This window comes from Anguilla anguilla, chromosome 11 (assembly GCF_013347855.1).
Source record: "Anguilla anguilla isolate fAngAng1 chromosome 11, fAngAng1.pri, whole genome shotgun sequence".
Lineage (NCBI taxonomy): Eukaryota > Metazoa > Chordata > Actinopteri > Anguilliformes > Anguillidae > Anguilla > Anguilla anguilla.
This window is the reverse complement of record NC_049211.1, coordinates 23126078-23198166: the sequence shown is the minus strand read 5'-3', so window position 1 is coordinate 23198166 and position 72089 is coordinate 23126078. Positions and strand designations below refer to the sequence as shown.

The following is a 72089-nucleotide window of genomic DNA, read 5'->3' as shown; positions in this document are numbered from 1 at the left end:
TAACATGTATTTTAAGCTGAATTGCATGTTAAATGATTATTGTATGGCAGTATGCACATAATTCAGAAAACATTCCATATTGTCACCTTTTAAATTAGCAGCAGTCAAAGCAATGGTGAGATGAAAGAGGGATTTTGTGACACTGAAAGAGGACTATGTGATGTGAGATAGGTCTGTTCAATTACCAGGGATGAGATTTGCTTAAAAAGCAGTGGTCAGTTACTTTTGACAAATCATGATCTTGTATAGGTGTGGTCCCAACTGACCAATAACTTAACACTGCTTCAGCATATTTAAAGTGTATTGTGCCTTAAATTTCAATTTTCTTTTGAAAAGGTGAAACCAATAAGATTACAGGATGTTATAGGGAATTCAGCACAGCTTTCAGTGTGCATGAACGTAATGTGACAGAGACAGACTGAAGCACAAACTGAATATTCACCCGACAAGCCCAAGAGAAGTGCTGTTGCTGTAATCTATCAGTCTCAACTGCAACCAAGGCACCAGCAGAAAGGGCGAGTCCTGGACTTATGAATTGTCTTTCTAGGATCGTACAACATGATCAATCATTGGCTGAGCAGAAGCAACTAGACAACTCCATATCACTGCACTTAAAACAAATCAGTTCATGGTCTGCCAAATTACGTGGCTCGGAAAAGCAGACCTACAAAACAGTTCTTGCCCTCTGAGGGCACAGCTGTTTTCACTTAAAGCACCTTGCGCTGATCGGAATCGGAATTCAGCTGTGAGTAGGACTTTTAATCACCAGAGAGCAGCTCTTCTTAAAAATCTCTTTTTGGGGTTAATGTGGTTTTGACCAATATCAGCACGGTTGGTACTGCAATAGATGTCATACAAATGATATACTTTGGTCCTGGAATCCAGGGAAAAAGATTGGGAGTTAGCAAGCATTGCTAGAGAAGGAATGAGCCTCATTACCCTGTGTGGACAGCGTAAACAGAAGATTAGGAGATACTGTTGGACACTCTTGTCTGTACCTGTTCCTGGCAGGACACAATGTGAACGACCGTGCACAAACACTCACAACTGTCAAGATACGACAACCGCTGTAACTTCTGAATGCATCAGGGATGAAAAATCCACTTTTTTCTCTCCCCTGAGTCATCTTTCATCTTTCAAGTGCCAAGGTTCTTACAAGAAGTACTGAGCATTTTTTTAGGCCTACTGAAAACATATCCATGCATAAACCTCCAGCATCAGTAACACACAAACAACTTCATTCTAATGCGATAGTACATGCCAATTGTGGTTAGCATAAAAAGGAAACAGCAATTGAATTTAGCAATAACCAGTTTTTCCTGTAAATACTTTAAAATTCCATGATCATGCGCAGACATACAGTATACAGAGAGAGAGAGAGAGAGAGTGATAAAGAGTCAAAAATGCAGTGGCATTATATATGATTTAAATGAGGTGTGAACGTCTTTTGGTTTTAGCAGGCAGGAGGTGATTTGTGAGCTGTTTGGCAGAGCTTCATCTGTACTGACCTGTCGGGTTGGAGGGATGAGATCATGTGAAGGGGAGTCCAGTCTGTCTGAGAAGCAGGATGGCAGCTCCTTAACTTTGATTATTTAGTTTGTCTTCAGATGAAATGATTATCATAACCCTGCACTGCACTCTCTCCAACCCAAGCCTTCCTCTTTTTCTTTGGGGCAGGACAATACCACACTATAAAACAGCACAAATTAGAGTTTGTGCATATGCGGAAGAGTGCTTTGTATATGCATAGTTTTTAATCAAATATGATATTTTTATGAGCATAGGCCTGCAGTGTGGCTTAGTAGGTATGGACCTTTAATTGTGTTTACATAATCATCCCAGGTTGTTGGTTCATGAGCTGGGTTGGATTTGGGGTGAGATCCCAAGACTAATGCACCAGAAGATGGACTTTTATACACACACACACACACACACACACACACACCAAATGGAAGGTTTCTGCAATGGATCTGTAGAAATCTAAAATTAAATTAAATTCAGTCCCAACTGTACAGGGAATATCATTTTAAAAAGGGCCAATGCCTCAAAACACTTTACAGCCCCCAAGGCAAGTCAATGGCAACAATGGCAAGGAAAAAGTCCCTTGAGGAAATAGAAACCTTGGGTTGAGGGGGCAGGCCATTCACTATTGGCAGACACTGGGCAGACTAAATTAAAGTTCTGACAATAAAAACTTGATTATTAATATGCATTAACAACACCTTTCAGACTATATTGCAGTCTATCCCCTCGGTCCCTGTGGCTGGTATTTAGAATTTCCAGGACGCTGTAATGGAAGAACGATTAGTCTTCCCTCACCTTAACAACATGCGAATGGAGCTCCCTGGTGATTTGTTTTCCACAGCTGAGGGCCAGACCAAGACGAATGTGATACTTCACTGGAACCAGAATCACCCACATCAAACCAATTCACCAGAAAACTGGAAAAAATGGACCTCAAAACACCAGTATGCTTACATAAACACTTTTACACATTTATACTGGCTACGACAAGTTACTGTTTTACATATTTGGAAAGAGGCCTTGCCATGTGCTTTCCTTGGTCATTTATACTGGCATAACATTTCATTGACTGTGTTTACACTGTTTTAACGTGAATGAAAAAAGCTTTTCACTGCAAGCTCATACATTAAATCAGATTAGGATCATGCATTTTAACAAATCTGAAAAAAATAAATAATGTTTTTATATGGGTGTCCAAAGAATTTCACATGCATATAAATATTAAAACATTTTCTATGCAAAATTCAAGTTCAGTGGAGTCTCCATTCGATGTGACTACTGCATAAATGAATAAATAAATGAATAAATAAATAAAGTGTGCTTGGCATGGGTTCCACACACCATTAGCTTACAATTTACAATGAAAGGAATAAATCATCTCTCCCATCCAGGATAACCAATCTCGAGTTAGCAGAGTAACTGCCAAGTGCTGGAGGCTGCAATACTCCTAACGAAATGAATACAAGGTTTTCATTCAATTCTCCATTAAGGTGGGGAAGTTCCACCCATTTATAATTATTGTGTTCTTGCATTATTTAATTGTGATAACTATTTGTTTCCTGCTGGGGGGGGGTTAATAATAATTACAGGTAAAATCATAAGAAATTATTAACAGTCACTTTACTGAACACATACCAGCAAGGATATTTATTAAACTGAAAGAACCCAATTCACTGTTGGAAAATTGAAAAATAAGAGATTCAAATGTTCATTTCAACATGGAAACATGACTAAAATATGTAAACTGAATTATAGTGGAGATGGAAGAAATTTAAATGGAGAAGTTGGATAGCATCATCATACAGTATACAAAACTAACAAACAAACAAATAAACAAAAAAACTAAAGAGTTTTAGTACATGAAAAAGAGTTTCAACCAGGGTCTACACTAAAGCTTACATATCCTCAGAATGACCAAAAAGGCTTGAGAAAGGGGCTAATATTTTGGTTAGCATGGCTAAATGCAACATGAAGTGATATTTCACACCAAAATTGAACTACAAAAATAGAAACAGGAAAGAAGAATCACTTAATAGATTGTTGAGCCACTACGTGTGCCCAGTAGGGCCTGTACAAGCCTTGGCATAGAACCTACTGTCACCTGGGATTCAGCAGGATGAGGAAAATGACCCCACTCTTCAATGAGAAAATTAACTCACACTTAATTGATGAAAGCAAAAACCGTCTCTCGAGTGCTGTTCCAAAACACTGCATTAGCACAATGAACCCTATCCATAACAGTATAACCAGAAAATTTAATTTTCATTCTGGGCTTGGTACCGAACTGTGATTCGGTCTCCCAGCATGCAAGCAGGGTCAGCAATACTTTACAGCTGGACCGCTTTTGAAAACTGTAATATGACCCGGAGCTGCTGAGAGAGTGAAGTGGTTGGTAGTATTACCGTTAAACCAATCATTACACTTAAACTGTTTCCATTTGCCTTCCTTTATAAACAGTCATGTCATTTATTGGCTAAATTTGCGATGGAGAATAATCTCAAATTTTTAAGGGAGAATATTCTCAAGCTGAAGGAGAATATGGGTCTTTACATTTCTAATACTTGACCTTCTACTCACATAAGGTATATGCCAAAAACTAAGTACATTCACGAAATACAAAGAATAGATGCACAGATCTCTCTGTTGCTTTCTTTCCCAGACACACTCCTATAAAAGCAATATTACAGTAATATTAAGCGTGCTGTCATACAGTCAATACATTATTTTTCTAAGCAATTCACCAATGACAATGCTGTATAATAACAGATAATCCGCTGGTACATTATATTACATCCATTCTTGCATGATACGTATATTGCTATTTTTTTTAAAAAAAAGAAGCTTTGAATGGTTACCTCATTACCATATGTTCTTCTCCCTCCATCCTAACTTTTTTTTTCATTTGACCTCCAAACTCACCAGGCACTAAAGCAACAGCTATGAATCAGCCCAGTCCATTTCTGGCCTAAAAATGTACTGTGATAATGAATTCCATCTCAGGCATCACCTGGGATATTTTTCACAAAGTGCTTGAGTAATGGAACTGTACAGTCTTCAGCGGAACAAAGAGGCTCATCGCCATTGGATTAATGGTCTGCTTAGCATTTTCTCCATGCGGTGGAAATTTTTTTTGTCAATTTTTATCACATACATAAAGCTCAATAAAGCAAAGGAGTCACCCACAGAAAACATCAGTATAAAACTTGCAGACCCAAAGTGACACTAGTCTATAAGGACACGTCTGTAGAAAATCCTGATTTTTCTGAACCTATATTCACCTGCTTGGCTTTCCAGTTTGTCTTACTTCTTAACATGGTTGAAGAAAGCCTTTCAGTTTTCATTTACTTATTCTTACTCTCGGTGTTCAGCCAAGAGTAAAAATACGCTCACAGACACACACTCACATCCATGGATGAGCAAAGAAAGAGATAAATAGCTATAATAAAACCATTATATATGATCAAATATAAATATGTAATCACCCATGCCCACCCTGTTCGACCCTTTTCAACTGAAGATATTTATTTGATGCCACTGTCAGAGGCAAACAGACCTGGTGTCCTGCAGATCATACAGTGCTGTGTTCTGCCCGTCTTCATTAGGGTTTCAAAATGAAATATTTTCAGCAGTGCATGGGTACAGATAAGACTTGTGGGAGGGCTCCAGTCAAGTGGAAATCAAGTAATAGACAGTGCATCCTGATGAAAATAGAAAACTGAAAGTATTCCCTTGATAGCTAATGCTATCAAATAGATCCCTTGTAAATTATTTTCAAAATGAACTGATTGTTATTTTCTATACACAACTGTTGCAATTCACTGAATGAGAAGATTACAGGGACCTAAGCCATTCTGGAATTTATAAAGTGAAATTAATTATTTAAAACTAAACACATTGCAAATGTATAGCTATGAAGCTAAAATATCACACAATATATAACATCGCTTAAACTCACATTTAAATTTCAGCCTGTATACATAAATATGAAATAGCAGAATAAAACTGAAGTCTCTCTCTCTCTGTCACACACACACACACAAACACACACGCCACACACGTATTTATGAAGTATACCATGATGCATAATAAATGCTTTCGTAACACTTTTTAATACCATTTTGTAATACCATTTACTTTAACACATTACGCTTTCATAAGGGGAAGCTCACATTTGTTTGCACTGTTAATTCAGCACTCTATTAACTCTAACAAGCTCACTTTTCATTTATCCCTGTAACGTGCTAAACGTGCTACACACAAGAAAGCTACAGTGAAGTACAAATGCAGGCTGAAGCACCAGACATTTCAGCTGAAAGCCTGGGGCACAGGTTGATGTTGCCATTAGTTGTCCTGGCAACGGCCCTGCCAATTTGCCAAAAACAGCGCACCTTATAGCCAAGTGTTACATATAATGAGAACTTAATGCAAGAATGCCATCTGGCTGATACAATTTCCCTTGCAGTTTAATTGCTTTAAGAGTGATTGCATTTGCACATAGAAATACCAGCTCAGTCTAAACATCTCCATTTAAGATGCACACAGAAGGGCCTGTAAACACTGTGATTTCATATTCAACACAATCTGCATTTGCATATAGAAAATAAATTGACAGAAGCACAGGCAGACCAAACATGTAATCAAGGTAATTTTCATTACATTACATAATCTAGTCTTATATACAGTGCTGGCATGAAATTGTATTTTATTCATTAGACAGGAAATATCAATGCTTCTAAGCCATGTTCTCCGTTCAAAGCACGTTTTTGTGGAATTATCATTTTTGGTCAATATTTGACCGGATATAAAGATTTTGCAGGTTCTTTTAGTGAAAAATATCAAAACTGTATCTGCTATGTTTCTTTGATATCCAACATCATAAACATAGACAGCAGACTAAGTTCTGTTACTGACCATTTCGACCCATCAAAACTACTATCTTTAAAGGGGGTTATGTTGTGTACTGGTCACTGGAATGAACTCCAGCTAGTACAACTTTGGCTAAAAACGCGGTTCCCTGAATTTTTAATGAATGAGTACTTCACAATACACAAAACAAAAATAATAAATTATTTCAAAATTATGACTCATTTTTAAATCATCAAGAAAACTGCAACAGCACTTATATAGCAGCATAGATTCTTATAACAGAACAAAGGACATGTGATGCCGTCACATCTGTATGGAATGTTCCCATACAAGTTTAATGATGCAAACACCTGACAAAGCCCGGTCCACACCAAAACACTGACACATGATCAAACCCAACGGGGAATATTCTCAACAGCGCATTGGTACCACTCTCCTTCACCAGTACACCCCCCATCTCCTGTGCAATGTTTGGACGTGCTCACATACGCAAACACTACATTTTCTTCTGAGTCATACATTTAAACACAACGCAGACCCGTACCGTCACAACCAACTCTCCCAACCAAGCCCCAACGTTTACTGTGAAACTAAACTAAGCTAATGCGTTAGATGCAAAATCACAATGTAATGCGAAAAAGCTTAATTCTATTTTTTAAAAAAGCATGTATTCTCTGGGGAAAACGATAATTAAAAACAGCTGAAACCCAAATGCACTTTTGATTCCTCTGTATGTGGAGATGTAGTCACAGTGGGTGCTTGAGGCTGTGCAGTGTGTGACGTGCGTGGGAGAGGATCGTGTGGTGGACAACGGGAATAAACATTCCCTCCAATGTCTTCCACTGCGAACGGACGAGTTTGCCGGCACACTAGGCACTCCTCCTTGAAATGAGATTACCGGTCCCCTTGCTGCAGGAGAATAAAACAAGATGTACTGCCGTATATTTCATTACACTCTCGAATAGTGCGCATTTACGTGCGCGGTGAATGCGCCACCCCAGGGCAGTGGCCTGAGGGATAATTGAATCGCGGTTTCCGCGCGGTGGGAAACCAATTAATTACGTGGCGCATCCGGCTCCAGATCAAAGCTGCTGGGGATGTCCTGGAAGGCCTGCGAAGGCTCGCCGCTCGGGCGCGAGGTCCCACGCGCATCCCCCGCGCGAGAGACCAGACCCCCGTCGGACCAGCTGCGACACGCCACATTTGCGAGAGACGAGAGTGAAATGAAGCACATTTTTCCCTTTGATTCTGGCAAAATGAGAAAAAAAAATGTTAAAGTGACCGTCCCTGGTCGAAATCACGTCCCCACACTCGAGGAAGAAGAACAACAAAAAAAAAAACTATTTCCGTTTCAGCGTGGAATATGGCGATATTGGATGACGCACATCTGAAAAGCAAGGAAACGGGAGGAGCACTGTTAATGGGCAAAGGCAGAGGAATGTAATCAGTATGCCCTAGGAGGCTACGAATTACGGCCAGGGGAACCAGCATCCTGTGCCTGGATGTTGATGGATAAGGTTAGCATTTCCTGTGGCTCTGAATACCTCTGGCCTGGCCCCCCGCAGTCACTAAATAGAGAGGGATACTCGTTCTTAATATTAAAACAATAACAAAAAAAAGGAGCAAACCCCACTTGAGTCCTAGATTAAATCAAATAAGTCGAATGATCCTCTGTTCAAGACACTGTATGTTTTCTTTAAATACCGTTTGAGCTGTCACAGCAAGATGGAGCTACAAAAAAGGCACGAAGGATTTGATGTTATGGATGTTGAATTTCGTAATATTGAGAACCGTGCTTCCTCTTCCGGTAAAAGAGGAGAATGACTCCCATGCATCTAAAAGAAGCGGAATGGAGGAAAGGTAAAGAAAGGGGGTGACAGCTCGAAGATCAATGCGAATTGGCCTTGTTTTCAGTTCTTAGAAATCACGATGCGACTTTCCTTTTCAATAGAAACCAAGCCAAGTAGTTATTCTCAAGGGTGTTTATCATTCTATGAAGTGAAATCATTTCACAATTTTGACATTTTCTGCCTTCTTGGCATGGACCCCGGAGGCTCAGTACTTTTTGGCTGACCTACAGAAGTTCAGCATCCTTGGCTATGGAGACCTCACATAGGTAGATGTACATGTAACTTGTTAGAAATGGATGAGGCAATTTAGACCACTCGCAGTAAAATCCCCACTTTCTTGAATGACATTTTGTAAATGTGACTCAGTATTTCACCCTGACTCATTTTATTACTCATTTCTCTCCTCCAAAATCTAGACTGCAAGTGCGTCAAAGAGGGTATTTCAAAGCTCAGAAGTGTCCTTCAACAATCTGTCCAACATATGTGCCGCAGCACGATTTTTAACAAATTTAAAACTGAAAGTTTTAAAGTGTTTTCTCCTTGTTCTAGATCGCCCATCATAAAATAACTGAGGTATGTGGATACGTCATGGGGAAGAATAGAGATAAAATTTATAAAAACAAGTTGTGAAAATAATTTCACCTATGTACAAAAAACTTCCTCCAGATTTATAACTTGATCCACAAAAGCATTTATGACATTCTTGCTTTTGGCAGGTCATCTTATTTCATACAGAGACAGTTTGTTACAGAGACAGACCCACATCATGTCAGGTCTTCAAGTTCAACTCGGTGCAAGGCATTACGAGGGAATGTATTGAGGAAGCAGCACAGAAATGCCTTAGAGCTTTCACATATTCCCTTTTAATTTGCATTTGAGAGGGATTTAAAGCTTAATTTGTGCATCTGGCATATGCAAAAATTATATCCAGCAGCAATAAGTGCGGGAAGGTTTGGCCAAAGTTGACAAGAGTCGGAGCCAAACAGGCTTGTGTTTGTGATACTGGGTGGATAGTGCTCCAGGCCTGTGAGTTAGCATCAAGCGACACATAGGATCTATGAGACACTGTATGAGTTATTTGGCATGCAAACAGATTTGACTATTTTTTTCCCATAACAAACTGTTTAACACCTGTACCATAGTGACAGTCTGAAGTCTGATATCCTGATAGTTAAGTAGGAGTGACAGATCACGTATCATTCTGAGTCTGTACAAGCAATGCGCTAAAATAGTGAGTGAACATTTTTCAATAAGAAGACCAATCACAAACCCCACCATTTTCCAGGAGCTCAGCCAGGGAATAATTTCCCAGCTTTCCTCCAAGAGGCTTAAATGGGTTTGTCTGGCCCCCTGGAAAATGTCCATTGTGAACAGCTGTGTGATAACTTGTTTGTAAATGGTAAAATTAAAATAAAAAATTGGGATTCATCTACAAAAAGTATCAATGACACAAAACAGGATACACAAATGTTTTTAAAAGACACCAAAATAACTAAAAATGTTAACCTGATATTGCCATTGACCAAATCATAGGCTACCAAATGACACCATTTTTCATCTTGGAGCGGAAGTCAGGAATGGCCCAGAGAATCATTGACTGGATGGATTGAATTATAAACAGGTGGGCACTTTTTTAAATAGTTAAAGTGAGTGCATTACCACAAGCACCCATCACCCTCCAGTACAAACTCAAACAGGCGGTACCGAAGAAAAAGAACAGAGGGAATGAATTGCAGTTTGAAATATCTGCCACCAACATATAATATGGAAAATGAGAGCATGTCCAGATTCCTGTATAAAATATTCAACTCTACATCACACGTCTCTGGGGACATGAGGTTTGTGATAGACAATCCAGCTGAAGCACTCTCTGCCTGTACCCTGGCCTGATAAGGGCCTGAGTTCTTTCTCCTTCTCTCCACATCAGTGCTGCAGAACATCACGAAGGCTTTACGTGACCTTTGATGTCTTATCTTTCAGCTTCTTCAAAATAACTTTGTTTAATCTGCACCCTCCCACTCTAACACTGCAAAACTCCATCTGCTATTGGTGCCACGAGCGCGCTGACGGCTAACAAGTGGCACTGTCTGCACAAACAGCCATGAAATATGGCTAAATACCAATGCTATTACCCAGGAGCTTACGTACTTGGCATCTTCTGTACCTTCATCGGGGATGAATAAGCGAATTTCCAGACGAGGAGAGCACCGCATAGGCTCACCAGCTGATGAAACAGTTCCAGCACACCCTACCCAGACAGCTAGTATGACAGGGGCTATCAAATACAGCTCCAGACATGCAAAAACACAACTTACAATTCACCCAAAATGATCTTAAACCAGTGAAGTAAGACCAAAAAAATTGGCAAACATACAATTCTATTTAGCATGCCCACCTGAATTGCTGTAACTCAAACTGTTCACTCCTAGGCGGAGAAGTGACTTCAGAATTAGGCCTGACAGAGTTAAAAGAGCCAAGTTTTGCTGTAGCATGACAGCAATACGAACGTTATAGCTCAGCCGATTCCTGCATAAGAGACAGACAAAGTAGATTTTGTTTTATTGGAAAGCTTACTGTTCATCCAGTTTCAAAAATGTATTATTTTCTGTCAACGTGATCTGGCTGAACGCATACTGTGAAAATGAAACGATTAGTTGCGCCAAGACGGAGAACGTGTGTTACAATGCCGGTTCTGTCAGCAGCTTGCCCATTTGCAATTCTATTCACACCTTTGAAGTGCGCATGTACAACTTTGCAAATGTTATCTGCGTTGGCTATCAACTGGCACGACATACTGTACAGAGCATCAATGTATGATGACTGGAGGGCAGTTGGGTGGCTGATCCTCGTAACACACTCGCTTTCAGTGTAGGAAAGCACCCGTGGTCTGGTGCATATCCAGACTGTCAGTGCTGTCTGGCTGGCAGCCTGCAAGGCAGCGCACGAACAGTGGTAACATTGGCCAGGGAGGGAGGGTCTCGTTGTGTGGCTTCTTTGATCGACAGACTACCTACCGCTGGGGCCAACTGCAGAACTGCAATCCTCTAAACGAGCTCTCCTGAATCATCACAGATGGTCACAGTGACAGTCCAACAAATGTGATCACAGTTAGTGGCTAATAAGCGTTTGATGTGGTGTGTCACGATAGTTATTATTTTCTATCTGTTTTTTTGTCTAGTATTTATTTTCTATCTCTGCTCTCACAAGTACATTTATTTTCTATAAACATCTATAACTTCAAAGTAAATGCCTAGCAGAAAAGGTTTGTAAGACACCATACCAATTACACGTGAATTTGCAATTTGTCTGGACATTATTATCAAATCCTTTAGCTGCACTGCAGTGCTTTTTACATAAAGATAATCAGTGGTTCCCAACCCTGCATCTGGAGATCAACCATCCAGCAGGTCTTCATTCTAACCCTAATTTGACACACCTGCTCCTAATTAGCAGCTCAACAAGATCTCTAGCTGCTGAATGAGATGTGCTTTGTTAGCGTTGGAGTAAAAACCTAAAGGACGACAGATCTGCAGGAACAGGGTTGGGAAAAACTGATTTAAATAATATATGCAACTGCCTTGGTTTTTCTAATATTAATAAAAATCAATAATGAGTGAAGTTAACATATTCATGGAAAACAGCCCAGAGTTCAGGAGGATTTGCCCTGGGACACCCACTCACCCTCAAAGTGCCCAGCAGACCAGCTGCTGTCTCGATCCTTCCGAGAAGGAGAGTCATTAGTAGATTCCTGTTCATTATTTCACTCTTGCATTTCAGACCGCCAGTTGCAGAAACAATATTTTTGTCATAATAAACAACTGCAGTCGAGAAGACCAACAAAAAACAAATGTAACCTCGTACCCTATGTATTATGTTGGGAGGGGGCTGATCCCCGGCTGAGAATGTTTCCATAACTACGTGTGGTTAAACTGCATTCAAGGTCCACAGTTAGCTAGGGGGCTGAGAGCAGAAACGGAACCAGTAGAGTGCCAAAGATTTTTCATTTTTAAAGTTCCCCTCCAGTAAGGATGTGAAGGGGTGGGGAAAGGGGAGGGGTCTGACTGATTGGTTGAGCTCGGTGTGCATCATGCGAGGAGAGCCCCGCAGGCTGCTCTTACAGCCGGAGTCAGGCACATACTGAAGAATGGTTCAGATGCTGAAGGTTCTGCCCCAGAGCGCTAATGCTGGAGCAATACACACATCGTAACACCTGAGGTGAGGATTAAGAAGGATAAATCAAATGACCCCAGATCTGGGGTTTTTCTGGTAGGTACACTACCTGCAGACTAAGAAAATACTATGTGTTCCCCTGCAGTCAGACTATAAAAACACAGTGCCCCCCCCTCTTTCAATTCCTTTTGTGTTTCAGCCAAAAAAATTCAGTGGCTTTGTTTACTGGCGAAAGTTCTGACAGGGATGAAAAGCGGTCTAGTTTTCTCGGAGGAAAACTCAACTTTTCTATTAGGAGGGACGCGGGAGAAGATGAAAAACTAGACAGACGATTCCTTTTATAGTCTGAGCCTTTTTCACCGCTGTAGGCCGTTTTCCAGAAGGGGCAGAAGCCATTAGGCAGCGACTGAGACGCCACTCTACCAGATAGACCGCGCTGCAAGCTGACAGGTTGCAGTGTGTCATGGTCCATACTTCAGTGGAGACCTGTCTCTTGTTAAAGCCAGCACTTTAAAGGGCACATCACCCCACAGTTCACTGCAGCAAGTATTTTTCCCTCCTTCCCCTTTCAGCCCTCTACATCACCTTCGTAATGCTTTCAAACAAAAGGCACCTCAATTTGAAAGGTGTTTATGCAGTAGTGCTATGCTGCAATCACAACCGACAGCAAGGATGTCACATCCACGCCAGTTCAAAATTAGGTTCAACACTGAGGCTCAACTCAGCCTAACCTGTGGGCGCTAACGTCAGCTACAGATCCAGGACTCAGATTCATACACTAAATGAAAAACACTCTACACAAGTCCTGCAAGAGACTTGGTACATTGATAATTTTCACTCCCTAGAGAGATAAAAAATTAAAACAATTAGAAAATGCGTGGACACGTCTCACATGTCTCATAACTGCATCTTTGTGACCTAGCATAGCAGCATGGCTGCTTTTAGATGACGGTATACTGTGGCATAAGCACAGTCCTGGTAGACACATAGTGTGTGATTCTCAGACTAAGTTCTATCTGCCAACTACACATACATGGTTTGGGCTAGACCCCTTAGCTCCAATGAATGCAAATCTTAATGCTGCAGCATACAACCACATTCTAGATAATTTGGTGATTCCTAAAGTTTGGGGAAGGCCCTTTCCTGTTTCAGCATGACGATGCACCAGGCATACAGCAAGGTCCATACTGAATTTATTATTTTTCTTGTCGATGTTGGATGTCATGTGTCCACATTACTTTCAGCCATATAGTGTATGTAAAGTCTCTTGTAACTTCCACCACTGATCCCCCAAGACTTTTGTGCGTGCGTGCTTGCATGTGTGTGCAATGTGTGCATGTGTATGGATCTGCATTGATGAGAAGAATGACATTTACCAAAGATCTCTTGAATGAAAACATTTAATCCATGAGAATGAAACAATTTAACGTCCAATTAAAGTCCAGTTATTGAACATTCTGTATTTGAGTTCGCAGGCCAAGCTCTATAAAATGTTTTTAAAACGCCCCTCAGGTCTTTTCTTCTACATACAATTCATGATGTAAACTGCTGTAAGGAAAAAATGCCAAAGCACAAAAATAATCTAATAAACATGCTAAGAAATCATAAGCAGCTTTATTTTTTCCAGACAGTCCTGAGAGCAGCTGCCCCCGCCCCACCGCAGCATACATCCCTTCCCCTCTTCCCAAAGCAAGCCCATTGAACATAGCCACATTTCCACATAAATGATCCCAAGCAGATTAGCTTTAAGTGTTAAAAACAGTCTTAAATGATCACTGGGTTGTAAGAGACTGTTTCTACAGTCATTAAATGATTAATGGAAGGCTCGACTAACTAGAGGTATAGCTATAACGGTTAGATTTTTGATTTGAGAGTAACCATGGTAATGCCAGGCCACAGGGAAATTTACCAGCCGCCAGTCCCATAGCATGAGACACCATTGGGTGAATTGATGGCAACTAGTTACACAGACCATGAGTGCAGCTATAGCCATAACTGACTGCTGGGTGTTTTGATGGTGACAGCTATGATGCTACCTGACAACTGAGTGATTTGATAAATAATAACAGTAATAATAATAATAATAAACCATGGTCATTGCCCCAAAGACATGAACACTTGTTTAAAGATGTACTTTAGGATGAATCTAGAAACATAACAACCATGAAGCAAGGCCAGGCTGACACAACCAGCTCATCGTGCACAGAACATGATATCAGCACGACTGAAGGTCTTGTTTATAGCACACTTCCGAGCCTCGGCCTCCTTGCACGCCACTGGGCCATGTTTACATTGCTTTAAGATCCTATAGCTCTCTAATTGAGTACACATTGAGGCGAGTACGGCCCTCGCAGGCAGGACCCTTGCATGCAAAGCCTTCTCCGTTTCAAATGTATTATGCACAGTCGCGCGCACATCTGAGCATTCCTCTAATTGATCTCAGCTGGCGATCCCATCATCTTATTCTTTCAAAAAATCAGAAAAAAAAAAGAATGTGAGAAGCCTGGGTTATGCCTGCTTGGAGTCTCTCAACCCACCCGGTTTCAGAAATCGTCATATTTCCACACAAGGGCAAGGATATCTATGCAATCGGCCAAGGCAGGCATTCATTCTTTCCTCTGACACTGTATATTATCCTGATATTGGAAGGCACCGTGATAAATAACAGCTGAACCTGCCTGGAGTAATTGATGGCTGCCGGTATGATCAGGCACCGACTCATGAGGTGAGTCACTTCATCCTTCAAGTGCTTTTCAGTAACACACAAACTAGGAGAAAACAAAAACAATTTTGTGATTTTCATAGATATGTTAAAAATTATTTAATGCGTTAAAAGAATAGTAAAAACAAAAGACAGAATATGGAAAAAATATTTTTCCCCTCAGCAATGAATCTTAAATTCTTGTCAGTTCTGTCGCGCTCGCTTGCCGCTTTGTCCATATTGAGTCAAATCTTCGTCTCTGGAAGCTAAAGCTTTCCGCTTTCCACAGCACAGGTTATCCATGTTCCTGAAAAACAAATTTGCAGACAATGATACTCCCTACTAAAGTGAATGAGGAAGTGAAATTAAGTGGTTTATAAAAAGGATGAAAGAAAGAAAAGCTTTCGCTTCAATTTCATAACAAACAACAAAACTAATGACTCCTAGTAATAATCAAGTTCTTTCAGACAGGATCAAAGGGTTGTCATGAATGAAGTGCATGAGCTCAGTGTTTCTACCTCACAATTCTAGGAATTCTGCACTGCCAGATAATGCCTTGATTTAATGCAGCAATTTTGCAGAAAATAAATAATCATTAAGGCTGCTGCCATTTGGATCATAAGGGAACCTTGATGACCTTGGTTTTCTGCATACCACCGACTGTCTCAGCTGTCATTAGACTCTATGCACTTAACAGGGAGACTCGCCACAGTCCTCTTATACCCACCAGGCCACCACACGTACTGTACAGCTACACCAGTCTGACCTCCTCGCTGGATGACACCAAGTCCTGTATATCCCTGCCAGAATAGCATTTGTGTTTGTTGTTCTATGCGGGGGGAAAGGAAGTTGAACTTGCTCATTTCGCAAACGGCCTTGTGGGTTTAATGACTCTACCCCTCATTGGTTTTCATCACCATTGCGGACTTCGGACTGATTCAGGCCCACCAAAGTAACAATATTAATAAAATGCCAGTAGCCTTTCTTCCTGGGAGGTGGGATTAGGGCTGGCCAGGGTCCCTTGTACATGGATCAGACCAGTCTACTGGAGTACAGAAGTCCTCCACGAGGGTTCATCTTCTCGACAGGTTCCCACAGACCAACTCCCAGGGTCCCTCACCTATGACCTTCACAGGGCAGAGGACAACGACCTGGTCGAAGCCCTGTCCCCACAGGCACTCCAAACCAAGCTTCTGCTCAAGTATTTGAATTGAAACTCAGGTAGACAACATGGGAAATACTATGATGGCAACTCGTATTATGTAACACAAATATTTGTGGCAGTTTCCTATTGCCTACACTTGAGGTCCAAGGCAAGGAAATGCATAAATCAAGTATAAAAAAGAGCAAAAGCTGACAGTTTCAATGTCTTCCCCTGAGAATTCCAACCCCTTACTGCCTGGCTGTCTTTGTACATTCAAGGGCAAAGCGGCTGATAGGTATCACATGGTTAGCTTAGGAAAACTTTGAAAATGTAATTAACACCAAACTAAGCTGGATTTGAGGCTATAGTCGGCGCAAAATCCCTTTCACATCACATGCAACAACTCAGACAGAGAAGGTAACTCTTCCCAAGACTTGGGAGAGAAGAGACCCTCAGAAGAACTGTTCTGCAGCCTGAAATTAATCGAGTGTCATTGATGCGAGATGACGCTGTCACACGGCCTACACTTGTAACTTCTCCGCTTCATTTCCTTCGAAACTAAATGTCCTCTTCAATCCATTATGAGGAGAGAGTTATGACCAACTTAGCATGATAAAGTCAACTCTGAGGCAAGATATGGCCTTCATGTAGTGTGCTATAGGATTATAAACTGCTTTAAGAGGCTGGGTTACAGAACAAAGCAAAGATGTACAGAAGATACCTTATGCAATCCACCCACGTTGACAAAAGGGCAGAACAGAACACACACAGATGTCAGTTCAATGGCAAGTCTACCATAGATTTTATGCAGAAAAGTTTTCCTCACCTGCACAGCTCTGATAATCTGACACCTCCAGTTCCACTTCCTGTTGCTGCAATGGCTGGCTAAGGATTATATTTTGTGCAGATTTTAATACGTTGTGAGCATGTCTATTAATCTGTTTCTCAGTGGACTGTGCACTCAGTAACCCATTTGGGAAGCTTTTTGAAAATCAAGACTGTTTACAGATTCATTGCACTTTTATGGACATCTTCTGACAAACAAAGGTTGGCTACATGTTTGTCTGTTTAGAGGACAAGCTAGTTTCAAGTTTCTCGCCATTCAATTTAAAATTTAAAATACAGGACACTGATCAGCACAGACACCTTAAAGTCCGGACAGGGCCCTATAGATGAAATGATTGATAGATTATTTTTTGGGTGAACCTAATCCAATCATGTACAATCTTACTTTACTTTACAATTCAGTTAGAAATGTAGCCTATATGTACAGAATTTACATGGTAAAATGGTAATTTCATTGCTTGCAAAATGGCTTGCATCTTCCAAGAAAGGACCATCATAATTGATCAAGTAAATTGACAGGTAGTGGCCAACATTTGTAGCATAGCTATGCAAATGCACGCACAGCTTCACTATTATTCGGTAATGGGCAGCGTAATGGTCCTCGGTCCTCTTGCCTGGCCCTCTCACGGATTCCCATTTACAATGAATTTCTCCCCATAGAAAAATTATGTAGGATAAATGACTGATGCAAATCTAAGTTAAGAGAAGACAATTTTGGTTTTTTCCTTTTTCCCATGGGATTTTCTGTTTTTGAAATATTTCAGCCTAATTGAGTACCTTGGACCAAAGTGACTGCAGGCAATGACAATTGTTGCCTAGTGCATTGGATTTACTAAGCACTGCTCAAAAAACAAGCACTGAATTCATACAAGCTATGGGAAAGCAAGAGGGCACACGCTGGTATAACAAATGTTAATACTGATGAATAATTTCATTACACATAAAAAAATAAGAAAGGGTAAAACAAAGCAAAAAATATTAAATGTATTATAAAAAACAAAAAAGTTTGAAAGACCACAGAGCAACCACAGGCTGATTAAAAAGAAGAATCTGTAAAACCTAGGCTACACTACTGATTTCCATAAAGATATTCTAACAAGTGTATTTGTCATTTAATCAAATTAGACAAAATGATTTTACTACACAAATGACTAAATAATTGGAACGTAGCTGGAATATCTGGAATAAGTGCTGTTTTCTGCTTTCAATTTTTAATGAAGCTCTCAATAATAATTTGTTTGAAATGGTGCTACTGGCATTTATAATGTAAATCAGGCATGAAAATTTGGATATGGCTCAGGCTTCATTGACTGCTCAGCGCAGCTATGATGACCCATTATAAAAAGGAAACGCACGTAAGTTAGTATGAATTTGTTTACTGATGTCCTTCATTCATTTTTGAATCTGAAGCCCAACAAAATTTTTATCTGCCAGAACGATGAGAACCGGTAATGAGCCGCACGCTTTGATCATTCAATCAATTTCAAGTTGAATATGGATTCTATGGAGGGTAACAGAGTACCTCAAACTTGACTTACCAACAAATGATTGTTCATTATAGCCATTAACCATAACTACTACGGGAGAAAAGACTTTGTATGGCAGTACAGTGCTTCACCCAAAACTGGCTCATCCTCCTGCTGTCAGAGCAGCTTTGCTTACAGCTGCAGCTCCATGGTTCAGGCCATCACTTCCCTCTCCAAGATGTATATTTAGTTCACTTTTATAGTGAAGTTATAATAGCAGAAGCAATACCATCTAAATACATTCTTCCTTCCTTTCAACAGCACACTATGTATGGAGGTTCCTTATTTCAGGCAACCTGCAGACACATTAATTGACAGTTCAGCTGTTTATTTTCATAACGACATCCTATGGTTCACAGAAAAGGGGGGGGGTGTATGCAAACATATGATGGATTGAAACATGGCGGAGAAACAGAAAAAATGGGGACTGTAGAGGGGTCATTCACTGACAGGTTGTATTTACACTAATGGGTATTAAACACGGCCCTACAGACACTCGAGCAACGGAAATTACACAGCCGTCTTCATGGCCCCATTACACGCACACACTCCTGACTAGAACCAGAGAGACGGATGATTTACACGGTACATCAATAGGTGACTGAACAGTCAACTAGAGTAACACCCTGCGTTTTTTTAACATTGTTTTGACCCCTAGTGTGTATTTGTCTATGGGGTTCATATTGGCTGAGGAAGGTCGTTTCTCAGTCACATCACCACTGTAAGACAGATAGGACATTTTAAAATAACCCATCTACCCCACTTGGATGTACATGTCCATCAAATGTTATTTAATCGTGCTTTAGGGGACAACAGGAGTTCCTTTACAAGTATGAAAATGCTGGTGACACAAAGCACGACCATATCAGATACAAGAACAGACTGCTTTACAGATGATGTTCAATGTAAACTCTTCAATTAAAGGGGATACTGAAGTGGATAAGAAGTCTGATGGCTTTGACTTTGAGATCTGCTGGAAAGCTTGTAAATTAGGGCTATGCAGAAATAAACTGCAAATACATTTTCTCAGTGATTTCCATTCTGTTTTAACATTCTTTCCCACAGTCAAGGCTTTGCGAGAGTGAACCCCGCTAAGTGTTGTGACATGCTAGTTGAATGGATGGTACACATTCACCATTCCACTCTACTCCACTCCTTCCTAGTCTAGTGCATTTCAGTGCAGCCCACTCCAAACTCCAATGCAGATCAGTGCAAAAGTATTCATGTTTTCGTGTTATATCAAATTTAACAGGGATTTCTGAATTAATTCCTTCGAGATGCACGTAATTAACTGCAGTAACACAGAGTACCTGAAGTGATCTCCCACATGAAAATGGCAAATGGAGATTTACCCCTGAAGCAATTTACCTAAATTTACCTCTGAAGCAGCACCGCTAGCCAGCTGGCGGGCAACAGTGCACTCACCAGATCTGTCGTCTGCTGCCATCACACCGCTCGCTCTTCCATTTCTCCCAGCCAGCTCCAAAAAACAGGAAATTGCAGCGCTTTGCATGCTTTTGCTGATAAAATAAAAACTCCCACAGTAAAGACGAACAGCGAATTCATGGAAACCTCAGATGTTTTCCCAGCAGTTACTGCGCGTTCTTTTAAATGCCTAATGCAAAACAGAATTTCTTCCACTTAATGTCCTTAGCATTTCCTGTGCTATTAGACACAGGGGAAATGGTATTAACTGGTTAACGAAGGAACAGCAGTGAGTTGGGGAGCTCGACATATAAAAGCACAGCTATTTTGCATGTACTTTAGCTGACCAACTGAAAACAGTTCCAAATGAACAAAAACTAATAAAACGGCTAATATAACGGCTACATGTGTGCTTTGATTTGAATTCACACATCTGCTTCAGCAAAGGCCACAATGTATCCTTTAGACCCCCTTCTTGGCTTAACCAGTCCCACTATCAACTGACATCCCAAGCATACCAAGTTCAAATACTCATTAAAAGCCATAAACAAACATACCAAGTGTGTATCTACTCCATCTTATAAAACTGCTGGATCAAAAGGATTTTTGTCTTCTTGAACTAGAGTCAAAAATAATAAATCGCAGCATATTTCTACAAACAGCTGGCAGTCCAAGGGAGGGTCAAAGCTTTGACCTCAAACAAAGTGGCATTTTGATAAATTGCAACCCAGAGAGGTATTTGCTCTGACAACTGCATCATCAGTTAATAACAACAATATGAAATCATCTTAACCAACTGAGTCAAGAACAACTACCTTTCTTACAGGCAAGCCAATGTTCCAGTTAGTTAAAATGCAATGACATCTTACTTTCAAACATCTTACTGGACCTTCATTTAGTGAAGAAAGAAATATCTTTCAAAATAAAAACTGTACACAGGGTAGCAGAACACCAAACAACAATCTTATTGAAAACCTTCAATGTTTGGAGGCTGTAAGGGGAAAACATTGATCACTGCTGTTGACCTCTCCATTGACAAATGACACCGTGATGCCATTTGATCTCCAAAATTGTTTGCGGTGCAGATAGGCTCACCGTGCAAAAAAAAATAGCACGACTGGCATCCCGGTCACATGATGTGCAGTTCATAAGGTTACGGAGGCAGCAAAAAAAATGTCTGATGCTGAATGCAGTTTTAACAGCATTTTGACATTATAATTGCTAATGTAAAGAAAGGGTAGTGGGCACGTTTTAGCAGTAACGTGTTGGAGTTTTTGTTTCTATTTAAAGTGAGCCATCTGAAAGAAATTCAATGACAGTGATAACAGATTGTTCTTGGCAAATTAGAATTTTTAAAAATAAAACACTTAGTAAAATGACCAATTTTACCCCAATTTATGGTGAAATTGTTGAAAAGGCACATTTACACAACGGCAAAGCCTTGCACAGACGCAAACGGCAAGCTTTTTCTCACAAGAATAAGCTGCCAACCAGACGTATGACAAAGCACTATGTCATGATGGTGTAGACGTATTCAGATTTAAACCGTGTATAAGACCTATGCAAAGCCTTGAAAAGCTTCTGCATGCAGACCAACCATTACACCTAGAAGCTACTGTAGGAAATACGTATTTGGGTGAGGGCCAAATACAGTATGGCAGCTTACTTCCACCTCAGCCGATGCGAGTGGTGCCAGATGAAATAACTCGTGTCAAAGCATCAGGACGACAGGAATGCGACTCCGCCGGCAGCACCCCGGCAGGCCAGCAACTGGCCCAGAATTATATTTAGAACCACCACAAAGATTTCCACTTCAGCGGCCAACTCCAACGATCTGCGGGATCCAGAGGACGAGACAGACACGGTGGGGCGCAAGACTGGACAGAGTGCCACAGGACGTTCATCCTGACGGAACACGCCGCGGCTACCCCACACGGCTATCCTGACCCCACCCCGGGGTCTGGCAGAACGTTCAAACGGAGACTGTCCTACAGTAGCCCCGAACAGTTATCCTGACACAACCCATCCTGGTCGCACACCCTTTTTACTCCAATGCAGATTTTTATGTCTAACATTTCGGCAGCAAGCTGCCTTCGTCAGGGATGTGGTTATCATGACACGCCCTACCATGGGGTCTGGCAGGACATTCAGAGACCATCCTACAGAAGCCCCAAACAGCTATCCTCACACAACCTATCCTGGGGCCTGACAGGATGTTCAAATTCACAGACTGTCCTACAGAAGCTCTGAACAGCTATCTTGACACAACCCATCCTGGGGCCTGACCGGACGTTCAAACTGAGATCGCCCTCTGGCTGACGTGGTTATCATAACCCGCTCTACTATGGGGTCTGGCAGGCTATTCAAACGGAGACTGTCCTACAGAAGCCCCAAACAGCTATCCTCACACAAACTATCCTGGGGCCTGACAGGACGTTCAAATTCAGACTGTCCTACAGAAGCCCTGAACAGCTATCCTGATTGGCTCTATTCTGAGAGCCTGCCCTGCAGCAGCGCTACATGGTCAGCCTCGACACGCCCTACCCTGAGGTGCAGAATGTATTACAGCTGTCCAACCTGCGGACTCTCAGCCCTGCTGGGGGCACTTGGCAGACAGGAGCCCCCCCCCATCTTACTGTCCACAAACACCTACGGAGACCGCGGGGCCACACATGTTTCTACCATATGTCATCACGGAGACTAGACTAGCGTAAATCAAGAGAGCCGTATGCAGCGCTGGGACCAGCGGAGATACAAGGCGCTGCTTTCAAGCCTTTCCAACAGATGTCTTTTTAAAAACACAAAGAAACAGCTGTCCTGACACGCAGTGACATCCTGAAAAACTAAATGCAGACTTGTTTGTTAACAAAGTCGTTTGTTTTTCTTTTCCAGGGCTTATGTTTCATGCTTGAAGTAAAGATTAGAAAGCTGGAGGAAACTGTCCCACTCACTGAGAAAAAACCCTGGAAGAATTTCGAGGAGCATGCATCATATCAACACTTTCACAGTTTCCCTGGCACACATCAATGGACTGTATAGCTCAGTGCCAGAGAGAATATCAACATATCCTAGTAGATAAAGGAGAGACAAGTGACTATCTACAGTTCCATTTCATCCTTTCTGACCACCAGAGGCGGTGCATAAGCATAACAATCGCCGCGCTGGAGGCGAGCAGGTCGAGAATATGAATAACAACACATGTCAACTCATAACGTATGACGAAGTATGCCCTAGTATACCGCTGTCACACAACAATCTACTCTTTTCATCTTCTAGCATTGAGACGCAGGTCACAAAGAAGGGATAGAGCTAGCAGTCGGAAAAAAAGAATTGTCTCTCACATGTTTACTTGTTTATCGTGCAGCCCTGTGACTGAATTGTTGGAGCCATCAGTTTACGTTCTCCAAGGTCAGTGACAATGCTATCCGTCCTGTGAAGCATTATTGAAGGAATGTTGCTACCAAGCTAAGTTCACTCCAACTCTGATATTTCCAGTTTCCCTTAGTCGCTGCTGGCACGGTTCACGCTGACTTAGTTTTTCCACTTCATCTCTCAATTACATGAGTTATTAAAAAATAAAAAATGGACAGAAAAAAAATTGTTCGTTTTCCCTCTTTTAACTTAAACGCCAAGTCACGTTTTAAATTATTATCTCGTCTATGACTGTTGGTTTCAGCCTCTTGATATGGCTTTTGCTAGTTTTTATTCAAACCAGATTAAGTTCGCTCTTACCCGGCTTCCGTGTCTTGTTCACCTGTTAACGCTGTCACAAGCCAGCATTGCTGCGTTGGCATAGCGCCTTCATTTTTCTTTTAAACTCAAGAACTGCCGTTTCCGAGTTACGTTAACTCTGGGTCTGCCTAGCGTCTTGCTAACGAACATACACACATAATTATACATTACTTTGAGCTTTTTCTGATGTTTCAGAACTTGTTTTTTCTCTTCTTCAAGTTAATGTTAACTCTAATTTGACCAGCTTACTGAGTTGAAGCCATTATGCTGGTCATTCAACTTTGTTCTCCATGTATGGCCCCTGTCTAAGCAGAGGACGGGCATGATTTATGCGTTCCATACCTTGGTGTCAGAGGCACTCTCTAACCTGAGTACAAACTGCAGTTTCATGCCTTTCATGTCATTGAGAAATTCATGCCTTGCTGCTATGGATCCTACACATGCTGAAGATATATGCCCCCCTTCTGGCATAGTGCCCCAGCCTAAGAACCAGAAGCAAATGGCAACAGTATCCGAAGCAGCTTCAGCTAAAATAGATTATCCAAGAATTTAACACCTCTCAGGCAAAGTTATCTGCAGAAACGGCACAGAAAGCACTGATTATGAACTTGCTCAGAACCACATGGCCTCATTGACAGCAACCAAGCAAAATCTATGACGATTCAGAAAATAGCCAATGTAACCTTTAAGATATTTAATTTCATCTTCTACTGGGCCTTTTGCTTTTTTATTTAGGGTGCAACAGAATTATTTTTTTCCACTGATCATAATTTAACGCTTTCACTTTTAATGTTCGATTGAACAAGTTTAATGCTATAAATCAATTTCATGGGTTAGTACTACTATTAGCTTGTTAACTAGTCTACATCATACTAGCCTCACAAGGTGATTGATGAAAGCCAAACAGACAAGTAATAGCTAAGTGCTTGCTAACACGCAAGTTGTACACAGTTGTACAGTTGTGTCCTGTGCACACACATCTACAAATAGCCTATTACTGAATGCAAGCACAATATTGTTTACTTAAATGGTTGGTTAAGCAGCCTACTTGAAGGACATAGTCTAAAGCTGCTATTCACTTTTAAATTGTTGAAGGCTACATGCCACTTCTCTAGTTTTTTTTAATGTCAGATTTTTAAGTGTCAGTGTTCTAGAACTCCACTGCTTTCAATTACCAGAAATGATTTGTACATCAGCATTACAAAGTTCAATTAACCCCTTTGGGGTTAATAAAAGCACATTTGCAGAAGTGCATGAGATTTCTTTTTTACCATGGTATCAAATTACGTATCAAGAATTGTGGAATTTCATTGATATTGGTATTGACTTCCAAAATCTTGGTGTCATGACATCACCACAACACAGCAGGATGTGTGACACGCATTGAGCACAGGGTCTCTGACTACTGATGCTTGCCTGAAGCACACTGATACAGGGAGCTAATGTTGACCCTTTGGTCATGGATCTAGCTGAGGCTTCATTACTGGCTGTCGGTCACTTGACCAGAGTCCTAGGCAGATTAATGGCCAACCTGGGGCAGACCCGTCACCAGGTTAGGTTGACTCAAACTTGCTTGCCATAAGTGTCCAAAACCAAACCTCCCAATGGTTGTTGGTTAGGTCTTTGGCTCTGCAGCTGCAGCGGCTCTTGAAAGACTGGCCTAGGTAATCAAGAAAGCACTACGTCCAAACTCAGTATGTCTCACCCTTTGGAGTGCCAGAGTCATCCGCACCATGACGGGCGTTAGGCACTCACTACCCCATGCACCACCGGCTAATGGGCCACCAAAGCAGAATCTAGAAGCGGCACCCCGCAGCTGGACAGCTAACTCACCAATTTTTGCGCAGTAAGAGGTCAGCGCATGCCCGCTGCCAGTAGTAACCATGCTACAGCACCTGGGAACCAACTGCATTGATTCTGAACCAGTGAGCCGGTCACCGCCTGTTTTTAACAGCGGCACCTAGACAATGGGCAGTGGTGACACGGAATAACGTTGTTTACAAGCTTCAATTCTGGGGTGGAACCCCACCTTTCACTGGATTCAAAACAGCGACCGTTACAGATCACACAAGAGCTCAGGTCCTTTCCCAGGAGATCCTCACTCCCTTGAAGAACGGAGCAATCGAGAAAGTAGACCCTGCGGAACAGTCTGTGTGGTTCATTTTCTCATTCTGAAGACAGGGTGTTTCACACCATTCTCAACTTGAGGCCTCAATTCTTTATTGACGTTGCTCCCTTTCCACGTGTTTCACACGACTACTGTTCTCCAGGTTGTGGTGAAGGAGGATTGGTTCATGTCCATCAAGTTGAAGGACGCTTATATTGATGTTCTAATTTGCAGAGAACACAAACCGTTCCTACGCTTTTCCTTCTTGGATCAGGCATACCAGTCTGCAGTGCTGCCCTTCGAAATTCCACTGGCACCTCACAAGTTTACCAGGTGCATGTAAGGACTGAAATTTTTGCATTACCTTGACAATTTCTGCACTGTCACAAGGACAGGCAATGTAGAACACTCATGCACTAGTGAATTATGTGGCAAACGTGGGTTTGACGGTGAACTTTGACAAGAGTGCGCTGGATCCCAGTCAGTCCATTACATTCATCGGCATATTGCTGAACTCATGAAGCATGAAAGCTTACCTGTCCCCATGTCAGATGGACGGTATTCTCAAGCTTCTTATGCTTTTACAAGCAATAAAATCCCTTCTCTGGCTCATGGGCATGTTAGCAGCAGCCTCGACCATGGTTCTGCTTGGCCTTCATGCTCTACGATGTCTGCGAGCATGGTCCAGCAGCCTCAAACTGGACCCCAAGCAGGACAGAAACACCAAAGTACTAATCACGCAATGATGCCTCTGTGCTCTGCAACTATGGAGACAAAGAGAGTACTTGGCGGCAGGTGTGCCTACAGGTTCCAAGCTGCCTCGCCAGGAAGTGGTGACAACGAACCCCGCCCCTACCTGGATGGGGTACTGTTTGGAATCAGAGGTATCAGGGGACGTGGGAGTCTGGTCTGGCCACAAAACACAGAAACCAGCTGGAGTTGAGTGCTGCTTTTTTAAGCTCTTCAATACTTCCTGCCAGTCCTGTGGGTCAAGCATGTCCTTCTCCACATAAACTACCAGGGGGGCCAAATGCTCTCTGGATCTCTCCAAACAGCTACTCATGTGGGTCCAGCTCAATCTGACTTCTCGAAAGGTGGAACTTCTACCTGGTCTATGCAACCAGTTGGCAGACTGTCTCTGGTGCAAAGGCTTCCCCCGGGAGAGTGGTGACTCAAACTTGGATGTAGTTCAGGCAATTGGGTGTCGGCTTGGATAAGCAAACGCAGACCTCTTTGCTTCAGCTCAGATGTCACATTGTCCAATGTGGTTCTTCCCTTGGAGGACAGCAGTCCATTGGAGCATCAGTGGCCAGAAAAGCTCCTGTATGCATTAATTCAATTTGCAGTAATTCGGGTGACACTGCACAGAATCTACCAGATCATCACCATAGTTCTCAATGCTGATGGAACTTCTAGGTTTCATGGTGGCTCCCCCCCCCCCCCCCCCCCCCCCCAGGACCCACTTTCACAGATTGACTGTCAGGTCTGGCCTCCAGACTTGGATTGTCTGCAGCTATGGGTGAAGTCGGTGTAGGGCCCAACCTCCTGCTGATAGCCTGCAACCAATCAGCGGTGCAGACAATATTGCATGTCAGGACCCCTTCTACCAGGTTGCCGCATACATGCTGCTAGAAACGTTTTTCTGATTGGTGTGCAACCCAGGCTGAGGATCTAGTGCTCTGTGGCATCCCAGCAGGGATGCGTTTTCTTCCAACACCTCCTTGATGAAGGTGAGTCAGCGTTCACATTGAAGGTCTGTGAAGTTGCTAATTCCACTCAACATCTCCCCATTAATGGTCACTCGTTTGTAGCCCACAGCCTCATTAGTAAATTTCGGAAAGGGGCACGATGGCTGTGCCATTCCAGACTCTCCCATAACCTTACTTTTTTGCCCTTAATGCTTGAGGTTCTCTGCGAACCTCCATAAGAACCACCAAAGGGAACTAAGTTTAGGTGTGACAGCTAAGAGAGTGAATGACCTCCTTGCTCTCTCAGTGACCCCGATGTGTCTCAGATGGAGCCCAGGTGGATCTCGTGTCACTCTGTGGCCTAACCTGGCATTTCTGCCAGGTTAGGCCACAGGTCTATTGGTTCATCTCAACTGGACTTTCACTGGGGCAGGGCTAACAGGGAGAATTTTTCTGGGACTGTATAGATTACTAATGTCTGCCGAGACATAAACAGGGGAATATACAAGATTACAGTCCGGTAAGTGCTCATGACATGATCAGGCTTAAAGCAGGCTTTCCAAAAACACACCTTTAGGAATACTTACTCAGGGCTTAAGTCAGGTTCTGAGCTGAACACTTCTGAGACAGAGCTGAAATAAGGAGAGAGAAATTTTTTTTTACATATATACAGTATACATACACATAATTATAATTATTAAAAAAACTCATAAAACTCATTAGGCCCTATGTCCCATTAACTTGTGAAATTAAACTATAGACTAGCTTTAATTTCCTTAGGGAATTATTGGTGACATGATGGAACTTCAATGGCCAATACCTTAACTGTGACACATACAAAATTCAATAAAGCACAGGGAAATCTGAACTGAAAAACAGTAGCCTGCTGGATCCTATATTCCCCTCTCCCCTATGAGGAGAAGGCATTCTTTCAATACATTATTAGCCCAAATGTCTCTTTACCACATGACTAACACAGCAGAGCATTATCAAGCAATGCCTCCCCGGGTTTTCAATCTGCAATCCTGGTAATGGGTCCAGCATGGTTAATACAACTCAACAGAGCTGTTTATTGGCTGGCCTTTCTAAGAGAGTCAGGACCACAGGGCCTGCTGTGCTTTGAACCGCCTGTAGCAATTCTGGGCATCTGGCCAAGCTTTGCAATCCATAAATAGCAATGCCCCTGGTGCCTGGCCACAAATCAAAAATAATAACCACACACCCCATGCTTTTAGGGGTTCGACATTCAAATGTCAGATTCAGCTTTAAAAGACACCGTATTAGAACCTCCAACAGGAAAATTCCATGTCAAATGCAGGGGGGAAAAAGTGGAAAAATGGTCTCCATTAAATAAAAAGTCACAAAAAAGTTAAGATGACAGAAATAAAAAGCCATCAGTTCTGTACAGACCAAACCAAACCACAGAACTGCAAGTGCAAATGATGAGACTGCAGTCCTCAAAACTAATTAGCACTAATTCTGCTGTAGTGCAGAAGTGAGTTCAGAAGGCATATTAGTGGGGCATCCTCACAAACAGAAGTTTGTTTCGATTTTGAGCGAAGCTACAGTGCAGACTGAAGGCAGCTCGACCTGTACGGCAACAATAATTTCCCAACAGCAATTAACAGCAGTTTCAGGAAATGGGAAGAAGTTGCACTAACACAGAGGAAGTTGCACAGTTTCATTCTGGATTAGTGCCCAGGCCAGGATGGACACATTTATACCCACTTTGAGATAACAATTTTAAAGCAAGATAACAAAGTCATTTCAACTTGCCTGTAGTTATCTTATCAGCACAATTCCCTTTCTTATATAACTGCCATTCTAATTCATTTTTTCCAACCTATACTAATGTCTCCAGTTTTTAAAGATGCACAATCCTCTTTTTCTCAAGTATTCTTGAGTGTATAAGACCATGGCCTGATTACTTATCTTGTCTTACAAAAGGGGCTTTTGCAAAGACACATACGCACATCAATATGCACAAGTACACAAACATGGACACATGAACACAAACATACACACAACTAATCAAACAACCAATCAATCAATCAATAAATAAATCATACAAACACACACACAAACAAACCAACAAACACAGACGTGCATAAGCATTGAGAAGACAAGTGGAGCAAGCCAATCTCAGGAATGGTGCCAAATACATCATTCACTTTCAGAGCCAGACTGCTGAAAAGGAAACCAATCACTGTGGGAGATTTTCATTCTTTCATCTTCAAATGAATCTCTCTTCAAAGAAGGAAAGATTTTATAAATGTGCCCAACTAGACAATTACATTTTCTAAATATTACAGGAGCCTGAAATCTCAATGTACTTCAAAGATGTGTCTTACTTTGATTAAATCGCGTTATTGAAGCAGTCAACCATATGTACCTTGTCCCTGAGGCACACGGCAGTTCGCTTTACTGGTTTGGATGTTTTTGGAATTTTTTTGAAGTTCTCTAGAGCATCATTAAAAGAAACAGTTTGTGAGATTTGGGTCCTGACACCTGATTGGTTTAGCAAAGCACATCCACGGAATTTAGGAAGACTTTTCAGATCAGTTTCAACTCTGTCACACTCATAATATCATTAGGTTATAAGCATAACAAGTGAGGTTACTCTTGACCCTAAAAGGTCACAAGCTATCAAAATGCATTAGAATGGGACAGAAGACCAAATGTAGCTCCTCGTGGGCCTGCTTTTTTCCCCCTGACATTCTACAAATTTATTTTTTATTTTTTTAATTAAAATTTTGGAAATCTTTATCTGATTTTGAAGGCCAGTGGAATAATTTGTGCACCATGATTTTCCAGGACATATACATTTTCAAAAACCACCAACAGCTGTGGTAACCCTGTAAATAAGCTACATCATTTGTATACCATTACAGATGTTTATATTCAAAATGACAAGACAATGAATACATCTGGAAGGCTTGTGCAGTAATAGAGGCTATTTCGACTACTGAGTGACTTCAGGCTGTTGGTATCAAATACTAGCAACATGTAAATATATTTCCTAAAATTCCTGCTATGCAATCTGGGTCAGCTACCATGAGTCTGCTGTGAGGTCCCCACGCTGCTGGGGCGAAGGCCAGGCTCCAGGCCAGGCATGTTGGCGGGATGATTACAGAAAGGTGTTCCTCTAATGAAACGCGCAGGGGCACAAGCTACTCTGCTGTGGTGGAAGCTAGAAAATCCTTAAGTCATTTCATAACAAGCATGCATTAACAAGCATAGCTTAGAATGGCCACAGGGGGCGACAAGGGGGCGCAGGGAAAACGCTTCAGACACGGCCAGGGCTCGCAGTCTGATTCTGGGGTAATGAAGGGCACAAAAATCAGTTTACATGGACAAAATAACAACCCGGAAACTGAAGGTAGTCTTCCACTAAAAACAACCGACTGAATCACTTGTGCAAAACACAACCAATTTAAAAGTAATGGAAAGATGTCCAGACAGATTTAAAACTTTTAAACATTAATCAAATCTAAAACCTTTGGTTGAAAAGTCTAAGCCAACTCAACCCATATAAATACTGTCACTTTGTACAGATTTTTATTTTATTTTACAGGCTGATGCTGACAAATCAAGATCTACAGTTGAGACAGTTCAAGGCTGTCCGTTGGATCCAGGGGTCGTACATTACATTACATTTATTGGGCAGATGCTTTAATCCAAAGTAATGTACAATAAGTGCATACCGAAGGTCACTGGAACAACTACAGAACACAGTTCTGATACGATATAATACTCATTATGTAGCAGTTATTCATAGCCAGGAACACATTAAGTTCAGTTCACACAGTAAGCATAGGCTAGGTCAGTCAAGTCAAACTAGGAGGCATGGGGATGAGCTACAACATCAAGATAACAATACAAGTGCAATGAAAGTGCTGGATGAAGATACAAGTGTAACATGAAAGCTCTACAGGAACATACTAGAAGGATACAAGTGATAAGAGCGATCCTAGATTGGAGTGCCCTGCAGAGTAGTGATAGTTAGTCCAGGTGCAGTCTGAAGAGATGTGTCTTCAGGCCACGGCAGAAGATGGGCAAAGACAGAGGGGTTCGAAGAGGAACAGGGAATTTGTTCCACCACTGGGAAGCTAGGGTGGAGAAGCACCTTGATTGGTACGAGCGAGAACCATTCACCCAAATGGCAGGGAGTGCGAGCCGCCCTGCTGCAGTATAGCAGAGTGGTCGAGCTGGCCTGTAGGATTGAATCATATCCTGTAGGCAGGCGGGGGCTGTCCTGTTGGCTGCAGTGCAGGACTTTGAACCTGACCCTGGCAGCGACCGGTAGCCAGCGGAGGGACCTCAGCAGGGGAGTGACATGTGAGAATTAAGGAAGGTTGAAGACAAGTTGGGCAGCAGCATTCTGAATCATCTGTAGTGGCTGTATGGCACAGGCTGGCAAGACAACAGACCACTCACAATACAGCATGTTCTTGTTGAAACTAATCTTGTTATGGCAGCAGACCTGAGCCAAATACTATATTAGAAATACTTAAATTCTCTTGACACTGGTGAAGTTCCTGTGGCAAAAAAAAAAATCAGAAAGAATTTTGCACAAGTGTTTAAAAGCATTCAGTCACTATTTCAAATACACATGACCCTGGTCTACCTGCTACCTTACAAAAGTGATTTATGCTCACTGCTGTCCATAAAGGGTCCAGCTTTAAATAAGTAACACAGACCCATGACAAACGAGAGTGCTCTGCCATTCACAAGGCTTTGCAGGACCACACAGAACCAGCTCCACCCAGAGGAAGACCCTTGCTTCCATGAGCACTGTGGTACGGCTCATTTATGATCTGACCCCAACAGGACGCACAGTCAAAGAGAGGGTTTAACTGCCCATGCAAGTTTAACCCCTTTAAATTTCTGGACATTGGATGAGTGACCGACCTCTGCACCTCTTGAGTTTTAATATCCAGCAAGCATTCACGTGGTACAGCCGCAAAGGTACCGCATAATGTGGAATGGAATAGACTTGAGGTGAATTGAAAGAACTTTTGTTTTCCTTTCCAAAATCTATGCTCTCCAAAGGGACGCTCACTGATTGTAATATGGGCTCACAAGGTAAACCTTCTTACCCGCCTCAAGGATTCATTAGCTATGCAGGATGAAGGCAGTAAGGGTTGCCTTCCACAGTGCTGCAAATGCACAGACCTGACTAGAAATTATTCTGACACAGTCAAGACAGGTATCAAATTATGGAAAATTAACCTATATTAACCTACCGAAGGAAAGGCTGTAGTCATATGCAGTAAATGGTTCAACTGAAGACAAATTAAGCCAAACATGTGTCATGATTTCTGCCCTAACATTTTGTAATCTCCATTAAAACATGCAGGCATCATGAATAATGGCCATCTTGGACCGAAGACTCATCACCACTACCCGGGGAATTATTGTTTATTCACAATGAAAAATGAAGAACGGCACACTTTGTCAGCTGCAATCAGTGACCATAGGCGGAGGGGCCGGCAAGAATGATGGGGCTCATTTGCTGCATTTTCTATGGTAAACAGTCACACCTCCTGGCCACTATCGGTAAAGTTCATTTGAAATAAATGCATTTTGACCGATGAGAGGTGATCAGTACCCATTCACTGCTCATTCAGAAGGGCGGGGCTGCTGGCGGCGACGACCCAGCTTGACGCAAAGCAGTCCGCAGGGGGCATTTCACAAGGAAATTTACTTATGCTTATTTACACCAAGCTGAAGGCACTGTTTGAATTCTTAAAGCCCAATGACCACGGCCTTTGTGTGCAGAAGCTCTCCAAAATGACGCCTTTGACTGAAATACAGGGCTTAGAGACGGAATACGGTTTGTGTGGTTCCAAAGGGTAGCACCCTTGACAGAATTAGCATTTAGAAGTGGAAAATGGTTTAAAAAAAATAAATACATATTCACAATGTTCCTATTTGAGAGGTTTGGTGCCATGTGGAGAGAGGTTTTGGGGACACTTAGACCCACCTTTGGTAAAACATATATCACATTTTACTGCTAAGTTCAATCAAGTCCAAACTTTTTTCCTGGCATAGTAGACATCCTGGGGTACAATTGGAGAAACTACAGAATCGCTACAGAATAAAGAAAACACAAGACACTTTTTGGATTTCTTTGTCCAGCAAGAATGAGCCATTCTCAAAAGTCAATTCTGTCATTTCAACTAGCAGGCCTACTTTTTGAAACAAGCCTCAAAAATAAATAAATAAATAAATAAAATAAAATTTTATAAAATCCAGATTTCCCTCCCTAAGAGTAAAATAAATAGCTCAATCACAGATGACATTCCATGCACAGTTTGAGACAAGAATGACCCAGAAATAATGGTGAAAACCCTCAGATAAGTTAGTTTGTTATCTATGTTGGTGCTTTTTATTTAGCATCCTGCCTCGTTTTTTTTTTTTAATCTCAGAAAGACCTTGTGGAATTACCAGGATGTTTCTGACAGGCTCTGCCAACCCTGACGGCTTGACGGAGGATTCCCTAAGCAGTGCTGTTTCTGTTTAGAGGAACAGCCTAATTACACCCCGACTTGTTTCAGGGCTGAGGAAGGATATGTGAATTTGGGTGGTATGACACCTATTTCCATGGATTAAAAGTGTATTCTGTGCCTTTCACATGTGTGTCTTTCTACTACAACACCCAAATTATTGGGCAAACTCCTTGGGCTTCATGGCTGATTTTCTTCTGTAAAGTCCCAACTTAACAGAGGGATGTTGCAGACAAGGGGGTATTTCTTTTTTTCTTCTCAAATCATGGAAACGACTATTATTGCAAACAGACAAAAAACATTCCAGTTATCCATTAGTGCCTGATGATAATTGGGTTTCCCTCAACAAATGCATTTTTGCCACATGACAGTTATTGAATAGTCTCAGAATCTATTTTTTTATTTATTTTATTGTTGTCAGTGTGGAGCACACTAAATATTTATACTTAGTTAAAAGCCTTCTGATTTATAGCACTCAGACAACAAAATACGATAACAAAATGTGCCCAAGGGGGTGAATACTTAGACAATGCATATTCAAAGAGTTCCTGCTTGGGTTAGGAAGAGGAAACCCAGTGGGAAGAAATTCAGATCAACTTCATTACATTACATTACAGGCATTTAGCAGACGCTCTTATCCAGAGCGACTTACACAACTTTTTTTTTTTTTTTTTTACATAGCATTTTACATTGTATCCATTTATACAGCTGGATATATACTGAAGCAATTTCGGTTAAGTACCTTGCTCAAGGGTACAACGGCAGTGTCCTACCCGGGAATCGAATCGATCGTTACAAGTCTAGTTCCTTACCCACTGTGCTACACTCCGTCCTACACTCCTTCATCATCTTGCTCCACATTATCTTTAAATATCTAGAGCTCACCTGAAATTAGAGTTCACAGCAAAGCTCATTTACACAATCAATACTGCCAAAAACTACTCATTTAATTTTGCCTGTTTATTTTTAAATCATTACAAGTTGAGAATATATTGTTGTATTTTATTTATAAATGGCGGAAACTGGCAGTTGAATATTTTCTACTTAACGGTTATCATCCCTCTCCTGGTTCAAGCCCATGCCACGATTCAAAATGGAGGCCGAGATGCATCATCCTGCCCCTCTGACCTACATATTACTATAAATCTCTGCATGGACAGTCTATTTTACCAGCTAATTTAACTAGTTACCTCAGCCTTTAAGATACAGTGAATGGAAAAATAAGTAACATCAGCAGGAAGATTAATCCTAATGTTGACATCATTGAGACTGTCAAGGTGGAAAATTCTCTTTCCAATGCTCAAGGTGGGCTGCAGCCTTGTAATTTCAAGCCTGTCAGCATCCAAGGGACCAGGAACAGTCAAGGATGAAGAAAAAACAACGGGGCATGGCAAGAGATGGAGTTGTGACCTGAGTAGAAACTGGAGAGTTGGAACTACTACTCTTCAGAGCAGTGAGAGCTACTTTACCAAGACATCGTCTTTTCTACTTCACATTATTTCCTAAGATTAATAGGTAGCAGGCAGTAGCTACAACAAACTGTTATCAAAAAATAATAACATTACAGTCCTTTAGCAAACACTCTTATCTAGAGCGACTTACACTTGCTACATAGCATTTAAATTGCATCAATCTATACAGTTGGATATATACTGAAGCAATGCAGGTTAAGTAGTTTGCTCAAGGGTACAACGACAGTGTCCTACCTGGGAATAGAACCTGTGACCTTTAGGTTACAAGACCGGCTCCTGACCCATTATACTAAACTGCTGCCCTAATAATGTCCCTAGCCCACAGGCTAAATAAACTATGGCAAATAATTAAATAAATAATTATATATAGAAAGTATAGAAAGGCCTGTATGATGGTAATGTAGCTACCATATATGTGGTAACATTTTCAACATCAGATCAGAAGCACAATAGCTGTGACAACCGATATCATCAGTTACTTAGCCTATTTTTGTTTCTTCTGGATGCTGAAATAGCAAATTAGGCACTGAGGCTAAATGGCGAGCTAACTAATAGTTTGCCTTCTAGCTTGCTATTGCGGGTTAATGAAAAACAAACAAAAGAAACCTCAAGTAGGCTTGAGGAAACCGGAAAGGGCACAAATACATTGATGGCACTGTAATATTTAAGACCTCCCACTCTTCAGTTGAGGGACTAGAGCAGAAGTGAGAAGCTAGCAGACTGTTGCCAAGTTTGGGCAGAGGAGCAGTACGGGGTGCATGAACAGCCTGATGGATGGCTCAGTGTAGACTGAACGCCACACACTCAAGTACGATGGGGGCTGCCCAATGCAACCTCTCTGTGATGGATCTCAAAGCCAGCTCAAGGGCTCCTTTGCCTGACTCACTCTGAACAGACAAAAACCTGCATGTTTTTCCACTCTTAACCAGGACTCAGACTGAAGCGCATTACCATATGAATGGCAAGATGATTCGGTTTGAAATTACCGTCGACAATTCAAACTACACTGTCAAGTGATTTCTATTACAAAGCCTTTTCAGAATCCATGCCTATTTTAGAATTTCCTTCCCGAGCACAAGACTCAGAAGTATGAAGTTGGAATACCCCTTGAGGATGCACTGAAAGTGGCTTAAATTGAACAAAGAACATTTATGCAAGTCAGGAATGTAAAACTAAAACTGATTCTGGAAAGAAATGCATAGATTTCTAAAAGTTTTTTTTCCAAATAGTCTGGCGAGTCCATCGCAGTTTTTCCCCTGACTATACCCAGATTTATAATTTTCCATTCAATTTGGAATGTCCAGCTTTACTCACAGGCCCATTTCATCACTGGAAAACGTTCCAGAAGATTCTGAGGAGAGCACAGGCAACCACAAGCTCCCATTCAAATTAAATCCAAAGTACATCCAACCAGTCAGCAGTTCTGCTAACTAAACCCTCACTCTCTGAGTGATGGACTTTAACAAATCAGCAGTCATTACGAAAGAAAATGTTTTTTAAAATTTTTATAACTACTACTAGGCGGCTATAGAGATGACAACATGCATTCTATTCATAGTTAAAAAAATATATATATATGTAGTAAGTGTTAACAGTTCTGCAATTTCAGGACAGCTGAACCGGAGAGCAAGCCTTTTCTCTTCAGGAAACCTGCGATTTCATGCCTTCATAAGGAGAGAAGCAGGCCAAAGCGAACACAATTCATTAAAACCAGAAGCACAAACCACAATGTCATGTGGCAACATACACTTATAAACGTTTAAACCCATTAGCAGCCACAGCACCAATTAACAAATGCTTTGCTAGCCCCGGTTTAAGTTGCTGGCACAGCAACAGCTTTTTCATAACCACAGACATACAGCCGCTTCATATTGACTTATAATGGACTTATAAGTCTCATATAGCATGTGTGTGCTTGTACCAAGGCCATAGTCATACAAAATAGGAATTCATGTACAATGGTGTCATACAACAAATGACAGCAACTCTGCTGGAGAATGACGTCTAGAAAAGAACTAACTGACACTCACTGATTGGACACTTGCAAGACACTTCATTGCAAATGTCCAAAATTGTTAAAACAACTGTCTGAGCCTACAGTATTCTCAACAAACAAAAAGGAAGCAATTATTAATGGGTCAACAAAATTGACAATGTTCATGTTTGCATTTCCACACTTTCCCTCATGTGCCCTTTACAAGCATTCTACCTACAGTCTGTCTATTTTTAAATCCCTCTAGGTTATAGGCAAGATCACATTTTAGCAAGAATTGTTGCAATAATAGAGTGCCAATATCAGTTGTGCAGGTGATGACTGGCTGCTGGAACAGGTCAACTGATGGGAGTGATTGACAGTTCTCCATGTGCTTTAGTGGCTCTCTAATCAGCGTGAGAGGTGATGCAAGAAATAGCATTCAGTGGATTGTAAACCAAGTTTGAGCAGCTGAAGAATTTCACATATATTGCTAATTTCACATTATATGGCCAACAGAGAAAAAAGGCCTATACATTGCAACTTTAATGAAGAAAAATATTAAACAAAAATAATGCCTCACTGGCAACTTTACAAGGTTTATCAGCGATCAAACTACAAATTACTGATGGCTTTCAAGATTCAGTACACTAGTCCTCTCCATTCCACCTTGGGGAGGGGGAAAATCTACATATTGACTTTGCCACAAAGCAGACACTGGTAAGTCAAACAAGGCAGCATACCATTCATTACAGTTTTTCAACGCAAGACTAAGCTCAGCCATTAGAAGAATTTCCTCATTTTAGGGTCAAATATTTGCCTGTAGATTTTATAGATTTGGAAAACCTCTCCTACCACAGCATAAGTGAATGTAATTACACAATCAGTAACACCAGCATTAATCCCAGAGATAGAAAATATAGTTAAAATAAAGCTACTTTTGGACTGTCTTGCATCATTAGCTAAAAATATATTAATCGTGTCAAAAAACCTGATTTGTTCACAGAACCCATAGGGGACTGACAGAGTGCCAGCACCATCAAAACCTAATTTCAGTTCAGTGCATTAAAGTTTACAAAGGACTTTTAGAAGGATTTCATGAATTTAAAGGAGGAAATTATTGCAAATATTGATTTCTAATGGTGACAGGTTTTGCTAGACCAGAATAGCTTCCAATTATAATACTCACCTGGTTAAGACACACAATCTTACCTGCTGGTGGACACATCACTGAGAGCTAAGGGTGATGTTGGAATGACCTCTATCTGCAGACTGCTCTCTTCCAAAGTCGTGACTGGAACCTCGTCATTGAGGGTGTCTTCATTTAAAGATTCTTGAATAAAAAAATGATGAAGAAATGAACTTCCATCTTTTTCTTTTTTTAAACGTGCTTTTGCCATAATTTACTTCCTTCTTATTTCCCCATCCAATTACAAAAGCCTGCTCTATCGCTGCCAAATCCTCTGCTAATTTGGGATCACAGCCTTGGATAAGAGCCATCTGAAACAATCAGTGGGGCATTGCTTCTTCTAACTCCTGCAATCCATCAGCCGGGCTGGGCAGCCACTCTGCCCGGGCACCACACTTCTTAAGCACCTGGCACGGACAGCAAGGGGCTGCGAGACCAGAGAAGTTCTGCTGAACAGCGTTTCCATGCATAATCAGATACCATGATGAGCCAACGTATTGTTGCGGCTCTGATTTTCTTTTTCATAGAACAATGCTAATTTTATATTAACCGGCACCTAATGTATTGTAATGGATGTGTAAGAATTTACATACCTGATGATATGTACGGGCAGTTGTGTTGTTCTGAGTTTTTGTCATGATCAGTGCAGTATAGGTTTGTACTGCCCTGATAACTGGGTGACAGTGTTCCCATAGCAGTGACTCATTAGGTTCAATAGCAGCAGCATTAATTAATCAGCTGAGTGAGCAGCTGAGTAGAAGAGTGCCTGTACAGCGGCACTGTTCAATGTGCTATCCAAGCAGGCCTCCAGAAGTCCAGCAGCAGCCTCATCCAGAGGAAGATACAGACTCAGTCAAACTAAGACTAGGGAGTCAAGCCACAGTAGCACAGGCTGCAGTAGCCCATCGAGGGGGGAACTATGCAGCACAATGTGAACGGCGTATTATGGTGCATTACATTTTGATGATGCATTACCCACATCATGTTTTATGGTTCTAGACGGGCATACTTTCATTTACATTTAGTGCCTTATTGATATTACATTGGTCTGGGAATATTGTAAGCCAGGTCTGGCACTGTTGATCACATATATCTCTGGTAGGTGCACTTACGCACTCTTTCCTTGTAAATCGTTCTAGATAAGAGCATCTGTAAATGAAAGCAATTTAATGTAATATACCTGATGAGAATTCTTTCTGGCCAGCACTGCCTCCTTTATCTTCCTGCTCAATCTGTGCTCTTTTGGATGTCTTCCATCGACTTTTAACCGCAGTGATTAGGCGAGAAAACTCATCGCTGTGCTGTTTCCCTGTGAAATGAAATACATAACATAATCTCCCTTAAACAAAAAAAAATAATAATAATATTCATAATCACAGACTGTAATAAGCAGAAAGTCATTGGGCCTCATTCAGTATGACAAATATGCAATAACAAAGGAAAAGTTCAAATGCCAAATTCATAATGCAGTCTTGAAACTTTTAAACGTAAGATGACAAGGTAGCACAGGCGTTTCACGTACTTTGTACTACGTAAGTCAAACTTTAGTTCCACTTGCCCTTATCTGTGTAGCCCTAGCCCCACCCACCCTGTTTGCTCTGGCAGCGGCTGTGAACGAGAGGCAGGGCAGATAGCCGTTCTAATTGGTTGTTAAGATTCAGCCGCAGTGAAATTTGGAGTGGCTGATTTCAGAGCCTGGGGCAGTAAGAGACTGGATTTTTTCTTAGACATTTTAATTTACTGATATCTGTCAGGATGTGAAGGAAACTTAACCAAATATGAACAAAAGTTCTCTTAAACTTACATGCAGCACCTAAATTCCTCTTACTTTTGATCTTAAAAGTTCCTAAGAAAAACCAATGCGCAATTCATAAAACATGCATACATTCTTTCAGTTTTTGTGCATATTCCCAAGTGTATCAGATGATGAATGCCGATTGTTCTTAAATTGTGTGTGCCTGTCCGTGCAATTATCATAAGGAAACACCATAGCAATCCCATAAAAATCCCATACAAGGCATGCTGCCATTAGGGTCACGTGCATACAGAAGCCATTCTATCAGTCTCCACTAACATGTCTGTGCAGTCCCTAAATACACATTCACTCCCCAAGGAGTACATGTGGGTATTTATATACTATCATGAAACATGTTCATCAATTTTTAATCAATAAATAAAACAAATTGCATGTGCTCCTAACAAGTTCATTATCACAACCTAAAACTAAGATAAAAATAGGAGTAAAAAAAATATTGTAAACCGGAATGAAAATAAATACCAGTTTTTGAAAAACTACAACTTGTAAACCTGCTAATAAAACTGAAATTGAAATAAAAGTTGAAAGATTTGAGCTTATTCACATAAGTTAAAATCAATAGCCCATTTATGACTATAATTATATTTATAAACATTTAGTTGTTAATATGAGGTCTGTAACTTTAATTGACTTTGCATCAAGCAAATGGAAACCTCTTCTGCGCATATGCCATGAGGCCCACTGTATCCCACACAATGACTTGCGCTCAACAGAGTTCGCACATAAAAATCAGGGGTGTTCGTAGTTCCATAAATTTGCAAGTTACAAATGTGACACACAACTGCTTTATATACAAGCCAAACACACGCGAACATGAGCGTTCTCCTAACAAGGAAATTTATAAAGAAAAGCATGTAGTTTCTAGCAGTCAAGACATAAACCACCGGATTCCACAGCTATTTCCAAAGCTGTACCAGTAATTAATGAGTAAACAGTATGAGAAGATCCTTTACCATGAAATATCAGAAATGACCAACACTTCTGACATGTTTGTTCTTTGTAAAATTTATTCAGGAAAGAACCGAAGGAGAGAGACTGAACACTTTGAGGTAAAAAAAAAAAGCAAAGAGGACTGAAATATGCAACAGGAACAGCGGTTCTGCAGTGAAAATTCCCATTCAAATAAGCAAACTCAGTTCTGCTAATGCCACTATACAACCATCTTTCCCTATTCCCTTTCATAACTTTTATATAGTAGCCTTGAAAGCAGTGCTGCCACTCCAAATTCACATGTATTAGTTGCTAAGGCTCGCTGAGCTAGGCTGCTGGATGATGAAATGTAGTCTACAATGTACCAGTTGTACATTTGTCTGGAATACTAATTTGCTTGTGCTATACAGTGAAAAGCATGAAGGAATATTTATAAGAGACAGAATAGAAATGTACTTTGCTATTCTCACTACTAAGTTGTTACCTTCAAATCCTGAACATGACAGACAAGGCTGACTCAAGATGATAAGGCACATGTGTACAGTGCACAAGTAGTCACCCAGTGACAAGAGGAGAGTGGAACTGACGTTATCCATACACCATAGTAATTTCGGTCACCAGATGTCAACCAATTCCAGCATTTGAAGGATATTGGAATGACACCTGAGACAGAGTTTTCCACTTGCATTAACTAAGTGCGAGCTTATTTACTTTCTTGTGGAAATTGAGTCATATTCCTCTTGCAGAATTCAGACACTGGTAGATTCCATGTCTTGAGGCAAACAGGCTATATAATGACATCACATGGACTGAAACCACTAAATAGGTTTGTTAGTGTTTCAATGTTATGGTCTGCAAGGTTTTCCATACCTTCTGTCCTGTCAATCGGCTTTAAAAAGAAAACACTAAGAAGGAGTTAAAAATCAAATGACTTTGATAGAGCAGATTCTATATAAATTCTCAGCTCAGCTAATGCTGACCCCTTTATGATGTCTTCACCAGCCCTACCTATGCTACATCTAAAACTATATCCTCACATCCATTTTCTATTTCAAGCACTCACTCTTGCACATACTGACATCAAACATTATGGCTTATGTATTTACTACTTCTAAATAGGCTATGTGTTAATCACTAAAATCGGTTGTGACCTTGACTTCATCTCAGTTTGTAAAATGCCTACATGTAAATCCATACACAGCCAATAGCCTGTGAATGATCTCAACTCATTTAAGCAAGCTGATTATGGGCAAATTTCATAATAATAACTTTTAAAAAAATTTTTACATTAAATTTAGCTATCTGGGGGCCTTAAAACCTTGCTGAAGAATACCCAGCTTGTTCTGAATTTAGATTTACACCAGTGTACATACCTAACCTGTTTCTATCTCTTAGCCCACAAGGTCACTTCATTCCCAAGATGCTGACTACTTCCCAAGAATATCTAAAAACTTAATGGGGGGTACAGCTTTCTCCAACAGAGTCCCACTGCTGTGGAATAACCAAAATTTATAAGGAAGTCAGACAGGCTTACCACTTAAGTGTAGATTAAAGACGCACGTTTACGATGAGACTTATAATCAATTACAGTCTGGAGACAGGGGAGGAGAAGCCTGTAGCCATAGAGTGTTGTGGAGTGGCATCCTTCCCTAACAGTCACCTGTCAACAGCTGTGACCCTACTTTTCCTGGGCTGGCTCTTGATAAGAGGGTAGAGTGGTTTCTCTCATGACAGCTTAGGTCACCCTCACCGCTCAGGCTCACCCGCTATCCCAGCTGCCACCTCAAGACTGCCACCTAGCTGCCGTGAACCCATCAGCATGAACACTGACTCAATGACCTTGGTGGTCATTAAAACCTGCAACCTGAGCCTGCCACAGGAGGATGGGCTCCCGCCCTTGAGGGAAGCAGACTTCATCTGTGTCACCTAGGAGTTTTTCTCTGCCACGGTCACACTTAGCTTGCTCTCATGCTCTTGGCCTGCTCTCGTTTAGACCAGGGTCCATTGCCAAGGACACTGTTTGTAAAATGCGCTATACAAATAAATTTGATTTGATTAAAAACAAATCGCAGAAGAAAATGAAGAAAAATGCCTAAGTCCAATATAAACATCTGCAAGGATAAGAATTTGTTCCTAATGGCACAGATAATAACCCGGTCTCCAGAGTGCAGAGGAATTCTGGAAGGCAATGTTCACCAGAGAAAGGGCACGACAAGCCTCTCCTGAGCCTCCACCAGCTTTAACACATCCCACACTGCATGAAAAACCCTGAGAAAGGCTAACGGCACACTGAACCACATATGTGCCGTATGTGGGATTAATCTGCTCTTCCATTTCACGGCTTTCATATGGTACATGTTACTGTTCCATGTATTTATCGACTTACTCATTTATTTATTTTTCACGTTAAGCCAATTCTCTGGCTGTTTTTGGTTAGCGTGTTCATCCCCTTGACTGCACAGAGAACGGTAAAGCACACTTGAGGTGCAGCCCGTGTTTCATTTCTTCATTATGTGAAAGTTGGCTCGATAAAAACGAGAGTTTGTTGAATAAAGAGAGCCTGAGCATTTTCCTGCATTAGTTTATCAGATGTCTTTTCTTTAGATTTTAAAGATTCATTATTGAATACGAGATTATTTTAAAAAGGAAATCTGGACATTTATATGCCACAGATGGCTTTTGGTCTCCACATTCAGCCACTGTTGACATTCCTACATTTATCTGAACCCCTTGACTCTCAAAGGTGCCAAGAGACAAAACCACAACCACCACCCCCCCGCCCCCCACCCCCCTCAATTCATGTCTTTTTCCCTGCTCTTATTACTCTTACTCTTATGGCTCCTCTCATTGGGGACAGCAAATGATCATACATAGCTTAAATTAAATGGCCGCCGTTAAGGCATTGGGATGGACTCATTCGTTTTGGCTTTGCCGCCCACGTGAAAATACCTATCTGCATGACCATTTGTGCCTTGCCTTACAATCCAGACAGCCGTGGTGCCCGCAGCAGGAAAGAAACAATTGCCCATCCCCTCTCATGGAAACAAGATAAGTGTTAACTAAACACAATAAAGTGGCCTTGCCCTAAAAATGATGATATTTCAGATTTCAGTCCCTTTGACAAATACGATTCTTTGCTTCATGTTGCTGAAAACAAGCCAACGATTGAGACCGTGAAACAAAGAAATCAGTAGAGGATTTCTGTACATTTAACCGTCTTTGCCCTCTTATCATGGGAAATCAAGCTCCACTAAGCCTGTGTATGAGAGTTGATGAAAGCAAATTTCACTGCTAACTATACTACAGAAACAAACCACAAGTTTAATCTCCTTCCCTCTGCCCTTTGAGACTTGTGCCAACACACCCACTTCTTTTTTTCCCATTTGGTTCCAGCGACACAAAGTATACTGCGCAGGTTGGAAGCAGAGTGAACTGTGCTGGGGAAAAGTCAATCAGATATTATTCTCACTACTCTGTATAAATAAATATTAAAATGCAACAGATACATTTAATGACACTGAAACTTAGTGATGACTATGATAACACTGAAACCTGGACATGGTGGCTTAATTTAAGAGATGATTTGTGATTGTTTAAGATCACATAGCATCATAGCAACCAGAATCAGATAATACACAAAACAGATAATGCTTGTAGAGATGGACAAATACAAGGATATTTCACAAGGTGCAGTGCAGTGCTAGCAGAAATTAAGAAAAGGTAATAGAAAAGGAAATAAGAGGAGGGGGGATATTTTTAGCAGGACAAAGTCCCATTCTGAATCCATTGAAACAAATTAGCAGCCCACCATTTCATTATGACTCTTAACGCTCTTGACTGAACATAAGAACACCCCGTCCTGAGAGAAAATAAAGTTTGTTCGCTAGCCAGTGACTCATTAAACCTCTCACATGATAGTACAGCTGTACCAAATGCAAGAAGAGGCTCCTCTGTCCCACATTGATGCCTTTGTGTGGTTTTTTGTCAACCTCAGAAATGTGTTGGGTTCATCAGAAAGCATATGGATGTTTCATGGTTTATGTGGATTCCCATCTGCCTTCCAAGAAGCTTCCTTGGCAACATGGAGGTGACAATGGGCCTGTTTCACGTTGAAAGGTCATAGAACGAAAGTACACAAATACAGTGTATTGCCTCTTCCGGTTTCATATAGCTTCAATTGCAAAAATGATGCGCTGAATACAAAAATGCTCCTTCTTTAAAGTGAATACCAGTATCTAAAGCAAAGCATCCACTGATCCTGTGAAAATTTCTTTATCTTGCACAGGCTCAAATTTAATTCTTAAAACACTTCAGAGACGGTAATTGACCTAACAAACGAGCCTCCTAATCTTCGGTCTCTGACAGCCACTTCCATTTGAGCCAGCAGAAAGTCATTTTCACTCAGCAAGCACTAAAGAAATGTTTTAAGAGATTATGTATAACCACCTGCCAGAGACCTCTTCCCCCCACATTCAAATTTCTTACCCTCTCCCACTAATTTGAGGACGGTGTCTCAGCCTGCACTGATTAATAAGAAATGATCACATCGGTGCTATCTATTTATGGGACTACAATGTCTGCTGTGCATAAATAATTCAGCTTCTCCTCTAAAGTTAGACCTCAACCATGCTATTTACAGAACGCCATCGTCCTCGCATGACTTTCGATTTTCAGCACCTCATGCGTAGCCCTGTTTTGGAAGTTTGAATAGGTTCTCAAATTGCTCTATTTTAAAAAATTAGGACGTGTGAATTTATGTTTTGCTGCGTCAAACATCGCGTGTCGATGCGTCGCTTCACGTCGCCTGGCTGCTTGGGGGCGTGTCAAAAAAAATGTGGTGGGCGCTGGTGGGTGTTACGAAGTCCTGCTGAAAATGTGTTCCCGTTCATGCAACGTGATGGAGCATCACAATATACTTTGTCTAATAAGCTTGCAAAGAAGTAGAATAACCAGAATAAAATTAACATTACTCTCCAAGTATAACTGACTTAATTTTTTTAAATTAAGTTTTTGGGTTAGGGCTAGCGGAGTTAGTGCCGAGTTAACAAGCTAGCTATCTATCGTATATCAAACCGGATAATTAGCCGCCGATTTTAAATCCAGATAACATCCCAATATATTACAAACCGCAACAAGAAGCTAGTAATAGCTGCTTTCTACCTCGCATAACACCGGGAATGCAGCAACAGAAATTATCAGTTTTTCCTCCATCCTCAAAATGCGCTGAACTTTTTTCAACGAACAAGATTTTGGCTAGCCGGCTGAAGAAACAGCAGCACAGCCTTCACCTAATTGGCTCAATGGAACGCGCTCGACGAATTCATTTGCATAAAATTGAGCTCTTCTCAAATTTTTCGTCGCGCTGCTACCCGTCGCTTCAGCGCGCCGCTACCAGAATGCATTGCGGGGCCGATTGACGGTTTTCCCATAGGAAATGAATGGGAGGCGTCAAATCGCACTGCTTTCGACGCTGCAGTGGACATGCACCGTAAGAAGTGAAGATACACTGCTCAATATGTACAAGGATTTTTTTCTAAATTCTCTCGAGTCCCACAGTCCTCTAATGGTAAACAGCTGTCTTCCCTCTCCCCTCCACAACCCCGTGGCAGCTGATCACTGGTTTCAATCTTTGGCTCCCTCTGTTGTAAAAGTACCCTCTACCCTGACATGAGCAGAGTCATTCAGGGTCCCTTTTTGATCTTCAGAGGACAAACCAGCCTGTTTTCGGCCTGTATCTGGGTTCCCCCAATACTCGCTTTACCCAAAATAGAGTTTGGACTGATGCCCAGACTGTGTCACATGTCCTGTTCATATTTTGAGGGCATTTCAGCACTTAAATGATTCACTTAGCCACTGATTTTATCTAATATTAATTGTAAATGATAGTATGTGTTATAACTTGCCCAAAATATACATACACAATTTTTGCATGAATCACAGTAGAGAATTAACTGATAATCAAAAAACAAATTGCTATGTTGTTCCATTTGTAGCTCAATAATCACTATGTTGCTTTCTGTTCTGTTCTGTTCTCATGTTATTGCTGGTCCCATCATATGCATTTAGTATGTCTGCGTTTCAGCACAACCACATGACTATAATAAAGAATGCATACTTACTGTAATTTGAATGTACTTCTTCAATTTCTTTATCAGTTTGGCCTTTTGAAAACAAGGGCATCTAAAAAGGAAAACCATTCAATTTAATCATTAAAACATCCCTCAATAACACTGTTACAGATACTGAAACTCATGTGAATACAGCTGTTGAGACGACATATCTCACCACTGATACGCAACTAGCTAATGACAGTATATCAGTATATTAACTGGTCATTGATTTGTCACAGCTAGCTCCTGTTTCGCCACTTCAAGACAATATCAGATTTGTGTCATAAAATTCAAACAACAGTAGCTTAGTTATTAACAATAACAATAAGAAAAGGACAACCAAATTAACTCAAATTTCAACAACAAAAAAAAGAATTATTCTTATACATGAAGAAGAATCAATCAAACATGACAGCCTCCAAGAAGCTGAAGTTAAACTTAAAAGTTGAAAGAAAAAAAGATCTAACAAAATTGAAACTGATTAAATAATGTGCAGTGCCCTCAAAAAATTAGTCACAACATTGATAAAGATGAGCAAAAAAGACTTTTATGTTATAAAATAATGTATAAAATAAGTTTTTGATGTGGAAAATATTATACTTTAATTATTTAACAGAATCAACTAAAATAATACTCTTCTTAAATTCAGTATTTATTTCTGAAAAATAAGTCACAAATTCACACCCGTTTTCAGTACTCTTCTGCACCCTCCCTTGATATGAATTTTGGGGGAATATCTTTGACCATTCTTCCACACAGAATCTTTCAAGATCCTTCAGATACTTTGGTCTGTGGTTGTGGAATGTCTTCTTCAAACACACACATTTTCAACCGGGTTCAAGTCTAGAAACTAGAAACTAAGAAGGCCATTGCCTTCAGTAGTTTTATGGTCAATTAACCATTTCTTGGTTGATTTTGAGTTATGCTTGGGATCACTGTTTTGCTGAAAAATTCAGTTGTGGCCAAGCTTTTCTGAGCAAATAAAATTCAATGAAATTTATCACATTTTTTAAGACCATACTACCTATATACTGTATAGCTTCTTGCCTGTATTGTTATTTTATACAGCTTTCATTGTTCAACTTTATTAAGGGTGTGAACAATCTTCGAGCGCACTGTATATTTCAAAGTGCAGTAAATGGCATAGTATATATAGAGTACATACGCATTTGGAGTTGCACTGAGCCTGAATGCGAGCCTTCTCATTCTTCTCAATCTCTTTTGCTATGTCTTGTGCTGATGAAAGAAAAAAAACATTGATTAATTGCCACAGAAAGACAACTCTTAAGTATAACCAGTGCACTTGCATACATGCCGTATATTTGCACAAGATGTTTTTGTACCAAATTTAGACAGCTCAGTAATTCTCCTAAGCAGATGTCGTTGCTAACAATGCTTGGACAGATCTTAATTTAAGACCCAGAAGCTGCCAAAAGACTAACCAGCCAGACGGTACATCATTTGTATGTCAAAAAATAAATTTAGAACATAAAAAAATAAAATCTTTTTCCATAAAAACAATACCCACTGAACACACAAAGAGGGCAATTTGTACAGTATTACCAATTAGTGTTATTTATTTTAACCTGAGTTTGTATGTCAGAATATATTGCTATCATAGTTTCCTCTATAAAAGCAAAGTGTCAGTGTAAAGGATTTCTCAGCTGTTGAGAAATTATAACAAACATTGCTTGGTATTTAGCCTGCAGCACCCCCGCGCCCCTGCCCAGGATAAGCGGGTATAGGTAATGGATGTATGGATGGATGGATTGATTGGTTTTAAAATATACAAGAGCTGCTTCCAAGCCTTTATTCTGAATATGAAGAGAATTTTTATTCCCATCAGACTCCCACTAACAGCACAAATGATTTTTCTCCACTGGCTTTCATTGTACAAAATTTTTAAAAACAAAACCATCAGCATTACAGTCACAACCTGATACCTTGGAACTCAACTGTGGATGCATTTTGTGAGGAATGATTTGACACACCGCTTCAATAAAATCAAATGAATTTAAACAATACATGATGCACATTCAATTCAAATGAAGTTTATTTCAAAAAGTGAAACAAGCACCTTTTGCATTTTTTTGTTGTTGCACCAAGTAATGGCCATTCAGACATATAAATATTTTGCCCAATGACAGCACTGAATTTGTTACCAAAAGTGGTTTCCACATCTAATGGCTCTGAAGTGAACAATAGACAATGGACTTTTTTTGTGCAAGTTCTTCTAAAACTGTTCCATACTGATGTTTATAGTAGTTTTAGGATCCCTAATTTCCTTTAGCTAATTTACCATCGATACTCCACCTCTGTCTCCTACTGTCAGACTGCACTGCTGGAAAGCAGACAAATGCTTCTCTGCAATTAAAGCCATGTGTTCAAAAGAACAGATTTTTTTCCTTTTCCTTTTTCTTGCATCATTTGCAGTAGGCATTGGTGTACGGGCAATTTTCATTCAGACAAATTATTAAAGTTGTCGTGAGCGGGTTCCGATTAGAGGGGTGTTTCAGCGTCTGACAGCTATCAGAGGATAACACTGGGAGAGCGCATGATTGACATGCAAGGACTACCACAGTTACCTTTAGAATCTAAAAATGCTTTTAAAAAATAACTGATTCCAATGATCAAACTAGAAATCATGCAGAAGACACTGTCAAAGCGTGGCTTAATGCATGATATATCATTTATTATTTATTTATAACAGAACGTAAAGGTTAATCAAAATGAGGTGATGCTAACAAATCATTTCAACTTGCTGAAATAGGAAATAACCCTCCACCCTCTGGTTAGTTCTGCACAATGACAGCAGATTCTGTATGACAGTGTTCAGTATCCAGCTCCGCCGTATCCAGGAGCTGAGGGAGCCGCACAATGTGGAATGGCCTTATTTTCTCCTCTCAAGAAAACAGAATATTCAAAAGGCAATTCATTAAGCTTTGTGATATGGTGCCAAAAGGCATGCAATGGCGATTTGAGATTCAGAGAACTGCAAACTGCAATCTTGACTTATTCCTAAAGCACCAAAGATATAAACAAGTTTCCAGAAGGATTTCATAATCACGAAGGGTTTGTTTCAGCTTTGAAGGAGAGAGCAGGCTTTGCTTCATTTCACTCTGAAGGGAAAATACTGGAATCATAATCACTGTACAAATAAAGCTGCTGTACTGAGATTTCAGAGAAACCAAGCAATGCAGAGAGGTTTTTTCACAATCTGACCTAGTGTATAATACGGAGTGCATAATGTGATGGAAAAGTGGTGTTTAGGTAAATTTAAAGCTTAAGTTTTCAGTGACACTTTTACATTTGCAAATCAGCAAATGCCATGCTGTGAGAGGAATGAAAACCCACAAATCAACAGCTTGAAGCAAATAATTTTAGAGAGCTTTAAATCTGGCAACCGTTGGAATGACTGCTTCCAATATATTATCAACACGTTTACTGTGGGAAGAGAACAAAAACCAATTTTACAGAGGTTCATTTGAATAGTTTACACATCTTTGTCCTCACATAAAATGCTCAGTACATGCTCACCTATCAGTGATAGCAATTTCATTGTAAAATGTCACACATATGCCAGTCAACCTTAGAAACCTGAAGAAAATGGAATCCTCCATTATCCAAGTGTTTTTACGACTGAAATAAAAATAAATGAATAAATAATATAAATAAAATAATTTCCATGCTAGTAACTGTCCCTCTAGAAACAAAACAGAAAACCAAATTATTCAAGCGGCAAAAGCAATTCCATTAAAGTCAATTCTCCTAAAAATAAAAATAATTAGGAACTCATGAAATGCTAAAAATACAGTTATTGTGTTTATGACAAACCTTATTAAATATAGCTATTTAGCTATTCAGTAAAATAAATTAGGATTTAAATAATAATTAAATAGGATTTGGAAAGCATAGCTCAAGGACTCCTTTATTTCCGTTAGGCCAATGGAGCTACACACAGCAGGCATGTGGCTGATGTGAATGCTTGAGTGTGTTACGAGCATAAAAGCGAGGGTAGAAGCGAGGGTGGGCAAGCCAGCTATCAAAAGCGCAACATCGCTGTGTGAGGGGATGGAAATACAATGGGAAATCAGCACCAACAGCTCCATCTTGATATGGAGTGGAAAAAGTGAGCAGGTGTTCCTCCTGGAGGCACCATAGCCATTATAAGACACACATGGGGAGTTATTTTTACAAGGGTTTTAAGGCCAAAACCAGGCCAATGGCTGCATAGCCACCATTTAATTAATGTCCTGGCATACAAAAGTCAAGTAGTTGGCCCAAACCATAACATGGGGACAATTCAGGGGCAATGCCATATTATATGCAAACGACAGGGGAGCAAACTATTTAGGAGAAACCACTAACTAAGGCTATGAAATGTTTGGGCAAGACCATCTCCACATCAGTTTCCTACTATATTTTAAAAAAACGAAATATTTTTTAACATTGGCTGCGCTCACTTTTGAAATGAAGACTTTTCCACTAATTCAAGGAACTGAGCCATTGTTGTTCTAAGATTCCCAAACGCCAGACGCAGTTGTCAAATTTACTCCTGCTCACAGACCCCTGAGCCTTTGCAGGAAAAGTGAAACTGCTTAACAGAACGTGCACATTCCAAAATTCTGACACCTGATGTGTCAAACTAAAGGACTAGGCTTCATGCCTGCGAATCACCTCCCTTTCCAAATACAACTGACAGCTTAGTTACGCAAAACACAGAGGGCCATACCCTCGGAAAATTCCTGAAGCAAACAACAAACAATTTGCGAATTGTGGAAAAGTCATATGATATTGTTTCTGACAGAGTTATTCTATTACTAATGCTCTGTGCTGCACCAGATCAGCAGATACATTCCCACAGGTCCCCCAGCTCCCTTTTTCCACACCGGGGGAATAACACTCTCTAGCAATCCTCTTCCCTTTCACAAGCTGACACAGGAAGAGAAACACAGGCCTTTCAGAGTCAAATTCCATACTAACTGCTAAGCTCTCCAGTGTGCTCGGTCACAAACTGAAAAAAACAAGGGAACAAGAAGAGCAAGCACTTTCATCCAAATTAATGAATTTGCAATGAATCGGAGTGACAGCTGATGCTGACAGAGACCTTTTGCCGAGTGATTGTCATCTGGTATATTTTTTCTGTACAAAGCTAATATTGACCTATTCTTTTATCTTTGTTCCTCTGTGAAAAGATCTCTGAGTTATACTGTGTGCACAGTCATTGTTATCTTTAGCTGTTCCTAAGGGGTCCCAAGAACAGAAAGTATCTTACATTTACAATGCACCATGGGACACTTCACATCCCTGGACACCAAAACACATATCACAGCTATTGGCATCATTATCCAACTTCAGCAGACAAAAATATTTTTGATAAAATATTGTCGTCTCCGTGTCATTTGGTCTCGTGACTGGCCTGGGTACCAGCTGAAATGTAAGGCATTTCCTTACTGAACTACTTGCCAGGTCCCTCACACAGGTCCTCAACCTCAAGAGAGTGCTTGGTTAAACAAAGATTGAAAAATAATGTCAGCAGGGGAAAGCCGTTGCTAGAGGGCTGTATCTGTTTCTGGCTCTCGTTTCCACCAATTAGCCCTATTCAATACGCTAATTACTGCTATTGCTATATACTCCAATGCCAGTTCATTTAGAGACCACACTAAAGACACAAGAAGTCTTCAACTGTCATTTATGAGATTATCGATAAATCTAGCTAAAATGTCTGATCACATAACTGATTTATCAAACTCAATAAATACGTATGTATGACTAAGTACGTATGAAATCCTGAAACAGGCATTACCCTCCAGGAGTGAGGCTTCCCATCCCTGGACCATAAGCACTAATGCAGTCAGATTTCAATTCAAAATTCAAATGTTCCTAAAATAGAGTAAAAATTAAAATTAACAATTAAAAGTTCTTATATCCTAAGTACGAGCAGAAAATCGTCATGTTCTGCATTTTAAAAATCACCTCCAGCTTCTGAAGTGGACATTGTGCTGGTGCTGGAGCCTGTTTCCAACCCAAATCTCATACCGTTCTGAGCATTTCCACCACAAAAAAACTAGTTTTTTCGGAGCTAAAAACCTGCTCCAAACTGGCTCCGTAAACCTGCTGGTCTGGAACTATGAAACCCATGATGTCGGAGCCGAGGTACAAGGTAATGTCGTCTGAGATCAACCACCATTTTAAAAAAAACCCGAAGCATTGGGAGCAGCCACTGATATATAATGGGAGCAGCAATCAGTTTGGGATAAATTTGCTAAATTCAATCAATCAAATTTTATTTGTATAGTGTATTTTACAGCAGTTGTCACAATACGATTTACAGACAACCCTGGCCTAAACCCCCACAGGAGCAAGCCTAAGGCAACAGTGGCAAGGAAAAACTCCCTGTGGCAGATGGGAAGAAACCTTGGAAGGAACCAGGCTCAAGGGGGAAACCCATCCTCCTCTGGTCGGCTCAGGGTGCAAATTAATTGCAAAACTGTAACTCAGGAACTCAGCCTGTAAAACTTGCAAACAAAGAACCTGATTCGCCATGGTTGTTATACCAGTTGTTTCTCAATTTCAGTAAATGACCCTTTGACTGACTTTTTTGTATTCATGAGTAATTTGCACACATTTGTATTTGTACTGCTGTCTTGGAAAGGTTAGTTTTCATTATTTATGTCTAATGCAGAGACAAGCCTTTATCTTGAAATACTATATGACCAAAAGTATCTGGACACCCCTTGGTCTGGGGCTGTTCTCATGGTTTGCACTAGGCCCCTTGATTCCATTGAAGGTAAATCTTATAGCAACAGTATACAATCATATTCTAGGCAATTCTGTGCTTCCCCGGCAGTTTGGGGAAGGCCCTTTCCTGTTTCAGTATGACAATGCCCCCAGGCACACAGGGAGGTCCATACAGAAATGGTTTTGTTGAGAACGGTGTGGAATAATTGACTGGCCTGCACAGAGCCCTGACCTCAAATCCATCCAACACCTTTGTGATCAACTGGAAAGCCAACTGCGAGCCAGGCCTAATCGCCCAATCAGTGCCTGACCTCACTAATACTCTTCTGGCTGAATGGAAGCAAATCCCTGCAGCAATGCTCCAACATGCAGTTTAAAGCCTTCCCATAAGAGTGGAGGTTATTATAGCAGCCAAGTCATTTTGGATGAGATGTTGGATGTCAGGTGTAGTGACATTTAGTGTATTTCAAGGAGGCCGTTGTGAAAAAGACAAGCAGTCTCACAGTTTTACAGAAGGTAAGTTAGAATGCAAAGGATAATGCCAACAAAAATGAAAACTTGTACTATTTTATCACCTTTTGGAGAGAACAAGGTATGAACGTGTTGTTCATTGCCATTAATATTGTACAACGTGGAGTCTCTGTTTTATGACTAACTAAACCAACATGTGTTCCGCTAGCATTGACACAGCTAAGCTGAACTCCGCAGCAGCACACGCCTCATCATTAAAATGCAGTTTTCTGTTTTGTCATATGTTCATATTGATTACAGTGTTTTATAATCGAGTATGTGTGCATGTAGAGTAAAAAAAAAAAATCAGGTAGAGAATTAGTTTAATTTAAGCATATGTATTGAATAGCTGACCAACGTACAAACATTTTTATCCAATTTCTATTCACAATGCCAACAATAATCTTCTAGATACTTCTAGAATCTTCTAGAAGTCGTCTAGATACAACTTCTCAAATTGGCCTCCTTTTGGCTTTAATAAATTAAACAAAGCGGGGGGCAGAAGGGTAGAAGGGAGGTGGAGGGTTTTTAAATAGACTGAAATCATATTTACCTTAAAGGTCCAGGGAACTTAAATCTGTGAATTCTTTGCTGATGTAATGTTTTAATACTTTTTAGCATTCACAAATGGTCAAGAAATGTGCAAAAATTGGCTTGCTTTCCCCCTTGGCTAAACACCAGGTTTTCAGTGGGCAGGGATAACTGGGTATTAGTTACATAACAAAAACCTTAAGTCCAGTGAAATCTTTTCTACAGGTAATATGTAAATGACACACTTGCCACTTTTGTGCGGGCAAGGCAAGCAAAGTTGAAAATACCTAAGCATTGCATTTCTCTCGATGTGGAGAAAGCAAATTTTTTACTTTCTCAAAAATGGAGACCTACAAGAAATGGGTTTTAATTCTGAAGCCCACGGGTATTTAGTATTTGCAGTGCCCATTTTTTCCTGGAACTTATCGCAGAATGCGGTGGATCAGTAGGCACGCATACTGTTAGCTAGCAACAATTAAACAGCATTCAAGCATAGACATGTAGAATCAAAGACTTTCTTTATTTAAGAATGATGTCCGGAGTTTTGGCCTACTATAGAGTGTACTGGTAGTGTACTGTAGCTCAGTGTATTACACATTGAATGATCTTCAGGTTTAACTATAGGATGGTAAAGCCTAGTTTATGTTGCTCTCTTCTGTTTTGATTGGTTATGTTACTGTTCTAACCAGCTCTAACCTAGCTAGCGATGAGGAATGTTTTACATACGACGTGTCTCACGGATATCAACGTTAATAAGCACAGGATACAGATCCACCCTGTCCTTTTTGGGAACGTTATTCAAAACAAGAAACTGCAAAGAAGCTTATGATCTCCTGTTGCAGTGTTCAGGGCCCAGCTGATGGGTGGTAATGTTAACATAAAACCAAAAAGAAAGTTAATAACAGATGCAGAAGACAAATATTTTGTGTGTCTAGCAAAAGAAACCATAAAACTGCACCACAACTAAAAGGAAGACGTCGTGAAAAACCAAGTCATCTGGTATATTTTTTTGTACAAAGCCAATATTGACCTATTCTTTTATCTTTGTTCCTCAGTGAAAATATCTATTTTTTTGAGTGCACGGTTATCTTTAGCTGTTCCCAAGGGGTCCCAAGAACAGACAGTATCCTATATTTACAATGCACCATGGGACTCTTCACATCACCGGACACAAAAACAATTATATCACAGCTATTGGCATCATTATCCAACTTTAGCAGACAATGTTGATAAAATATTGCTACTATAAAACCCAGTTTCCCTGAATACAGCAGCAACAATCGTACAGAGTAAAACAATGTGCTTCTGTGAAAAAGCCCTTTCTACGTGCTGTTAACTAGACTCCACCAGGCCAAGCACACTGCACTGAGAAAGATGGGGAAAAAATGCTGAGTCCAAGTTTGAATTAGTTGTAACCAACAGACGAGTGTATGTTCAACATGTGAACGTCTCAGGGAACAGTGTGTAACAGCTACAGTTAAAGGTGGTGGTGGAGAATCATGGTGTGGGTTGTTTTGGCAGAGAGAAACACAGATATCATGTGCAAGTGAGAAAACTCATGAAAAAATAAGATAACTATTCATGCATTCCCATCAGGCCTTTTGTCTTCTAACAGGATGATCCTAAACACTCATCTAAAATTTGCCAAAATTACATTCCAAAATAGAACAACAGGGAGTGTTGTAGAACATGACTTGGCCTCACCACAACAGTCCCCCCCATAGAACTGGTGTGGGACAAACTAGAACACAGTGTGCAAATACTGGGCTCTGCCAATGAGAAACAAATATTTTCCAACCTACAGAAGGCAGAGAATAACTTACCTGCAACTTACTCAGCAAAATCATTGGATATACTGCCAAGAGTTTGTTTAGCAATAATTAAAAGTCACAGGAGGCTATTTTGAAGAAAGCAATGTATAAGATTATTTTTTGAAGTAAAACTATTCTGTGTGAATTATTGTTGGTAGAAATTAGTCTGATATTCAATAAAGGCATTTACATTAATGGAATGGAATTTTTTTTTTAATCCACATGTGGCATACTACTTTTGGCCTATACGGTATGTAAATTATAATGCATACACTAAACACTGGCTATCAATTATACGATGATGTATTCTGCTGATGGAAAGTAAATTTATTGTTCTTTGCCGTTTTATGTTTACAGTGTGTAGCGGATTTCAATAAAATCATGAAACATCGGTCAAGGAGTGTGACCATCACTCAGCTGGGGATGCTAAAATCTCAATTTCCCGCTAGGGAACTCTCACATCTGGTTATGTAATCGTTCGACTCTCAAAGCCATGGAAACACAGGCCAAAGGATTTGCAGGGTCCTTGGCCCAGCACCGACTCCGGCTCCATCACCAGCACGGTGTCACTGGAAAAGCCCGAAGACCCAGTTTTTTTTCCCATTGGGACAGAGCCAATCAGGGTTGAATTTATTAATTTATTTTTAAATTGTGATTGGGCGCCAGGAATGTATCCTATACGTTTTATGACAAAACCATAATCATATATAGTAATTTCTGCAATAAATATTCAAATATAATTGAGTTGCTGTCATTCTTTGGAACGTAATATTGAGATTTAAGTTTCTGGACCAGTTGCTAGCCCTAATAAGCACTCATAAGAGGCTGAAACAGCCTTGTGCCTTGTACTGCCACTCAACAGTAATTTTATTAGATGGTCCACCATCGAAATCGTCCAAGAATAGAGATCATGGATTGCTTCAGGAGAACACAAGCTTTATGGGCCAGCGTATTCGATCCAATCTCGTCTTCAGTGCTCATTTCCAGGATGATGATCTTCAGATAGGAGCCAATTTCCTCCACCTCAAACACGATTTATATTGCCTGCCCTAGACCTCGCCAAGGTATATTTAAAAATAAATAAATAAATAAATAAATAAATAAAATTAAAAACGCACAGAGACTAAATTTACAATCCTGTTTTGGGAAGAAAATCACTCAAAATCATACTAAAGGTGCACAAGAACTCCTCAATTTTTTAATGAATGACTTTTAAAAGTTTACTTTTAGTAAATCCATTCAAATGTTGGTGCTGATGTGGTGTTTGTATGCATGACACCATCCTTTGTGCACATGAAATGCTGCTGTAAATTACACGTATGAGAAACAACACAATTTAATTCAATTAAAATTGCCATCCCCAGCGCACACTTACACTGAGATCTCTGAAAATAACTTCATTCACTATGCAAATACTAAAGAGTACCACCACAGACACTCAGACAAACACTTCATAATGGTACAATAATGAAATGATGAAAGGGATAAATTATCAAACCAGACATAAAAACGTTAAATAAAATAAAATGCCAGAGAGCCAGCAGACAGCTTTTCTGATGAACTGCACTGTGGTATTAATCACAGCTCGGGAAAAAAAGCTTCTGAAACGGAATTACACTGGACCAACCACAATTAAAGGGACTGTAGCGTGGCCTGAGTTGGGAGACCAGGCTGCAGGTTTAAACCCAGAATGATGCACTGCTATTGCACTCTCGAAGCAATGAGTTCATTGCATCTGCAGGTTTTTTCTGATTGCCATGCCAAGTCAAAATGGGCAGGGCCTACATGCACACCCACAAGTACAACAAACTAAACTGGATCACAATACATCAATAAGATTTACAAAAACGGCCTACATTAACTATCCATTGATAGTTTGTAACCAACTGATCCAATATGCTTCCCTTTTGGGTGTAAAGTTCTTTCCCTACACAGTTTCATGAGTCTATAACACTAACGCCTATAAATCTCAGAGTACATCAATTGTGACCCTGAGTGTTAAAATGCCTGCCTCTTACTTTAAATCACTTCCCCATACATGGATGGGGAATAGCACTGATTTTAATCATTCCCTGTGGAAATGAATAAGTGGTTTGGGGGGGTAGGGGGGGGGCAGGCGGGTGTACAGGTTTTTGCTCAGTTACCTATATCCATAAACACCGCAAGCTACAGAAAGCAAATATTAAACAGTGAGCAAATATACAGCAATTATGTCATTTAACAACCTAGTCCGTGTATTTATATGCTGTTGCACTCTTGGCCAGGTCACCCTTGAGTGACTGTTTAAGCCAATGGGACCTTCCCGGCAAAATAAAGCTTAAATAAACAAAAAGGCAGGAAATCCCCTGTGATCTTCAAGCGCAAGAGCAGATGCGTGCATTTTATTTTCTCCGAGACTGGGAACGGAAATAAAGGACGAGGATCGATTGAGGTTCCGTGTGCCAGAAAGCTCCTCTAGAGATTATATCCTTGAGGTTTGGACTAAATTAATTTCAGCGCTCCAGCGTTCCGCAGTCTGGGACAGGGCAGCGGAACGCATTTGGCATGACCAGGGGCATCACACATGGTAGATGTACCATAAATTGAAGTGGACAGTGATTGAGGCGGATCTGAAGCACTTGGTACCCAAGAGGGATTCACCAAAGAGCATCAGACCAATGAGAACTTCAGGAAATTAAACTCTTAGGAGGAACATAACTACAAACACAAAATGTCTGACCCGAGACCACTTTGTTTATTGAATGTATTTTCTGTGAAATACTGACTCCAGACTGTCATACGCTGAAATATGGAACTAACAGTAACATAAGCAAGAACTTTTGTACTGTTATCCCACAGCCCAGCTCAAACCCCATCCCCCAACCCCCAACCCCCCTCCCCCCCCCCCCCGTGACATCACAGTAATGAAGGGCCACACACCTGATTTGGGATTCAGGGAGTCACACTGTGCATTGTACATGTGCACAAACTCCTGGTGCCTCCTTTCCAGCTGGTCCCGGGGGCCCTGGGTAGAGAGCTGGAAATCCTTCAGTCTCCTCTTCAGCTCTTGCAGAGACAGCAGGGAGTACACTACCTTGGCCAAAGGCTTCCTCTTCCCAAGAGAGCTATGAAAAAAGGACTGTTCCATCAATCTTCATTTAATTGAAGCAGAAACAAATCTTACATAACACTCGCCGATGGATAGGACTACAAGGCTCTGATTTCAGAAGACAGATGTTCCTAAAAACCAAAATACATTTTTTGCACTTGAACATCATGATATCTACATTTTTCATAATTTCACAAATCACAATTTCTCAGAAAAATGCAAGAAAATGATTCCAAAAACAAAAGCTTTGTCTTAACACCTCTCAGTGCACTTCAAATCATTAGACACTCCAGCCAGTGAGCACACATTAGTTTACTGCCTGGTATTTGCTACATATTTAATTTTTTATACTTTCTCATTTTTAAATATTACATTTGTCAGACAATAAAAAATCTAAAATGCAAAAGGCAGGACAAAAGAAAAATCAAAAACACTGCAAGTATCAGAGTCCTTGCAATGACTGGGTTTGCTGGACTTACATGTACGCTCTAAGTATTCTTATTTAAAAGACCCCATCTTCAAATTCAATACTGATCCACAAATATCTGATTGTCCCATAAGCAGAAGAGGAATCAGAATCTGAATGAAAGCATTTGCTTGCACAAAACAACCAGTCACAGGAGGGCACAGGAGGCCTAGGGAAGGACAGAAGATCAAACCACTCTGTGCAAATGGCACCACTTGACGCCACATCTTGTGGGAAGCGCTTAGGTACGACAGCGCAAAGGACAATCTGGCAGCACACTTTAAGGGGGAATCGGCACAATTCAGATTCGCCTCAGCATCCTACGCAAAAGCGACACCCCTAGCAGAGCACAACGCAGCTGCCCAATGCACTCGGCCATTTTCAGTGTGGACAGACATGCTTTTAGCCTGATGGGTCAGATCCAGGACACCTCTCACCTCTGCTGCCATAACGACAGCTCAGCGTGATGCTTCTGACACATCCCAGGTGGCTTCACGTATTACAGGGCATCAGTTTCCTGTCTAATTGCTGCTGCTGGCTAGGCCTAACCCTGTGTTGGTAGTGGTTGTCACTGTTAGAAAGGGAGTAATAATTTAATATTGAGCAGTACTGTTTATCGAGAGTAATGTTAAAGCCTGTGACTTTCCACAAGTAATATTTAGTAGGTAGCTAAATGGATGCTTGTGGGTGTTTTTAATTTAGCAACGGCAAGTTACCTTATGCGGGCCACTACGAAAGAAGAGGGCCAATCAAAGCCTGTAACCAACCGTACAACCAAAATTGTGACCAATTAGGTAAGAGTGAAGGTGACACACAGGCTTAGACTGAGCAACAACAGTGGAACCACACAGTGCCACATGCTATTCTCTGAAGCTGCAGTCTAGATCATAAACGGGTGCAGTTGTATTCAATAGGTATATGATCCATAGGTTCAAGGATTGTGACATGACTTAGTTGGCATGTCACATAGGTCTCATCATCAGCACCCCACTTGAGATCATATATTTAAAGAAGAACAACAGCCTCAGCATCCTCTTCATTACTTAAGACAGTACCTAGACAAACGTCTGCACGCGATATAGTACAGATCCTAACTGAAGGCTCTGAACTAGAATATAAAGCCCTGCCCGTTGCATGCAGTCCGATTTCAGCCCCAGGAATGAACTGTTAGTCCAGGCAGGCAAAAATTTAAATTGCAAACCACTCCTTCCCGTTTTGGGCGAGTTGCCACGGCACAGACAGGAATGCGCGGGACGGGACCGGAGCTCCTCACGGGAGGCCGACGGAGCGCGTCCCGCCGTGTCTCGCAGACAGAGCCGGACCGGCGCTGGCTGCCTGTCACGGTCCGCTGCTCTCCGCGTCCCCGAACGACAGGGCTCATGAAAGCTTCAAACGGCGCGTTTCGCCGAGCGCCGGCGGGCGCGGCCGAACCGTACCGTACCTCCGCAGGCTCTCCTCTTTCTCATTCCTGCGCAGGCAGCCGTCCAGGTGCTTGTTGATGAACTGCTGGGAAATTCCCACAAAGCACACGGGACACTCCACTGAAAGCAAACGGCACAGACGGTTTCAGTAGTCATAGCAACCCCTAAAATCGTTTCCATAGCCCAGTGCGAAAATTCAACAAATTTAGGTTAAGGAAGTTAAGTTAAGGAAGTGAATCGGGTGTTTTAGTGCAGGGTTAGGACAAAAGCCTGCACCCAGGCCAGTCCCATCCTGGTGCTGGACAGGACAGGTGTTCTCCACAGTGAGCATTACTGATGTTCAGAAAATGAATTTGCTGGCCATATTCAGTGTAAACAGAAATTAAATCAACTCCAAAGATAAATAAGTTGATAACGTGAAAATATTATGAAAGAAAATAGAGACAGTAATGAATTACGCCACATAAAGAAAATTAACAAAATATTTTGGTTTTTTTCTTTTCCTTAAAAGGACTATTATTGCACTATTTGCTATTTTTAAAAATATAAGCCAAAAGTTGTTTTAAATACCTTTAGGGGAAAATAACACTCCCTAATTGCCTTCCATTTTCCCATACTAAGCTAAAAGAATTTCCACAAAGTAAGCAAAGTGTTCCGTCGCACGAATGCTCATTCGCTGTCCTAGCAGGGTACGGGGAGGGAAGGATCACCTTTCACCACTGGGCTCCCTTCCTTCGATGCGGGGAGGGAACTTGGGTCAGGCCGCGAACATGAAGACCCGGTGGCAGGTGACCCCGGCGGCGGCGGCGGCGGCAGTTCCGCGCCGCTGTCGATCGCGCGCGGTTCATCCGCCGCGGCGGTTCCCTCCACCTCGCGGGCCGGTGGCGGTCTGGGGTCCTCACGCGAGGGCTCCTTTCGCAGGAAGTGACTGAGGAGCGTGCCTTCTCTCTTCAGAGCCACCCTCTTCGCTGCAGAGGAAGATGGGGGCTTTGGGGACATGGGTGGTGACTGCAACAACCGCTGCCTTAAACAAAAACAAATGTGGTACATATCATTAAAGGGAAAAGCAGATGCAACTGTGCAGCAGGCTGGCTCTGCCTTCTGTACAACAGACTGATAGCATTACCTTAAACCATTTAAACAAGAGACCCTTGATTTCAGTGAATTCATGCTCAAATAATACATTTTAGTGTAGTACCGTAGCACAACAATTCTACTGCAAAAACATAGGGCTCTAACCACGTGTCCGATTGACAAAATAGCTGAATATCCGTGGAGAGCAGAAAGTTTTCTGTCGCCCAGAAGCATTGAAATGCAGTGAAGCAACCTTTACTTATTCCACACACTGACAGAGCTTCACCAATATTTGCAATGCAAAATTTGTTTGAATACAAATACTGGGATATCACCAATGCCAGCCATAAAGCATAAAAAATAAATTTGCAAAAAGAAAATTAAGCACATTCAGGTGCTCTATATCCAAAATCAAACATTTAATGGTTTTAAGGACCCTTGGAAAGTAGGTTTCAAAAGTACAAAAATAAAATCATTGAACTTGGAAGATTTTCGCTGGAAGAAGTTGAACTATGCAATTGTCTGCAGAAATAAACAGATAACGACTGTCTCCAGCAGTCTCTGAGTGGCACTGGCACGACAGGTCCTAAATATGTTGCTATCAGGGAGAGTGCATCTCCTTCTGAAGTGTGCACTCTAAAATTTAGAGCCCAGGGCACCGCTGTTCTGCTCTCCTAAGGGCTGGTTGTTATACAGCTACAAAGATTAGGCAATGTGGATTTGCTCCACATCCATTTACCCGGTTCTGGAAAAATGGAAAGAAAAACACCAAGTGGATTTCCCGATAAGCTGGACACTGCGGTCACAGACGGGTTGTTAAGGAAAGATTGACAGGCAGACAAGGACAGATGCTGAGGCTTACACAGAGGAGAATAAACAAAGGCAACCATACAGATGACAGGGAGGGTGACAGAGCAGAGAATAAACACTCACAGAAGCAGCAGGGATTATTTAAATGGACAGATCTACTACAGAAATGTTACATTAGCTCATGTTAAAGGAAAGCCCTAAATAATCCAATATAAACAGAAGGAATATGTAAAGATGCAAGTCCACCTCTGCCAATATGTTTTGAGAGAGCAGAAGAGACTCAGACTTAGTCACTAATTAAAACATGAAACGTAACAATTGTGTTCTGTTTTATTTACAGCCAATTGTTATAGGTGAGAAAAATACAAAAATTCATAAGAGAATTAGGCTAATATGTGCATTTACACAGGTTAACCATGCACCCATGCCTCATAACTCATCATATGACTGGCTGGAAAGCTGGAAAGTGAACTGAATATAAACAACGTAGGCTAAATGTCGTCTTATTGTTTAATGAGAATCAGTAGCATGTTGGCTAAATCAACAAGGACACCAATTTGAAGAAAATCGCAAATGCATCAGAAAAGGTCCAGCTATGTGTAATGAGAATCACCTTACAAGCAATTAAAACAACAGGTCCACACTGCAGATCACTGTAGCTGGAAAACACATATTTCACAGTTAATCATTTGGACAGCAGAATGATTCACTGCCTACCGACAGAACAGGCTTATTATGCTTACCACGTCAGAGCTATTTTATGGCTCTCTGCTAAAGCATGGGAATGCCGTAGCCTAAAATGATTTAAACAGTACATGGCAGTTCAATCCATTTTCCTAGATGATGTATTATTCTGTGCTCTAGCAGAGAACAACAGAAGGCTTTATCCAAATCAATTTTGGTACTTAACAGCACCAACTACACAATGCAAAGCACAAGGGGGTAGGTTTCAGTCCTGGGGGGCAGCAGTGTCTACTGGCATTTGATGATTCATCACTTACATGCTTAAAGTCACTGATTGGCTAAAAAGTTGTTTTATAATTATTATTATTATATAAATATTTTTAGGAACACCTTATTTGCAAAGCTTAAATTGGCTATCAATAAAAAGGAAACCAGGACAGCTGCAGACACTAGAGCCCTCCAGGACTGGTGTTGCAAAGGTATGATGGCACTGGCCAATCAGGATGATCTCCAGAAGCCCTCAAGTCATGCAAGCTTATCTTCCAGTGTGTGTTTGAGTATAACATCTGAATAGTGCCTTCCTAAACTGATGGCTGTATTTTAGAATAGGCCCACTACCTGACATGCCAACATATCGCAGATCAATATTAGCAGACAAGTATTTCAAAAGTTTATACAATATCACAGCAAACCTGTCACTAACAGATGAGGACTGCAGCCTAACAGAAACATATTACATGGTCTCACACCGCAATCCAGTGTCCAACACTGATAGATGAGACACCTTAATGGTCGACATAACGGGCACTGCCGCATGAAGAAACGGCAATCCACCTTTCAGTGACGTGAGAAAAAGGGAAATTACAAATAGATACCAAGGTCTGCTACAAGTCACATATGCAACATCTCAGAAATGTCTCGCTGGGGTATTGCTGAGATCATAAGAAAACTTTAAGACCATACAAGGTTTGTAGAGCTCAAAACAAGAATAAAAAAAGGAAATGAAAACCGATGTCAAACTGAATTTAATATTAAAACTAGAAAGAATGCACTCAGTAGAGTACAGACGTCAAACAAGGCACAGTAATCTCCCCTCGCATGGATGTGCACAACAAACGTCTGAAAGTTTGGACTGATGGTGGCACTAGAGGAAAGGTCATGGGGACACCAAAATCAAAAGGTCACTTCCTCTGGGGAATACGAAGGCACACGGGAAATTTCATGGCAATCCGTTCATGGTTTTTCCAGATATGTGTCACAGATGGACAGATGATGGATGTCATTACATAACCTCTGCTGCGGAGTGCATTTAAAAAATGATAAATTTCATCTGTGCAGTTCCCCATACATTTCCATGTAGGGATATTAGCTTTTCCTCATTCACAGGCTTGCATTATTTCCCCCCAATCTAAACTCCAACATGCCAAACAATAGCAGCCAAAACTGCTCAAAACTCATTTAGCACAACTTTCCATATTACAAGGCTCAAATACACAGAAACACAGTACACCCAACAGAGTACATGTAAGAATCCCCAAAAGAAAATAGGGAAGCAGTGCAGTGAACTGGGCTTGTATCTCAGAGTTTGCAGGTTCACCTCAGGTCGGATGCTACTAGGGCTAGTACATGGCCTGAACAACCTGACCATCACTCCCTTGTAAAAGAAACAGGACTCACCTGTATAAAAGACAAACTGCTTTGGTAAAACATACTGCTGTATACGTTGATAGTATGTAGAAATGTAAAGCCACTTAAATTGGTCTGGACAAGGGCATATAAAAAAGCAATGAATCCAAAAAGAACATGCACTCTTTGCATAATCATGGGTTTAGACCGCTGCAGAGGTTAAAGTAGCTATATTAGATTAGAAACAGAAGAAGGTGTAAAAGAGGGCACACTCATCTATCATCTAGGGACGAGCAGACGAAAGGAGGAGGTCGATAGCGGGCCTAAAGCGGGGCTTCTAATTGCATCCCGGCCGTCCTTGCTCCTAGACCTGGCAGGCGGGCGAGGTCAGGGAGGTGACAGCTGCCACACACACAAGCGTCAACACACTGAAGACTAAACGACCGGGCGGCCCATATCAATGAGCACTGGGACTGCAGCAGGAAGTGGTAAAAAGGCCAGACTGCCACGCAATCATTCGATACAATTTCTTGCCCGGTCATTTTGTACAACAGGCTCACAATCAGTGTTAAAGCCTCCAAAACAACTGGTCCTACTCAGGATGTCAAGGACACATAGATACATTTGGACTTGGATTTTGTTTTTAACCAAATTTTCATATTGTGTTGCATATGAAAAGCGATACTAATGGCTCACTGGAACCCTGGTGCGAGTATTAAAATACAGTTTTAATGCAGAATTCCAATGGGTTTGCTTTCTTTAGTACGAAATACCCAACTCATTTGGTAAGTGTGCACAATAAATGCGTGCCATTATAATCAGAGCAAAATTCTCTGAGCTAATGTGTGGAACTGAAAACAGTGAGGGAATGCTTTCAAAATCACAGCAGTCTGCAGCTCTGTGATGAAGCACTTCACCGCTGAACTGATGCCACACTTCTGTCTGATATTTCCACTGCAGGAAATTACAGGAGCACGAGGCACACAAAGTCCTCCATGCAATGTCAATCCAGAATCATCGGGCACAACAAATTGTATATCATGAAGGACAATGAAACCACAATGTCCGGTACTACAAAGGAACAAGGCTCGAGTCCAAAAAGGAAGAAAAGTCAGATCCCATGCGTCTCAACTACAAACCTCTGCCAGGACCAGAGTTTCACAGCAGGCAGAATAAATGGGGCACCTCTCTTTATGAAATAAATGCACATTACAAAAGATTGCTCCCTCACACTATTTTGCGCTTCTGTGCTGTATAGAACGCTTCCCTATTGTACCTTTCATAAACAAGTCAGTTCTGCAAGTCAGAAGCCTGTCACTAGATCCATTGCCTAATGAGCACCAAATTTGCTACACTATTCAGGTTTTGTTGTTCGGCGATCATACTCCTTGTTTATGTTACTGAATATTTCACTGTTCAGCTCATTTTTCACTGCGTTAGGTGCACTACCTAGACAATAACACTGAAAGAAATGTAATTTACTATTTTTGCTAATTCGCAGAAATATAAGCTGCTCCTACATGTCTTTGTTTGTCCATCAACTGAAATCAGTTCATTCCTTCTATAGGAGTCAACCAAAAAAATAAACAATATTAACTATTCAACGTAATAAAACATGATGACTTTTCATTCCATACATGAACCTTCTCTGGAGCCATAATGACACTCCTGTTCTTTAAGTCAGAAATTACATTTATTGCCAATGTGTTTGGAAATACATGTAAGAATAGATTTAACCACAACAAATTACCAAATAAACATCAGTACTAAATAAACATTAGGTAATACTATACTACAAATGAGCCTGTGCAGCCTGTACAGCAGTGATAACTTCTAGGTCATTCCATTTATGATGGCTGGCAGAAGCAAGCAAGAATAGCATATGGTGCCTTATGATACCGTACCTTGTTGCTTGAAAGCTCTTAACAATATCGTCCAGAATCCTGTTGTTCTTTAAATCTGTTTCTGTAGTAGCCTTAAATGTGAACAAACATGTATGATGTAAAAAATACAGACATTTTCATTGGTCATATATCATTGGCCATTCCACCACCCACATGGAGAACAAAATCAACATTTACTGGCTCAAAGATTTAATGTGTAAATAATATTTTTAAGCTTTCCAGAAATAATTTGCTGTAACATAACTTAGAGCAACATTTCATCTCTGGGGATGCCATATCCTCAACTTTCTTACAAGAAAAAGAAGACAGGGCAGATGTATAAGCTGTCATGCATTAAAAATTCCAGGAATATCCACCAGGTTTATGTGTACTTGCATACCAAATACCAAAGAGATGATATACAGAATAAACCAGCTAAAACACTTGACTGCACAATGTCACACCACTCCAACTGAATTCAATTAAATTAAGACAGCACCCTATCAAAGGTTGATTGCTGGCTATGCAATATCGAGGGAAAAGCAATCATTTTGTCATTTGAGGTACAAGTGCAGCATGTTAAACCTGTCCTGTAAATAGGTATTTTGGGAACAACTGCCGTCAGTACACCCTTGCCTGTCAAAGAAGCTGACCACCAATTAAAATTACTTGTCGTTAAAAATTCGGCAACCTTGTAATTTCTCAATCATGCGTGACTCCAAGATGCAGGCTATTTCTCAACTAACTAAAGCACATTATAAAACTGAAACCTGCATTTCAATCAAATAAACAGCTTTAGTCAAGATTGCCTTATTTTTGTTGTTCTGGCTCATCAATTTTAAAGTGTACTTCCTGAAAAACTGCACAGACCTTGAGTTGGTTGCTAGTACTCAATACATTTAATCTGTCGTGCAGTGGTGCTGTACCATCAACAAAATTCAGGAACAAAGAGAGTTGAAAACATACTTACTAAATTACACACAGGACACTGCGATTTGTAGGACAGGAATTTCCGAATACACAGGGAGCAAACTGCAGACGACACAGTTGTTGAATGAACCTCAGTTAGACAGGTACAATATTGTGTTAGGTAGCATTAAATTAGCTATCCGATTATAACATCTCCCTACGTATCTGGCAAAATGCATACGTCTACTGTATTGAATGAAGCCGCAAATCCGAATATTCCAATATAAAACTAACTTTTCCGTAGTAGCCTACTTGAGCAGAAATAACTGAAATAGCTTGACAGCGGATGGCTAACTTATATTTATTTAGATTATGTTTCAAGTAACTCACAGTCTACCACACCTGATTAGTTAATGTTAGACGGCATTACGAACAAACTGTTTAGAAAACAAAATGATTAATTAAAAAAAAAACAATTGTAATCTTGGGTAGCGCAAACAACCCCACGTTACTGTTTCGATAACTAGACAGAACAGGGAGAGCTTGCAACGTTACGTACATGTGTGAGAGCACTGCTGAGCCATCATTGAAATGTTCAGGTAATCAAAGCAGATGGGACATCGAAGCAAGTTATCGACATTCTAAATGAAAATGGAAAATATCACTTGATGTTAGCGTAAAATTAAAACATGGGTTCAGCAACTGACATAAGCAAATCTAGCTAATGATGGTAGATACATACTGTACGATTGCTGGTTATCAGTAATTATTCACTTCTTCCACGAAAATATCGACATTCACTTGTCCCTCCGTTAAACACTGATAAGAACAGTTAATTGGTTACGTAGTATTGTAGCAAGCTAGGGAACTCCAACTTGAATTAGCTAAATTCGTTAGCAGGTTAGCTAGTATCCTGGTGAACGTTAAAATGTGTTACATCGTAACTAGCTCATGCTGTACTTACTTTAAGGGAAACAAGAGCTTGAGGCAAATCTGGTTCATGTGACATTTCAGTGCTGTAATGACGGGCTATTGTCTAAGGCGTTAATAGTTAAAGTTAATGAACTGTAGTGGTTAAAGTTACTATAGCTAAAAACAAATCATCGAACTCCCGCGCGCTTATGCTTTTCAGCGTCACTTCCTGTAAATTCTTGTGTGGTTGCCAGAAACATTAAACATTTTGAAGACCGAATTATTGAAGGCTAAATGTGACAAAATTCTAAATTGATAATGAAATAATTACATACGCAATGAAATAAATATCTGTTAATTATTTTATGTCTATGTTTTATTTACTTTGGAAAAACCAGGGGGGTCTTCATTATTGATTTAATTTCTTATTTATTTTTCATTATCAATGTATTCGTTAATTTATTCATAATGGTCTTCCATAGAAAAATGCCAATCTGCAAGGCAACTTGCACTCCCTGCCATCCAGGTCAATGGTTCTCGCTCGGCCCAACCAAGGAGGTTATCCCCTCTAGCTCCCCAGTGGTGGAATTAACTCCCTGTTTCTCTATGAACCGCTCAGATATTGCCCATCTTCCGCCGTACGTGGTCTGAAGACGCATCTCTTCAGACTACCGGGACTAACTATCACTACGTTGTGGGCAACTCTCAATCAAGGATTGCTCTTATCATTTGAATCCTGATTTGCTCCTGTCGCACTTTCATGTTACACTTGTATGTCCATATAACACTTAGATTGCACTTGTATCTTTATCTTTATGCGTTTGCACGTTGTGATGTTCCCTAGTTTGATTTAGCATTTCTTACCAACTTTCTGACCTAGCCTATGCTTACTGTGTAAACTGGACTTAATGTGTTCATGGCTATGAATACCTGTTACATAATGAGTAGCCTATTGTACCTTATCAGACCTGAGTTTTGTAGTTGTTTCAACGACCTCGGTATGCACTTAGCTATTGTATGTTGCTTTGGATCTGCCAAATAAATGTAATTCTAATCCCTTCACCAAAACCTATGTTTAACCGGCAGCATTGACTATGGTGCACAAACCTACACACATATCATCTTTTTGTGAACGTGTACAACCATGTCAAACGCAACAGTTATGTTAAAATAATTAGGCATATAGTTGGCAAACGACAATGATAAACATGCATTTATTGTTGGTAAACACGCTTTATCATTGGTGGGACAATCTGGAGGAAACACTATTGACTGGATACACCAATCAACTGCATGAGTTTTATTGAATATAAACATGATCTGTCCATGTCATTCACAAAGCAGACTAAACCCCGCAAAATTCTTGCCATTTAGAAATTGTAAGACAAGAAGATGAATCGATATGACTGAGGTAAAGTGTAAGGATGAGAAAAACCATGATAGAAAAAAATCCTTTAGATCATCCCACTAATTATGAAATTTTATTATGAAGTTTGATAATAGATTTAATGTTAATAGATCGTATTGTCCTTTAGAAGTAACTTTATGTGTAATTATTTATAACACCTGTTTGTAATCAAGACGATTCATATTTGATATCGTTGTATAGGCGTTTATATAAATTGTATCACATGTAAATAATTAGCAAACTCTTGGTGCTGTATAGGTATGGGGCGTGCCCCGCAAAGCTGTATGGCGAATGGCATACCTGCCATCCCAATATCGAACGTGTAAAACATATTTTATTATTATTATATTATTGAGTTAGCTGGATAACAGCACTGAGTAAAACCCAAAACAGATCTTTTTACTGTGGTCTATGTTCCAGATTTGCGAGGGTTCCGCGTTTTACTCAGCGCAGTTATCCAGCTAATTCAGTAATCCTGCTTTGTGAAACAAGGCCCAGCAGATTCATCTTGATATCATCAGTGGATGCCATCCACATACTGTAGCTAATCCTTTTCACTTGGCCGATTGGATAAAGGTTAAAGATAAAAATTAGTGGATCTGCTAAGCACATCCAATGCTCCCACATTGCTTGTTGCT

The 72089-nt window shown here is 40.7% G+C and overlaps 1 protein-coding gene across 6 annotated transcripts; it reads right to left on the bottom strand.

The window, feature by feature from the left end:
- Positions 1 to 13794: 13794 nt before the first annotated feature.
- LOC118208106 (E3 ubiquitin-protein ligase RAD18-like) lies at positions 13795 to 70276 on the bottom strand. Of its 6 annotated transcripts, none has more exons than XM_035382404.1 (13): positions 70096 to 70276; positions 69691 to 69772; positions 69193 to 69254; positions 68244 to 68314; positions 62856 to 63169; positions 62166 to 62265; positions 60090 to 60274; positions 48743 to 48813; positions 47587 to 47647; positions 39902 to 40030; positions 38745 to 38865; positions 28167 to 28211; positions 13795 to 15418 (listed from the first exon to the last, which is right to left on the bottom strand). In XM_035382404.1, the coding sequence occupies exons 1-13, from the start codon at positions 70138 to 70140 to the stop codon at positions 15316 to 15318; spliced, it is 1389 nt and encodes a 462-aa protein (XP_035238295.1). In that variant the 5' UTR covers positions 70141 to 70276; the 3' UTR covers positions 13795 to 15315. The 6 variants fall into 6 exon arrangements, with proteins under 6 accessions (XP_035238295.1, XP_035238296.1, XP_035238299.1 ...); XM_035382406.1 differs by having other exon boundaries at positions 15337 to 15418; positions 28151 to 28211; XM_035382405.1 differs by lacking the exon at positions 28167 to 28211.
- Positions 70277 to 72089: the final 1813 nt, after the last annotated feature.

Coding starts and splice junctions, on each gene's coding strand:
- LOC118208106 (XM_035382404.1), bottom strand. CDS start 70,140: ATGTCACATGAACCAGATTTGCCTCAAGCTCTTGTTTCCCTTAAA. Junction 40,031..47,586: donor AGAAGTACATTCAAATTACA/GTAAGTATGCAT, acceptor TTCATTTCACAG/GGAAACAGCACAGCGATGAG. Junction 15,419..28,166: donor GAACCTGACTTAAGCCCTGA/GTAAGTATTCCT, acceptor TTTGTTTTTCAG/GAACATGGATAACCTGTGCT.